At 40.2% G+C, this 72089-nt stretch overlaps 1 protein-coding gene across 10 annotated transcripts; it reads left to right on the top strand.

Annotated features, from left to right (window-relative positions):
• Positions 1-22087: 22087 nt before the first annotated feature.
• DDX6 (DEAD-box helicase 6) lies at positions 22088-55157 on the top strand. Of its 10 annotated transcripts, none has more exons than XM_059070077.2 (14): positions 22088-22278; positions 25508-25982; positions 28727-28790; positions 29947-30051; positions 39736-39865; positions 40774-40920; positions 42067-42161; positions 43614-43736; positions 44220-44348; positions 45782-45898; positions 48905-48968; positions 52162-52263; positions 52743-52949; positions 54179-54883. In XM_059070077.2, exons 2-13 carry the CDS (start codon positions 25783-25785, stop codon positions 52916-52918), a joined length of 1452 nt encoding a protein of 483 aa, XP_058926060.1. In that variant the 5' UTR covers positions 22088-22278; positions 25508-25782; the 3' UTR covers positions 52919-52949; positions 54179-54883. The 10 variants fall into 10 exon arrangements, with proteins under 10 accessions (XP_058926060.1, XP_066895184.1, XP_058926062.1 ...); XM_067039083.1 differs by having other exon boundaries at positions 22115-22278; positions 52743-52925; positions 54179-54922; XM_059070079.2 differs by lacking the exon at positions 22088-22278 and adding an exon at positions 22660-22748 and having other exon boundaries at positions 54179-55157.
• Positions 55158-72089: the final 16932 nt, after the last annotated feature.

Raw genomic sequence — 72089 nt, 5'->3', positions numbered from 1 at the left:
GGACATGATGTGAAGTATGGTGACATTGCATGAAATATGGTGACATTCCTAATGGGATGCAATACAGATCAGCTGGGGAGATCTGACTCTGAACAGAAACTCCTGGAATGTCCTATAGCAACTGGTGGATCTAATGTCAGAGCTGTTTGTGATACGGGAGAATGGGTGAAACATTTCATCTTCTGTGATAAGCACTGTCAGCATGAAAAACCTTCTTGTGCTTTGTGCTGCCAGGAGCAGGTCCCACCAACACACGCCCTACTATGGAGGCCACTGCAAAAGAGAACTCAAAATATTGAACACAGATCTCCTGTGAGAGATACATTTACATGCTATATGTAGATAAAGTGAGTATATTTTTAGAGTAGCAAGTTCTGGCCAAGCAAGTTTAACATGAAAACATGAGTATTGCCCTACTTCAACAGACCCACCCAATCAATATTCTGTTGGAGAGTGGAAGTGAAAACTTAATTATTGTGAAGAGCTTATTGTATAAATGACTGATTTTGTTCTCATAATACACGGTCTTGTAATAAATCTACACCATCTTCCCTATGAGATTAATTTTTCTCTAGGACAGAGTCCCTGTTAAATCACCAGCTATCTGCAAACTTCGAGAAAAGTCATTCTAGATTGACAAGTTAAACGTGTAGGCAAGCACTGATTTTTTTTTTTTTTTTTTTAAGATGTTGGGGGTAGTAGTTTATTTATTTATTTATTTATTTTTGGCTATGTTGGGTCTTCATTTCTGTGCGTGGGCTTTCTCTAGTTGTGGCAAGCGGGGACCACTCTTCATCGCGGTGCGCGGGCCTCTCACCGTCGCGGCCTCTCTTGTTGCGGAGCACAGGCTCCAGACGCGCAGGCTCAGTAGTTGTGGCTCACGGGCCCAGTTGCTCTGCGGCATATGGGATCCTCCCAGACCGGGGCTCGAACCCGTGTCCCCTGCATCGGCAGGCGGACTCTCAACCACTGCGCCACCAGGGAAGCCCAAGCACTGATTTTTTAACGTATACAAAAATTTTCTAAATTGGTAACAATAGGGTATAAAAAATTTGTAAAACTGTTTGTACACACAATGTCTCAGAATGCTGCACTTCTAAAGTTTTTTTAAAATTAATTAATTTATTTTTGGCTGCGTTGGGTCATCATTGCTGCACACTGGCTTTCTCTAGTTGCGGCGAGCAGGGGGCCTCTCCTCATTGCGGTGACTTCTCTTGTGGCAGACCATGGGCTCTAGGACGTGTGGGCTTCAGTAGTTGTGGCACACAGGCTTAGTTGCTCCGTGGCATGTGGGATCTTCCCGGACCAGGGATCGAACCGGTGTCCTCTGCACTGGCAGGCAGATTCTCAACCACTGCATCACCAGGGAAATCTCCTAAAGTTTTTATTTAGTCCCCTTATAGTTTTTCTTGTCACTTTCCCTGCTATTGGCACCCACTTCTCTTTGCTCTTAGGGTAGAGCTTACTTATCACAGACTGTCATCCCTTATAATACAGTTTCTAATTTGCTACAGGCAGATGATAATTGTCACTTGCACCCACTCCACCACACACATCCATTTTTCATTTCTATTTTGTTGTGTTTAAACTGGCTTGACTTGGGCTTCTGGGTTTCTCTCATTTGTAACCAAAAGAATTCTGGGAAATACAAACCTCCCATCAACACTTTGAGATAATAGGGATATTATTACTGGTTTTACAGGCTGAGAAACGAATGACTTATTCCATAAATGAATACACGTCATTGTAAATAGAAAAAGAACTTGCAGCCAGATCTCACTCTCACACTTTCACATTTCTTAATCTGGAGCTTTTTAAAACATTAAAAAAAATTTTTTTTGCTATATTAAATTCCTTTTCAAATAGCCAAATGTGTTAAAATTGCATATAAAACAAGAGAATGTATGCTCTGAGAAAGGGCCCACAAGTAAGACATCATGGGGTGATCAATGCTTCATGAGCACTTGGGGACAGATTTGCTGAGGCCAGACTCCAATCTTCTGCACCCCACAGCATGTCAGAAACTTCCACCATTCAATGAAAGATTCCAGTCAGTAGGGGCTCCAGGACTGCCTGGGGAACAAATTTTCAAAAATAAAGGCTCTCAAAACAAGTTTTAACTTGAACATTTTCCCCTAAAGGATAAAGTCGCTTTCTCCTCCCTTCCTTCCGTCCTTCCTTTTCTTCCCTCTTCCTTCCCTCCTTCTTTTCTTTCTTTCTCTCTTCCTCCCTCTTTTTCTCTGTCTCCCTCTTTCTCTCTGTCTGTCTCTTTCTTTCTTTCTGGTCACACGAGCAGCTTGTGGGATCTTAGTTCCCCACCAGGGATTGAACCTGGGTCCATAGCAGTGAAAGCGTCTAACCACTGGACTGCCAAGCAATTCCCTCTCTCTCTCTTTCTATTTTTTGGTTTCTTTCTATTTTTTGGTTTTCGTTCTAGAAAAGAGTGCAAGACTTATTACAAAAAACAAAAAATGTAGCCTCTTGTTCCCTCCACCCCACTTTCTTGCCTCACTTTTTACTCTTTTAACTGATTCCTTTGTATTTTCCAGCATATTTTGAATAACATGGTTAGACTGCTACTTACCGATTTTTCTGTTTTAGATTATTATCTATTGGCTTCCCCATTATGGAAGATGAAGATTTATCTCTCTTTTACACACACCATCACTACCACCACCATCATCACCACTGGTTTATATGTACCATTCCCTTTTCCCTAATATAATTATATCATAATTTTGGTTACTTAGTCTTATTAAGATTATTAAGTCATTAAGGCTATGTAAATGCTATTCACAAGTGAGTCATATAACGTACTATGATTAGTGTTCCTTTCTTGCAAAACTTTCTGTTTCCTGGAAGTTAATAATTATCCTTTTTGTTTGTTTGCATGCTTAGTTTTCTAATTCAGCTCCAAACTTTCCCCCAACCATTACATCCTCACTCAATACATTAAGTGCTTTGGGGGTTCTAGTACTTTCATTTAGCAACATCTCTCCAGGAGCCATTAGACCCACTCCAATCCAGACTGGTTGCTGTGACCCCAGCTGCACAGTGTCTGCCCAGGATCACTTTGCACCATCATCCTGTGATTCCCTTCACCTTTCTCTGTGTTGTGACTTTCTAGTCCATGTTTTCCTCCTTGATTTATTTCTTTATTTTGATGAAGTACATCCCTTAGTAGCTTCCTGAATACAACTACAATTTCCTGTAGTTGGGAAACTAATTTTTGGAGACTTTGCATGCTTGTAAATGTCTTTGCTTTCCTACTTCATTGATAGTTTGGCTATATTTGGGATTCTAGGTTATAAATAATTTTTCCTCAGAATTTTAAAGGTATCTCTTCATTGCCTTCTAGCTTCTAGTATGACTGCTAATAGGTCTGAAGTCACTTTGATTCCTAAGTCTTTCTTTGTGGCCTATTTTTGATTAGTTTTGCTCCTAAATCTTTCTATGTGGCCTATTTCTGATGAGTTTTGTTTCCTTTCTGGGACCTGTTCTTCTCTTTATCCCTGATTTTCTGATGTACCTTGATGATGTAATGTGCCTTGTTGTGGGTCTGTTTTCATTCACTGTGCTGGCACTAGATGGGACATTTCAATGTGGTAAGTCATGTCCTTCAATTCTGGGAATGGTTTTGTTTTTTTTTTCCATAAATTTTATTTATTTATATTTGGCTGCGTTGGGTCTTCATTGCTACATGCAAGCTTTCTCTAGTTGGGGCGAGCGGGGTCTACTCTTGGTTGTGGTGCACGGGCTTCTCATTGCCGTGGCTTCTCGTTGCAGAGCACAGGCTCTAGGCACACAGGCTTCAGCAGTTGTGGTGTGCGGGCTCAGTAGTTGTGGCTCACGGGCTCTAGAGCACAGGCTCAGTAGTTGTGGTGCACGGGCTTAGTTGCTGCTCAGCATGTGGGATCTTCCTGAACCAGGGCTTGAACCCATGTCCCCTGCATTAGCAGGTGGATTCTTAACCACTGCGCCACCAGGGAAGTCCCTGGGGCATGTTCTTTAATTGTTCATTTGATAACTTCCTCCTCTCTGATTTCTCTGTTCTCTTTCTTGAGTACCTATTTAGATGCTGGATCTCCTGGTCTAATCCAATTATTTTGTGGCTTATTTTGTTTTTGATTTTTACCCCTTTATAATCTATCTTTGTCTCTTTTTTTTCTGTAAGATTTCCCCAACTTTGTCTTGTAAACTTTCTGTTGTGTATTTTTTTTTTAAATTTCTGCTATCAGACAAAGACAAATACTGTGTGGTTTCACTTATATGTGGAATCTAAAAAACAAACCAAATGAATAAAACATAACAAGATAGAAACAGAGTCACGGATAGAACAAGCAGGTGGTTGCCAGAGGTGAAGGGAGTGGGGTGGGAGGAAAGAAATATCTGAGGGAGATTAAAAGATACAAACTTCCAGTTGTAAAATAAATGAGTCATGGATGTGAAACGTGCAGTGTGGGAAATATAGTCAATAACTACGTAATATCTTAGTATGGTGACAGATCGTAACTAGACAAAAGAATTCTGCTGTCATATTTTTAATTTACAACAGTTATTTCTTGTTTATGAGTGTTTCTTTTTATAGCATACTGTTCTTGTTTCATTAATTTGATCCTCCTCTTATTTCTCTTAGGATATTAGTGATAGATTTTTAATTTAATTTCTCTTTTTATCATGAAAGAAGTTTAAATTTTCAAAAAATTATGAGAATAGTTTAAAGAAATTTTTTCTTGGATCATTTGCGAGTAAATTGCCAACATGATACCCATCATCACCAATACTAGTATGTATGTATTTCCTCAAATAAGGCCATGCTTCTTCCTAACAAAATCATTAGAATCAGTAAATTAATACTGATACATGACTGCCATCTAATCCACAGACCACCCCAGTTAAATTTCTCCAATTGTCCCAATGCTGCCTTTTATAACAAAGGATCCAATCTAGGACCATACATTGCACTTATTGTCCTGTCTCTTTAGTTTCTTTTAGTCTAGAAGAATTATTCCACTGTTTCTTTGGCTTTCGTGACCTTGACAATTTTTTTACAGGCCAGTTATTTTGTAGAATGTCCCTCACCTTGAGTTTCCTCATGACTGAATTCAGGTTATGCTTTTGGGGGGGCAAGAATAGCATAAAAGTGATGCTGTGTTCTTTTTATTGCCTCCTATCAGGTAATAACTGGTTTCAATTTGTCCCATTATTGAGATTGTTTTTGATCACTTGATTAAGTGGTGTCTGCTAGGTTTCTCCATTGTGAAGTTACTCTTTTTTTTCTTTTGCGGTACGTGGGCCTCTCACTGTTGTGGCCTCTCCCGTTGCGGAGCACAGGCTCCGGACGCGCAGGCTCAGCGGCCATGGCTCACGGGCCCAGCCGTTCTGCGGCATGTGGGATCTTCCCAGACCGCGTGTCCCCTGTATTGGCAGGCAGACTCTCAACAACTGCGCCACCGGGGAAGCCCTGAAATTATTCTTTTGTCCTGTGTAATTAGTAAGAATTTTGTGAGGAGGTACTTTGAGACTGTGTATATATCCTGCTCCTCATCAAACTTTTACTCATTAGTTCTTTTGGCTGAATGAATTTTTACTATGATGGTTGCCAAACAGTGATTTTCCAATTTATTATTCCTTAATTTATTAGTTGTCATCTACAGTAAGGAAAAATTTTCTCTTCTGCCCATTCACTTATTTATTCATATCAGTATGGACATATAGCTTCCTATCTTATTCAATGTATTATAACCTTTGACTATCATTATATATTTTGATGCTCAAATTTTGTTAATGAAAGTCCCCATCAAGCTCCTTCTATGTTTTTTTGATATGTCTGCATCACTCTTTAAGCACCTCTTTATTTCTGACACAGAAACGTGGTCCAGGTTTATCTTGTACTTTTCCTATCTCAACCCTGGAATCAATCATTTCTCCAAGGGTCCCTGGTTTCTTTTAGTAGAGGATGGTATTTAGAGACTAAGATTTGGGCAGTAGAGGTGTTCATTGCCATTGGAGTAATGCTGTTTCCAAGCTCTCGCTCAGTGGATGAAGCCAGAGAATATGTGTATCCAAAACCCCACTTGCAGACACTCATCTCCCCTGGACCCCAGTTGTTCTCCTTATTCTGCTTAGGTACCCATAACCTGTTTTGGGCCACCGTCACATACAGCCTCCCACCCCACACAGATGCTATCTTCCCTCCACTTGGGCTCCAACATATCACACGGGTTGTGGACATGACTCCTTACTCTGTTCAGATTCTGACCTCCCGAGCTGTATAGCTGCCTCTGCTTCCCCTGGTCAGACACCCTCCTTGCCCTGCCCAGGCTCTGACACCAAGCTTGGGGCTATTGCCACCCACCCCTCAATGCTTAATGGCCTCTTTGACTCATCTGGGCTCTAATACACTGCTAGGTTACTGCTGCTGCCACTCCCACTCCCTCTGCAAATATTTTCTTTATCCCACTTGGGCTCAATACCCGCGTGGATTCCTTGTCACTCTACTTAGACTCCAACTCCCCACACTTGCCTGCCAGTGTCACCACCCCTGACCCCCACCCCACAGAAGTCATGCTCACCCTGCTCTAATACTCCCCCAGCCCCTCATAGATAACCTACTTGCTCATGCCGACCTAATGGCTTTGGGACTAAATTAGTCAAGAGGAATGGAAGAGAGGAAGACAGGAAGTAGGTTTCTACCTAGTCTGTTTTCTTTAAGTAGCTTTTTTCTGTTTGTTTTGGTCTCTCTTTCATGTAAGAGGACATTCTGAGATACCTAGTGATTCTTGGTTGTCTGTGGGGGGAGGTGGAGGAGGTGTTTGCTTATCATTTGGGTACTTTACTGATCTTGCAGGGCTATTTAACTGAGGGACATCCAAAGGCTACATCTTTAGGTCTTGTCTCTTTTATCTGCTCCAGAAACTAACCTCCAGCTTCCTGTTGGAATGAGGGAAGAGGGAGGAGTAGTTGCCCAGCAGCTTGGAGTCAGCGAGGGGGTCTGGATGTCTAACAGCATTTTAACCGGACTTTCAACCAATCTGCTGGTTTTTGGTTTTTGGTTGTTTTTTTTTTTTTTTGCGGTACGCGGACCTCTCACTGTTGTGGCCTCTCCCATTGCGGAGCACAGGCTCCGGACGCGCAGGCTCAGCGGCCATGGCTCACGGGCCCAGCCGCTCCATGGCATGTGGGATCTTCCCGGAGCGGGGCACGAACCCGTGTCCCCTGCATCGGCAGGTGGACTCTCAACCACTGCGCCACCAGGGAAGCCCAGCCCTATTTTCCCTTCTCAGAATCACCCTATTTTTCTCCTCTACTCAGCTCAGATTCTTAAAAGACTTGTCTCCACTTCCTCACCTTCCATTCATTTGAAAGATAGGGTAAAGAATAGTGATTAAGAGTATGGATTTTACTGTCAGAATACTTGGGTTAATATCCAAACTGACTCTTGCTATTAGTAACCCAAAGAGCTTGATCTCTCTAAGCATCAATTTCCTTGCCCATAAAAAGAGATAACAGTGCCTGCCTCACTTCAGAGGGTTTCTGTGAGCATTAAATTAGATCATTCATATAAAACACTTAGCATATGCCTGCAGATAATAAACATTAGTATTATCCAACTGAAATCTATATTCTGCCCAGTACTCTACTGAAAATGCTCTGGCCTAGGTTATCATTGACCTTATAATTGTCAGATCCAAGGGTAGTTTTCAGTCCTCATCTTGCTGAACTCTTGTGACACTTGGCACTACTTCTTTCTTTTCTTTTTTCTTTTTAAATATTTATTTACTTATTTGGTTGCACTGGGTCTTAGTTGTGGCAGGCAGTTCCTTATTTGCAGCTCATGGGCTCCTTAGTTGCAGCAGGTGGGCTCCTTAGTTGTGGCATGCGAACTCTTAGTTGTGGCATGCATGTGGGATCAAGTTCCCTGACCAGGGATTGAACCCGGGCCCCCTGCATTGGGAGCTTGGAGTCTTAACCACTGTACCACCAGGGAAGTCCCACTACTTCTTTCTTGAAGTTCCCTCTCCCTTTCTCCCCACTTTCTCCTTGTTATCCTTGGCCTGTCTCTTCTTCTCAGACTTCTATGCCACATCCTCTTCTTCTGCCTGACTCCCCTGATGTGCTCTTCCTTGAGTTTATCCTTCATCCTTCTGCCTCAGTCCCACCTACCTTTCCTGGGACATCATTCCCACTCCTGTTGTTTTAACTCTCCCTCTATGAAGAAGACATTTTTCCTTTTTCCACTTCTGACCTCTCCTCTGATCTTCAGTTCCATATCTCCAGATAGATGCCTACAATAGACTGAATGGTTGCTTCCCTCCAAAATTCATATATTGAAATTCTACTCTCAATGTGATGGTATTTGGAGGTAGGGCCTTTGGGAGGTAATTAAGTCATGAAGGTGGAGTCCTCATGAATGGGATTAGTGCCCTTATAAGAAGATGCCAGGGAGCTAGCTAGCTCTCTTTTCTACCATGTGAGGATACAATGAGAAGTCAACTGTCTGCAACCTGGAAGAGGGTCTCACCAGAACCTGCCCATGTTGACACTGATCTCAGACTTCTAGTCTCCAGACAGTGAGAAATAAGTTTCTGTTGTTTATGAGCCACTCAGACTATGGTATTTTGTTATAGCAGCCTCAACTGATTAAGACAATGCCCAAGAGGCATCTCAAACTCAGTACTCAACTTAGCCATCTCTGAAAGTATCACTTACCATCCCCACCATGAACCTAATCTTCCTCTTAGGTTCTCTCTGACAGTGGCTGTTGCTTCCAACCTCCCAAGTCTGCAGGCCTAGAAACCTAGACGTCATTCTTACCACCTCCTTTCCCTTTCTCTCTTTTTCTTTTAAATTTATTTTTATTATCTATTTATATGTCTGTCTATTTATTTATTATTTTTTGCTGTGTTGATTCTTCGTTGCTGCACGTGGGCTTTCTCTAGTTGTGGTGAGTGGGGGCTACTCTTCGTTGTGGTGTATGGGCTTCTCATTGCGGTGGCTTCTCTTGCTGTGGAGCACGGGATCTAGGCACGCGGGCTCCAGTAGTTGTGGCTTACAGGCTCAGTAGTTGTGGCTCGTGGGCTCTAGAGCGTAGGCTCAGTAGTTGTGGCACACAGGCTTTGTTGCTCTGCAGCATGTGGAAGCTTCCCGGACCAGGGCTCAAACCCGTGTCCCCTGCATTGGCAGGCGGATTCTTAACCACTGGACCACCAGGGAAGCCCTCCTTTACCTTTCTTCCCCACATCCAATCTATTCCCATGTCCTGTCATTTAACTTACTATTGCTCTCCCAAATCTGTCTCTCTTCATCAGCCCTCATGCTGGGTAGAGAATGGATTATAAGGACCAAAGAGATCAGTTAGGAGGTGTTTTCAGTAGTCTAAATGAGAGATGATGAGAAACCTCTTAACTGATCTTCTTGGCCCCTCAAAAATCCATCTCTATTCAGCTGTCAGAGCAATATTCCTTTTATTTTATTTTGCCACACCACACAGCTGATGGGATCTTAGTTCCCCAATCAGGGATTGAACCTGGGCCCTTGGCAGTGAGAGCATGGAGTCCTAACCACTGGATTGCCAGGGAATTCCCAGAGAGTAATATTTCTATCGTCCCATAAAGTCACCCTCATCTTCAAAATCTGTAGGTTAATGTATAACCTTCAGTGCTTGATACAGGCTGTTTATAGAGTGATTCCTGATGGGCTCTCCAGCCTCAGCTATAGTCACTTATTTTCCCAACACACACCTACACACCTAAGCTACTTGTGGGACCCCACTCCCTATCCTAGTCAACCTGCCGTTGACTCTGTCAGTAATGCTCTTTAATCCGTGGTCCACCTGATCAATTCCTACTCAACCTTCAGCATCTTGCTCAGAATTTCATCTTGAAAGCTTCCCTGAAACACTGCATCCCTACCCTCCTGCAGAATTAACTACTCCCTGTACTCCTCTTAGGTTTAGTACATATTTTCTTATTTTAAAGCTTGGTACATGTTTTTATTATAGAATGCATTATTATGTTATTTTGTTAATGTGTTTATCTTTGCTACTATTAGAGTGTAAATTCCTTTTCATTCATATTTGCCCCCCCAGAGTCAAATGTCAGGCCTGGCACATAGTGGATGTACAGTTAATGTTTTGGGGTGTTTTTTTTTTTTTGCGGTACACGGGCCTCTCACTGCTGTGGCCTCTCCCGTTGAGGAGCACAGGCTCCAGACGCGCTGGCTCAGCAGCCATGGCTCACGGACCCAGCCGCTCCGCGGCATGTGGGATCTTCCCGGACTGGGGCACGAACCCACTCCCCTGCATCGGCAGGCGGACTCTCAACCACTGCGCCACCAGGGAAACCCCACAGTTAATGTTTTTTAAGCTCAACTGAATTTCTGTACAGGTGAAGCCTTGAGGAGGAAGGAAAAGGGGATATTAAGAGAGAGGGGAGGTGGGAGCTAAGTTTGGAGAGGTTGGGAGAAGGCAACTTATTTGCCAATCTACGACGCTTGGGTTTTACCCTGTGGAAATTTGGAACCAGCAGAATCTTCAAGCTGGGGAGTGATGTAGAAAAAATTGTTTCAAGAAGCCAGTTCTAAAAGCTGACTTGAAGACTGTTGCAATAATGCAGGCAATGGATAATAAATGTGTACATCAGGATAATGGCAGTGGGTATAGACAAAGGAGCTAAGCTGTAAACAGTATTTCTGAAATAAATTTGATCAATTTAATTCAGAGGGGTAAGGAATGAAGGTTAAGACTTCTAGGTTTCTGGCTTAGATGGCTGGTGATACCATGAACCAAGATACACAATACAAGAAGGGCAGGGATGTTGGGGGGTTGGGACACAGTCAGAATGAAAGGCTAGTGAGGCAGCCACAATAGATGTACCTAGTCACTAGATGGGAACACAAGCCTGGGGGTTATGCATTTGGTGGTTATCAACACACTAAATGCCTGGTGACCTCATGATGGGTGAGATCATCTTCAAAGGAAGAAAGCGAACCAGGAAAAGTGGAATCCTAGGAGCCAAGGAAGGAAGATACGGAGAAATAGTGGGTACTCAACAGTATCTAACACTGGAGAGTAACGTGTTCCCATGTGTGTTTTATGAACTCCCCTGGGATGTTTGGCAGTATTCTACTACGGGAAACACGAGAGAACAGAGAGAGCAACCGGTGATCGAGTTTGGAAAATCCTGTGCTAAACAAATTTGAACAATTTTTTTTCTGTTGCAGGATTTTGCATTTACATATTCACACTGTGAATTTCCCAGAGGGAAATGTATTCATTCATTCATTCTTTCAGTTCGACAAATATTAAACATCTTTTACATGCTGGAATTATGGGTCTATTCAGTAACAAAACAGATAAGGGTTCCTGCGCTGAAGAACATGCATTTCTCAGAAAAGTCAGATATTAACTAATTTAACAAATTAACTGCAATTGAGCTACATGCTACAGAGTTGACGCACAGGGTACTACAGCAGCGTCGAATAGGAGGAACGTGAACTCACTTTTTTACCAGAGCAACTCTAGGGACTAGTGTTCTGCAGAACCAAATTGAGGAAGTGTGGCTGTGGAAAGGTCAAGTAGGCTGAGAACTGGAGCATATGTCTGTGGATTTCAAAACAAAGAGGTCATTCATGGTACTAGTGAGAGCTGTTTCACAGAGTGGGAGTTGATGAGGTCTAGACAGACAATCTACTCTGGTAAAGTAAAAGAAGAAGCAAACAGGGCTGCAGCTGCAAGGGGAAGAGAAAGTCTAGGGTAAGTCTTTAGTCTTTAGCCTGTCTTTTGTCTGGGGAGTCATACCATTTGCAAGTTAAAAGGAAGGAATCAGAAGAGCTTAGACAGTTTGCATTCAAAAATAGCGAGGGCACTCAATCGTGTACAGTATTCACTTGTAAATGTTTGTTTGGTATATTCTTTGCTCTAGGGATTGTACTAGGCACTTGGGATACAAGGGGGAAGACAATATACATTGTCCCTGCTCTCCTATATTATAACAGGGAAGACAAACAATAAACAAGTCATCGTGAAGAAATAAAATAATTAGAGCTATGATAAGAAGTATGAAGAAAATAAACAAGATCCTGTGATAGGGGACACGGTGTATGTGTGTGGGGGAGGGTCTTTGAGGAATGATATCTACTTGAATAACAAGAAGCCAGCTGTGTAAGGAGAGGAGAGGAGTGCTTCAATTAGAGGAAACAGTAGGTCTTGAGGTGGGAAAGAGTTTAGCTGATCTAAGAACTTCCAAGGGCCACTGTGGCTCAAGTAGAATGAGCAACTAGGAGAGTGGTAGGAGCTGAAGTAGGAGGGGTAGGTAGGACTCGGATCACGTACGTCCTTGCAGACCAGGGCAGGGAACTGTGAGCATATTCTCAGCATATTGGGAAGCAATGCAGGGTACTGATGCTCGCATTTACATGAAAAAATATCACTAAGGCTGTGTGGAAAATAGATTGGGGTAACACAAGTAGTAAGTAGGGAGCCCAAGTTAGGACACAACAGCAGTAAACAGGACAGTGAAAGACAATTCTGTCTGGTTGAGATTGGAGGCAATGGGGTAAAGGAGTGGACAGATTCAGGAAATATTTTAGAGGTTGGTGATGGATTGGATATAAGAGATGAGGGAAAGATCTAGGCTGAGGAAGTAGAAATTGAGATACTATGTAATTCTTTTGGAAGGATTTTTTTTTTCAGTAAAACTTTCTGTGATCATCGAAATGTTTTACATTTGCCCTGTCCATTATGAGCCATACTATATGACTATTTATTTACTTATTTATTTTTGGCTGTGTTGGGTCTTCGCTGCTGTGTGCGGGCTTTCTCTACTTGCAGCGAGCAGGAGCTACTCTTCGTTGTGGTGCGCGGGCTTCTCACTGCAGTGGCTTCTCTTGTTGTGGAGCACAGGCTTCAGTAGTTGTGGCACATGGGCTCAGTAGTTGTGGCGCACAGGCTTAGCTGCTCCACAGCATGTGGGATCTTTCCAGACCAGGGCTCGAACCCATATCCCCTGCATTGGCAGGCAGATTCTTAACCACTGCACCACCAGGGAAGTCCAAGAGCCCTTTCAATAAACACTTACTGAGCACCTACCAAATGCTAGGCCTGATGATAGGTGTTGGACATACAAAGAATAAGGCATAGATAGATCCAGTCATTGTGAAAGGCAAACCTACAACCAAGTTAACTCCGATAGCAAGGGTTCTGCACAGTCATAGAAATTTGCACAATAGTGGCACTGAGGTGGGAGTGCTTCAGGCTGCCTGGGGTACTGGAGGGAAGGGATGTCAGGGAAGGAGGTAAGGCCAGGTTCTCTGGAAGATGAGTCTAGAGGTGGAGAAGGGAAACTGAAAAAGACTGAGCTCTGTGACCTTGATTTTTTTCCACGAAGCAGGAGGCAGTCATCTGCTGTGAGTCAGTAATAGGTTAGAAGACTTGAAGGAATGTTATATATTCTTGGTTGTGGTCTCTGTAGATGAAGTACCTGGATTTGCACCTTCAGCAACCAGCATGATGTCCTGACCTTAGTCACAGGGCATTTTATACTCATCCAGAGATATCATTGAGAGCATATCTCCAAAAATGTCTGCATCCCCACACATTACTTATTACTCTATTATTCATTCAACATTTTAAGTTGTACGCTTTATTTTTCCTTCCAGTTTTATTCATAACTAACATACAGCACTGTATAAGTTTAAGGTATATAGAATAATGATTTTATTTACATACGTCATGAAATGATTATCACAATAAGTTTAGTGAACATCCATCATCTCATATAGATACAAAACTAAAGAAATAGAAAAAAATGTTTTCCTTGTGACGAGAACTCTTAAGATTTACTCTCTTAACAGCTTTCATATATGCCATACAGCTGTGTTCATTATATTGATCATGTTGTACACAACATCCCTAGTACTTATTTACCTTATGAGTGGGAGTTGGTACCTTTTGACTGTCTTCATCCAATTCCTCCTCCCTCAACCTGCCCCTCTGGTAACCACAAATCTGATCTCTTTTTCTGTGGGTTTGGTTGGTTGGTTGTTTTTGAAGTATAATTGTTCTACAACACTATGTTAGTTCCTGTTACACAACATAGTTATTTGGTATTTCTATACATTTCAAAATGATCACAGTAAGTCTCGTTACAATATGTCACCATACAAAGAACATCATTATCGACTATATTCCCCACACTGTACATTTCACACCCATGACTCATTTATCTTGCAACTGGAAGTTTGTACCTCTTAATCTCTCCACCTATTTCTTTCTTCCCCTCACCTTTATTCAACAGCATTTAATAAGCATTTATTGTGTATCTGGTATAGAATAAATGAATGGATGGTGAATAAATGAACAAAATAAATGGTTGAATGAATGAACAAGTAAAGAATTACAGCTTGTCATTGACACTAGAAACAAGATTTAACTAAAAATTTGATAGCAGTTATATTTTTAGCCACCCCACCTTTAGCATCGAAACCTTTAGCTGCCTAGATCACTCATTATAAAAATAGCTATTGTTATTGAGGCTTGCAATGAGTTAGGCCCTATGCTAAGCATTTTACGTGTATTTCTCATTTACTCTTCTCATAATCACCCCAGAGGCAGAGGTATCATCCTGATTTTACAGATAAGAAAACAGGTTTAGGGAGGTTAAATAGCTTAGGAATTCAAGGCCTTTTTTTTTTTTTTTTTTTTTTGTGGTACGCGGGCCTCTCACTGTTGTGGCCTCTCCCGTTGCGGAGCACAGGCTCCGGACGCGCAGGCTCAGTGGCCATGGCTCACGGGCCCAGCCACTCCGCGGCACGTGGGATCTTCCCAGACTGGGGCACGAACCCGTGTCCCCTGCATCGGCAGGCGGATTCTCAACCACTGCGCCACCAGGGAAGCCCTCAAGGCCTTTTTATTCCAAAGTTAGATCTCAACACTATACGTAGTTTTCACTCTTCCCCTACTTCCAAAAGACACTATGCTTTTGCATAACCATTACTTGATCTTTTGAACCTGTACCCTGAAAATGTTACTGAAATTGTTAGGATGGAGATATCTGAAGCGCCTCATTTTGCTGGCTGGAAGAACACAGAGGCATGCATCTACAAATAGGAAAGGTGATCTCTGACCCTGGTGCCACTGACTGTGGGCACCTAACCTGATATTTCCTACCATTGTCATCACTTCACTCTTTCTACAAATTACCAGCCAATAAGTATTGAGCATCTCAGTTATCAAACAATTTATAAATATGAACTAGTTTTGTTATGTGGAATGGAGAATTATAAGACATGATACTTGCCTTCAGAGAGCTTCCAATCTAGTAGAAGAAATAAGATCGCAAAAAACTCAAAGCAAACTAGCTAGTATGTACCTGGGTACTAAATGGTGTGGCACAGTCTATAATCAAAGAGCTTGGGAGACATGACATTTGGAGTCAACTGGGGGCAAAGGAAAGTAACATTTATTGGACTTTTTTTTAGCCTAACACACTTACAATGTGTTAGATATTGTGCTAGACTCTTCACATACGTGATCTCACTCTAATGTATCATCCAGTCGTATTCAACAAACACTTCCTGAGCTTTTACTATATTTATACAAAATACTAGGTGTTATTGATGAAAGAAATGGGAACATGACTTTGTTCCTGTCCTCACTGAGCTTAGAAATAAGACATGTGTACAAATGGCTATGATACAGGGCTTTAAACAATAGTGACTGTATAATTTATTGTCCAAATTGGGATGCTTTTGAGAATAAACAGGAGCGCTATTAATAATTACTGTGGAACAACCCAGGCATCAAACCCAGACTGCTCTGAACAATCCAGCTTGTTATCACCTCGGCAAGGAGAGAGCTTGAACTGGTGGCCAAGCACAAAGGAGCCAGGGGGCTGAATCAGCAAAACCCAGTGCTAGAAATGGATAATTTGGGCTGGCTGCTTGGGAGGGCACAGGCAATAAGCATGTAATCAACATAATTTCAGGTAGCTTAAGGGGGTAAAGAGAGGGGGCGAAGGGAACTACTTTAAAAGGCGTGGCCAGGGGAATTCCCTGGTGGTCCAGTGGTTAGGCCTCCAGCTTTCACTGCCGAGGGCCAGGTTCAGTCCCTGCTTGGGGAACTAAGATTCCACAAGCCGCATGGCACGGCCAAAAAAAAAAAAAAAAGCAGCATGTTTAGTGGGAAGACATTTCAGAGGCAGTAACATTTAAGCTGAAACTTGAATGATGAGAAGAATCAAGAAATTGAAAGACAAAAAAAAAAAAAAATCACTAGAATGGTCTTATCTCAGCAGTGACCTGAAGGTCAGCAGGCCCAACCTCCCACTCATGGGGTTTGGGGTGAGGAGGTTTAGGGGCCTCCTACTTAGTGTGAAGAGAGATGAGGGGATTTCAGTTTATTCTGTAGGTAATAGAGAATCATTAAAGAGTCTTGAACAGAACAGTGATATGACTGGAAAAATTACTCTGGCACTAGTGTATAGGGTGGGTTAGAGAGGGGAAGAGGTTGAAGCAGGAAATCCAGGCAGCTACTGAAATAGTCCAAGCAAGAGAAAAAACTCCTGGATTGGGACAATGGCAGTAATATTGGAGAAATAGAGAAGGAAGTGATACCCCAGAGCAAGAACGTGTAGGATTTATGCTAGGATGTCACCTAGCATAGTGCCAATTCCTTAGGAGGCCCTCAGTAAATGCTAGCTCCCCCCACCCCAGCCTCACTCAGCAGGTAATGGGAGGGAGGGAAGATTGTTTCTGTTTGTTGTTTAGAATCGAGAAAAACCTGGGCAGGAATCCAGTTTCAGGTTAAGGGGAAGAACCAGTAGAGAGGGAGATATCAAAAACGTATGGGAAAGGGGGTTACCGATAGAATGTTTTATTTACAAAGGGATAGATGTAAAGGTGAATATAGTCTTAGATAGGAGGTGTGATACTTCATCCTCCAAGACAGGATCAACAGAAGTCTGTTGAGGGAGGTGGAAAGTCAGTGAAGCTTCTATGGTACATCTTTGATTTGAAGGTGGGCTTATGGATAGAAGAAAATATTTGGAACGCTTCCATGGGAAACAATTTGTCCAACAGCTGTTCTCACCCTTGGTTGAATATTAGGCTCTTCCTGGGAGCCTTAAAACAAAAAATGATGCTGGACTCCCAGCCCCAAAGATTCTGATTTAATTCCTCTGGGATGGGGCCCAGGCACTGGTGTTTGCAAAAGTGCCTGTGTAGCTGTTAATGAATAGCCCTGATTGAGAACCACCAGAAAGAGGTTCGAGGGCCTCAGAAAGGGCTCAGCTGAGGTATAGGAGCAGGAATTTGTTGTTGAGCCAATCAGCCTGGTTACAGGGCTCTCTCCAGCACCAACTTTTCTGGAGCAGAAGCTGTGAAATTAGAGCATGGCTCTTGTTTATTGAGGTTGGTAAAGCATTAGGCTGAAGAAGTAAGAGGTGATAGAGGTTGGGGGAAAAGAATTGACCAACCACAGATTGTCTAATCTAACAGAAAAAGCAGAGGTTCAGATGAAAGTCGATAAAATAATAATAGCAACACCACGTAATTTTTTTTTTCCTTTTTTTTTTTTTTTTTTTTTTTTTTTTGCATTACGCGGGCCTCTCACTGCCGTGGCCTCTCTCCTGTTGCGGAGCACAGGCTCCGGACGCACAGGCCCAGCGGCCATGGCTCACGGGCCCAGCCGCTCCGCAGCATGTGGGATCTTCCCAGACCGGGGCATGAACCCATGTCCCCTGCATCCGCAGGCGGACTCTCAACCACTGCGCCACCAGGGAAGCCCCACGTAATTTTTTTGAGTGCTATCTACCAACTGCAAAAATAAAGGGATTTATACAAATTCTCATTTACTCTCACAGAGCTCTAGGTCCTCATTTATTATCCTCATTTTATAAATGGGGGAACCAAAGCTCAGAACTTGAGAAAGGTTCCCAAGTTTATGGAGTTAATAAGTGGCAGAACTGGGATTTGAACCCAGATCTGACTGACTCTAGAACCTGAGCTCTGGTTGGGCAGGAACAAGGGAGTGGGAAGGAGGGAAGATAAGATCCTGTAGGAATCTGCTGGTTTGAATGGGCTTGAGACTGGCCTCGAGGAAAGGAGATGAGAGGGTTTCTGAGGGAAACAATGGAAGGTGAGGGAATGGGTCCTGAGCATTGGAGGGAGAGTGGGAAATCAGATTGGATAGGCACACTGACAGGCCCAATCTGTCAATGGAATGTAGACTCCACGTGGTAAAAAGGAACTGGGAGATACTAAGGGGTTATTTACGAGGTGGTTGACCTGATAAAGAGTAACCTTAAAATTTATCAAGCAGATTAAGAGCTAGGAAGGTCACTGAGGAGACCTCTGCACTGAAATACTTTTTTCTTCCTTTGTTCCCTGTCTTGTCCTGGTAGCCACAGATGTGACTTAGCCCACCCATGGCACTCAGGACTGCAGACTGCCCACTCCTCAGCTCTAAGCTATCTTTCCAGGGCTCATACCTAAGATCACAGTTCTATGTTCAAGGATCAGTAGAAGGCTCTGCAGATTGAATAGTGGCTGGAAAGCTGGGCTGGGCACTTTGTCATGATTGTTGCTACCCCTGCAGAAAAAGTTATTCAGAAATATAACGTTGTTACAAGGTGTTGGGTACAAGGGAGGCACCGTACACATACCAACACCATGACAATTCCACAGGATTGCCAGGGACCCCCGTCAACATCACTTATTGGCAACTGTCCCTGACCTAACTCAGAAAGTAGCCAAGAGCACCAAGCCATCTTCGATGGGGACGGTGTCAGTTCTTTCTTGATTTGAGTAGACCAAATGAAATTTATACCTAAAAAACTAGTTTCCAGATTTCAGTGTCTTTCCAGCCCACGTTGTATTCAAATTAATGAAAATTAAAATTGCTGGTGCACAGTAAGGAAAACTGAAGATGCAAAATGAATAGCTAGAATTCTCTGAGTGATGACCAGAGCAAAAATAATGCTGGGACTTGATGAGGCCAAAAGACACCTAGTGAGCTTAGCTAGCTTGTTGTTGCTTAGCTTCCCCCTGGGAAGGGGGAGATGTTATCTGTCAAAGGGAAGATAAATTCTGCGAACCAAACCTGGTAGTTTGGGGAAAATGTGTTTAACCCACTCACTTCCCTCCTTATTTGTAATATTGCTTTCCTACTTTTCAACTTGAGTTTACTCTGGAAGTGGAACATTTATTCCAACAAAATGTGCCCGGTGTGGTCTCTCAGCGATGAAAGACATCTGCTGAGTAGGCATTAACTTCAGTGTAGTACTTGCACCTCTCTGAGGATGTCTTACTAAGCCCTCAGTGGGCTGACGCTGCTTCATTTTCTTCAGGTATATAAACTGGAGGCAAATTTTACCTGCTCTGAAGTCCAAAGAAAATGGTACTTGGCTCCTTGGGCTCATTAGCCTTTAGGCTTGGTAATTACCAGATGTTGCTCAGGCATATTCGGAAAAGAACTTTATCTGTTGAACTTTCTTTTGGAAAATCAGAACATTATACGCAAATTGTGAAGGAGGGGAAATGCTGTACTAGAAAGCTTAGCCAGGTGTGACATAATCATTTTCTTGAGGATGTGGTGTGGCGAACTTTTTTTCTTCTAGGTAATGAACACATTTGCTTGTAGTTCGAGTTAAAAAAAAAAAAAAGCTATTATGTTTCCTTTAAAAAAACGTGTAGAACGTCAAAAGTGTGAAATCCATTTTAGCCCGTTGGAAATATTTGGGTTTTTAAGATAGTATCACAGATGTATATATTCCAGGTTCAAATTACTTGGAATTCTAGATTCTAACTATTATAAACTGAAGTTGAAATCAAATGTAAATTAACCTGTGATTTTTTTTTTCTTCTAGTTATTTTTAGCTAAATAACCAAGGATAGGATGTGAGGCTGGCAAACAATATTTGCTGGGAGGACCCTTAATGTGATCGAATTCCAAGTAGAATTTTTTAGTCACATCTCATTCTTACACACACACACACACACACACACACACACACGAATCCTGTTGTGTTTTAAACAGATATTGAAAACGTCAACTCTATCTGTGAATCTTTTTCTTTTTTAAGATATCTTTCCTACAGACAGAATCTCTAGGAGCCAGCCAACAATCCAGGCCTAACACTTTAGCTAACAGCTTTATAGTTCAAAAAAAGTAGGGTGGGGGAAGTGGGAGTGAGTAAAAACAAAATGAAAATGACCAATATGTTTTGGGAAACACTTTACTACAGTTATTAGGTGACCTCACTGGGGATAGCATGCTCTCCAGAAACCATATTTACCACGAATCACCCAAACTATTATATTCAATAAGGTCAAAGGCCTGGATTTATGTAATATCTTTAAATTTACATTTTATAAATATAAGGATACTGTGTGTATTATCAAATAATTCATCTGTATTTCTAAAGTGTCATATTTTCTATCGTTCTTGTTAATCTGTTTGAACTAGGGAGAAAAAAAGGTATTGAGATAGTTGAATACTGGATCCATCAATCACTAAAATTGAACCAAGATCCAAGTTTTCATAGTTTAATTCTAAACCATCCATACTTCTCACCAGAAAACTGATAAGGGCTGACATAAATAACTCAGTTAGAAGGATATCTGACTATCTTATAAAAACATTATGCAGAATCTTTAAAGGTGTTAGCCCTGGCAGGATTCCTAAGTGAGAATAGGCAGCTATACCATATTCTACTTTTGGTGGCCTCCTCACTTTTGGTTTTTGTCATGACTTAAACCAGGCCCCCTTTGAAGGTTTATTTGTGAACACAAACCTTTCTCCTTTGGCTGGTCTCATCTTTTTAGTGGTCTAGGGAAAGAGACCGAGGCCGGCTGTGGCCTATTTTAAATCCTTAGGTTCCTCTCCCTCCCACTCCTTGCCCTCCTCCCCTCCACATTCCTGCTACATGGAAGGGCAGTGGGGCTTCATAACTCAACATTTTATTAAAGAACCACTTAGCCATTCTCTCACCAGGATGGGCACAAGATGCCGGTTATTCCCTTAGATGAGTGGGTTTTTAAAAAGCTGGGTGGGAGACCCCATGCTACAAATTTAATTTAAAAACTGTTAAAGGAACCTTTTTTAAAATCTCAAGAACAGCCTTTTCACACTTCTGTACCACCTTTCCATTGGCTGTGTGTAAATAAACAAAGACCGCCAAGTGAGAACAGGCTATTTTTTTCTAAGCTTGCTACAGCTTGGGACTTTCAGGCCGGCAGTAAAAAAAAAAAAAAAAAAAAAAAAGGGGGTGGGTGGAGTAGGCTTCAGGGTATGCTCTGGTTGGAGGTTAACTCGCGGAAGCTGGAGGCGGGCTAACTAGAAGCCGGGCATCTAACGTGATTGGTTGGGGGGGGGAAACATATTTGGCTTTCTCTGATTGGTCCCGAGTTGGTAACAAGGGCAAAAATTTGGGAAGCTGGCAGTCAATTACCGACTCCTGCCCGTTCTAAGCTGGTCGCTGCAGAGGCTGTGGTTTGGCTTCCCGTGTTGGTTGCAGCAGAGGTTGTGGGTCGGAGTTTGTTGTCAACATATGGTCCCGTCATTGCCCTGTATATTGTCTGTCAGCTGGGTGAGACCCAGGTTTTAATTTTCCCTTGACCTAGATAACGTTCTAGCTTCCGGTTTTTGTTTTACCTGGAACAAGATTGCATTCCTGTTATTTCTGTTAAGGATAAACGGAGACATTAGGATATGGAAAGTATTTATGGGAACAAATACATAAGGGTCTTTCTGATGAGGGTCAGGCTGGAGAAAGAATCACCCTCGGTCCTCTGCCCATTTCCGTACACAACTCCTATTACCATTACAACTGACTCCTTAGCAGCATTTCTTTCCTTCGGGGGAGGCTCGGCCTCCTTGGTTCCCTCTCTTTGAGGACTGCCCTTTGGGGCCGAGAGGGGAGGATCGCTGTCCCAGTCTCCCACTCCCCTTCCCGAAGCTCGCTTTCCGGGTTCCGGCCCGAGTTGCACCCCAGCTACCCCGCACCCCACGCCCGCCCAATCCTCCTACAGCGTTCTCCACCCCCGCCCCCTCCCGCCCGAGCACAGCGCCCCCTGTCCCCCGCCGCGCGCCCTCCCCGGTTCTCCCCACCGCACCGGTCCCGGCCGGCCCCGCTTCCGGTTCCCACACCTGGGCGCGTGCCGGCGCCTCCGGACCACTGGTTCCGCGCGTTCCTGCATGGAGGCGCGCCCCGGAGGGGCTCGAACAGACGCGACCCCCTTGGTCCTGCAGCAGCTTCCCCGGCCCGCGGGAGATGTCAGGTCAGCTCTCCCGTCCCCGAGTCGCTACCCGGTCCTTGGTCAGGAATACGCAGATCCTCCTCGGGTCCCAAGCCTTCCCAGCCACCATTCCCCGATCATTTCTCCTCAGCTGTGGAAAAAGCAGCCCTCCTTTCTCTTCAGAAAGGGACCCTATTTTCCCTTCAACTTCCCTCAACTTGGGCCCCCGTGAGCCTCCAGTCGGTGGGAAAGCACTACCCTCCATTTTCGCCTCAGGGACGTTCCTCGGCCCGGTTTCTCCTGCTACGAAGCAGAAGAGGCAGAGGCGCCGCGGCAGGCTAAGCGGCTGCAGCTGGGCCCTCGCCATCTTGCGCGGAGGAGGAGTCGCGGCGGCCGCCATGCGGAGAGCTAAGGGGCGGGGGTGTTGCGGGCGAGGGAGGGGGCGGGGGAGCCGAGTTAGCTCGGCCCGGGCGGCGGCTTCGGCGGCGCCTTGAGAGCGGGCAGCGGCGGAGGTAGGGCTGGGCGGCCCGGGAGTGGGCGAGCGCTGGCAGGCTGGCCCACCGGCCCCTGGAGTGGAGCGGGCGGGGGGCGGGGCGGGGGGCGGCCGAAGCGAGGGGCCGGGTGGGGGCGGGCGGAGGTTTCCGAGGAGGAAGGAGCCGCCGCCATTTTGGGAGCTTCGAGTCAACAATAAAGGACCGAGGGTACAGAGCGGGAGTGGCCTCAGTGGTAGGACTCGGGCCCGAGCCGCGAGGAGTGGGGTGAGGTGAGGGGGTGGAGGTCGGCGGTGCAGCGGGGGCTGCGGGGAGTCCCCCCTCCCCCGGCCGGCGTGGGGGGCGCTCTGAGACGGAGGCCTGAGGCCTGGTCGGGCCCGGGGAAGGAAGGCGGGCGGCAGCTGTGGGGCGGGGGCGCCCGGGAGGAGTGGAATAGAGCACTGTTGTGCCCGGCGGGGTCCGGAGGAGGAGCGGGAGAATTCCTCGGAGGAGCTTTGTGGGAGACATGGGAAGGTGGGATCGTAGGGGGAGGCAAGGACTTAGGGAGATAGTGGAGGTTATAGGGTACGAGGCGGCCCTATAGGGGGCGGCAGGGATATGCAGTAGCGGAAGGCTGGGTTTCGAAGAGGATCGGCTGCTTGACGGAGTAAGGCCTTGCAGGTCGATAACAAGGGGGTGATTATGGAGCCCCAGAGTCATGGAGGAAAGGAGGGGCCGCCGTCTGACTTAAGGGTTTCTCTTTGGGGCCTTTTGGGGGAGCCCCTATTGTTTCCTACCCGCGGATCTGGTTCCCTGCTCTTGTTGCGCAGATATGATTGCAGGGCCCCAACCCTTTTGTGTTTATGGGCCCAGGGACCTGACTCGAAGTGTGTGGGGTTTGGGGGGGGGTGTTGAAGGGGAGGGAAACAAATTATTTGCCTACGGCTATGGGGCTCAAATCACCGGCTTGTTTCTTTCCCTTATCGCTCACTCCCCTTTCTCTTCCATAGTCCCCTCACCCTTTCAAAATAGAATGGTCACTCCAACTTGCAGAGCAAGCTTAGAGAAACTGCGCTGCATTCTCACACAAAAGGTCTTTTTGGAGATGACGATACTGTTTTGGGTGTGAAACTGTCAATTGCTAACTACAGTCTGGGAAGTGCTGTAATTAACTTCGCTAGGGGTTCCTCCCAACTCGTCTCTGTTTCGTTCGTATTTTTGAAAATGTAGAAATATAACTTGCAAATCTAAATTGGGAAGGGGTAGGAGGAATATTTCTTTTCCTGAGACGTAGAGCTGCAGTGCTTAATTAAGAGGGGAGCAGTTATCACATAGTCACATTTTGGATGCAGGGAGGTATGAGGTCTTACGTGCATGATGGACAGTAATGATATTTAATTTTTAGAAGTTGCCACCTTCATCCTCTTAGTGCTTGCAAATAAGTAAGTCTTCTGGTATGAAGTAGGTGATACGCTGATCATAATATAAACCTGTCAATACAGGAAACCAGTTACTACCTTGCATTGAAATTGGGTGGCTCTTAACCACCCTTTGCCTAAGAGGTCACTCAGCTTCTGGGAGACTTGGAAATATACAGCTTTGTGTACGTGATAATCAGGATTTGCTTGTGAGCAACTTTATTTTCAATTTTAAAAAAGACATCAAAGAGTTTCTTAATTTTATTGTTTGAGAAACCTTGGTGTATGGCAGAAAAGCTAATTAATAAGCTAGTGTATATTTGGTAAGAAATGTAAAGGAGTTAAAGAACAAAGCAAACAGAGTAGCCCTTTATTTTCTGGCCTTTTTCCCCCCGGCTTTTAAATTACATTTTCATTTACTTCCTTTAAAAATAATTTTATTTGGGCAATAATTTAAAAAATTTTAAAATTAACTTAATTAGTACTCTGGGTTTCCTGGAAAGTTTGATTAAAGTTACTAGTTTCTTTAGCCTTTCACAGATTTTTTTTTTTAACACAGGTAATTTCCTTTTTGTGTTTTTGTAATTTAAAAAAAATGCTACTTCAAGTTGGGATGTACTTTTTGAAAAGTGTTATATTTTAAAACGTAGCCGTTTATTTAGTGTTCAGCTTTAAGGTAGCTAAAGGTTTTCTTGGTTGTTTTTCAAGCAAAAGATTTTGACATGTAGACATATTTATATCCCTTGACTGCTTAGGTTACTGTTTTAAAGGGCAAAAACATAAGGGAAAAAAGAAAATATTTTTCTTTATAAAGTTTAACTTCTGTCGTTCAAATTCATAAGGGCATAAATGTGTTCTTCTGAAAGCATAAGGTGAAGTAAAAAGCTCGACTCTTCAAGGATTCTCAGTTGTCAGAAATAGAAAAAAAATTAATGAATTGTCTTGCCTTGTTCATTTGTAGATTTACATTAAGTTGTGTGATACTTCATTGAGTTGTAATGCAACTGAGTGTAATGACTCATTGACTAAGAGGTGGCAGAGACTTCAGAGAATTCATCAGGGAGGAAACAAGGGAAGAGATTGTCGTTTGACAACTAATGCTAACTTAATCACAGTATCTTTCTACTTGGTATTCTTTGGGTTGCTTTAAACTGACGGTTTAAAATTTTGAGATCAGTCTTGGTGCTGGTTTGGTTTTTGAGGCAATTCATCTTTTTGTGTCTTTCCTAGCTTGGCTAGTGATTTGGTCTCAGTGCAGCTATATTCCTAATTCTTTAATTTAAAAGAAGAGAGTGCTTCTAAAAGAGTTCTTTAAAAGGGAAACGAAAAAGTTTTTTTCTAATTTTACTCTGTTTGCTAATTTAACTTTTTTCTTTGTTTCAGACTGAAGTGAGCGAATTCAGATATATAACTCAACCTTGTTAGAGGGCTTTATTAAAAAATAAAGAGTTGATTCCGTGCATGAGAGCAAGTTACTGCTGCTTACCGTTCAGAGACTTACAGGTGCTTACCTGCATTGCAATAAAGGACTCATATATTGAGCAAGACTTATATTTATCTCTTCGTTTTGGAGAGCCTAATAAACTGTTATTACAGTTTCTCTACTGACTTTCAAAAGTTTTGAAGTTTGAAAGAGACATCTTTACAATTAATACAGCATGAGCACGGCCAGAACAGAGAACCCTGTTATAATGGGTCTATCCAGTCAAAATGGTCAGCTGAGGGGCCCTGTGAAGCCCAGTGGTGGCCCCGGAGGAGGGGGCACACAGACACAGCAACAGATGAACCAGCTGAAAAACACCAACACAATCAATAATGGCACTCAGCAGCAAGCACAGAGTATGACCACCACTATTAAGTAAGTGTTAGAATAAATAATAAACACACTTGGGGGACCAAGGAGATTTATTTTGTTAGTTGTTGACTACTTTGTGTATACCTCAGTTTAACCATTTTGATTGCAAGTAGAGGACAGATGACTTTGTTTTATGGCCAGCAGGTATTTGCAATAGAAGAATGTATTTCTTTCATAACTAATTCAGGTTTATTAAGTAACTAACAGACAGGCACAGATTAATATATATTAATTTTGTATAGACTATTTTTTGAAACATTTCTGGCTTTCATAATGAGCTCAGATTTATCTTGGTTTTGCCAGTATGGCTTTATCCCTAGTGTTAGAACTTGACCTTATCCTAGTTTGAATGGCAGTTATAGCCAATTTCACATTCTAAATTTAAAGACTTGCCCAGCCTTCTGAACTTCAAACATACTCATAGAAAATTTATCCATAACTTTTTTTTAGTTTGTGACACTTTGCTCTTCTGCCTTATTTATTTACTTTTCAAATACACTTTTTCCTCCTTTTACGCACACACACAAAATAACAAGCAGTTTATGTCAGGGAACTCAGGATTTTGAACTCTTTGTAAACACATCTCTGAATAGTCCCATACCCCTTTGACAACTTTTAAAAACATAAGAGCCTCATCTTACTACGGAATACTTTTTTAAATTTGAAAGTGTGTAGGCTATCATCTTTAAGTGTACACTTTAAAGTGTTTGAGTGGTAACTATGACTCCAAAGAATCAGTTAATAGAAAATTAACATTCAAGAATCTTGACCCATTTGAGATTTGTCTTTGTTAAAAATCTAGCCATGTAAGTTGATTTAACCTCTAGAAATCTTCATAAGATGATAAAACTCTTTCAAGGAACCAAAGCTTGTGTTTTTATTACAACCTAGATCTTTTCCATGCTTAAAAAGTACTTACTAAAGAAAAATAGCCCTAACTTCCAACAGAATTGGTTTGGTCACTGGGAGAATTGGCATTAATGCATATTCTATTATTTTTGAGATGAATATTTTAGTTAGTATAGAAATCAAGAATATTTTCTAAATTGCAGTTTGTCTTGAAAAAATATGAATAGGCTAGTAATATTTAGGCTATTTTTAATCCTTAATGATAGAAACATAAAGCTACATTGTTCTGGGCCCATGAGCCATGGCCGCTCAGCCTGCGTGTCCAGAGCCTGTGCTCCGCAATGGGAGAGGCCACAACAGTGAGAGGCCTGCTACTGCAAAAAAAAAAAAAAAAAAAAAAAAAAAACTATATTGTTTCATTTTGTATTTTCTACTTGAACTCAGATTTGAGAACAACAGTGGATTTTACTTTTTTTTTTTTTTGCTTTTCCTGGGATTAATGGTTTCTTTTCAATTCTGTGAATCTTTAAATCTCAGTTTAAATGTCATCTCTGTTATGAAGACTTCTAGATCCCATGGCTCAGAGCTCTTCTAATACCTATCTCTATTGTTTTCTCATTAAAAATTTTTTTTGTAGGCAGATTTTGCGTTGTATCTTCCCGCATTTTTATCCACTATTTAGTGAATTTGGCAATGTGGCAAGCTGGCTTACTAGGATGTTCAACTGACATTTTTGTTTGCTATGGTATAGACTGGGGTGAAAGGCTTTAGTACCATTGGATTGGTAGCAAATAGTTCCCTGTGTTACAGTATCTTGGATTATGTGGGACCTAGCTTTAAGTAAAATAATATGCTTATCTTTCTAAATCAAGATTCTTGGGATGTTTGGGGTGCTCTAATTATATGAGTTGTTACAGTTAAATCAGTGAAAGCTTATTTATTTTAAAGACACAGTTGAAAGCATTGTCTGCTTTATTGACAGTCTTTTTATTGTTAGATGCTTTGGGTATTATATTATTTGAAGTTTTTACCTGACTAAAAAGAAAATTTTTTATTACATTTTCTTTGTTATTTTCTTTCATGGTTTCAGGCATCCCCAGTAAAAAAAGATTGAGAGATGTTTACTAACAGCTAATATCGAGTTCTTCTTTTGCCAGGCACTGTGCTGAGTGCTTTATAGAAATTATTTTATGTAATTTTTAATCCCATTTTATATATGAGAGAATGGAGGTTTAGAAAAGTAACTGTTCCAAGGTCACAGAACTAATATGTAGGAGAGTCAGGGCTTGAACTCAAGTCTGAAACTTTATAGATTCCTTGGCTTTAACTAGTCACCAAGAGTTACAAACTCAGATGCCTATAGAGGACTGCCAGATTAGAGGGTACTTGCCCTGTTAAAAGGCATCGACCACTTGATTTTAAACTCCATTTACTAAGCTCTATCAAACTGTTGCCATGCAGAAATTTGGAACCAGTGTTGCTAAAGCTTCCAGGTTTTTTCAAGAAAATCCAGAATCTGGACTTTTACACAAAATCTCCTCTAATTTTTTAATGTTGGCCACTAATTTAAAACACACACTATATAGGTCAAACAAAACATATGGGTTACTAGTTTTGAAAATGGTTGGACTGTATACAACACTGCTTCTCTTAAGAGGGTGGATACCTTACTCCCTTCTATTCTTGATTTTTAAAAATTCTCCCTAGATTGTTGTGCTTTGTAAGAAAACAGTTTTTCTAAAATTGTTTATCTCTTTTGTTACCTGTATTCTTAAGTCAATGGCAATATGTTAAACTTAGTGTGCTTTTTAGAATTATAATCGAGATGAATTATCTTTGTATTTTAGAATACTAATGCTGTGAATTCTGATACTTCAATTTTACTGTATTCTCTCTAGACCTGGTGATGACTGGAAAAAGACTTTAAAACTCCCTCCAAAGGATCTAAGAATCAAAACTTCGGTAAGTTGGTTGTAACATTCAAGTGGAAAAATGATGCGGAAACTCTAAAAGTGAAGTAGTTATTTAATGGTAACAGGCACTGTGTTTACTCTTAAGTAAGTTGAAGTGGTTGAAATTGTGTAACTCATGTATGATGAGTTGCCCAAAATTTCCGCTATTTGGAGGAATTAGTAATGTATATGTATACACATTATTGCAATATATAATGTAATATTTAATATACAGTATACAATACAATGTTACTATGTATACAGTATTTAATATATAATTTATATATTAAATATTGTGTTTATATGTATATATGTCGTCTCTTTTGTGGAACGCTTTTATGGTTTTCAAGGCATTTTCTCAAAATTCTCTTGTTTCCAGCAGTACAATAAGTTTCAGCGTAGGTATTGTCCACATTTTGTGGATGAGAAAACTGAAGTTGAGAGGTTAGTTCTCTTAGCCCAGTGTTCTCAACCAAGGGCAATTTTTGTCCCCTAGGAAGCATTTAGCAATAGCTGGAGACATTTTTTTTTTTTTTGCGTTGCACAGGCCTCTCACTGTTGTGGCCTCTCCCATTGCAGAGCACAGGCTCCGGACGCGCAGGCTCAGCGGCCATAGCCCATGGGCCTAGCCGCTCCGCGGCATGTGGGATCTTACTGGACTGGGGCACGAACTGTGTCCCCTGCATCGGCAGGCAGACTCAACCACTGCGCCACCAGGGAAGCCCTGGAGACATTTTTGGTTATCATAGCTGAAGGGATGCTACAGAACAGGCCTTTACAGCAAAGAATTTTCTGGCCCAAATGTCAATAGTGTTGGACTTGAGAAACCCTGGTTTAGACTAGGATATTTGTAGGCAGTGCATGGTGGAGCTAGGGTTTGATTTCATATCTTGTGGTTTGATACTTCTATAGAAATAATAGTATTCCATTAGTCCTTAGAGAAAAATGACCACAGGGTGGCTGGTCTTTCCCCAAAACATAGTTTTTAAATGGCTTGTGTGTGTTAAAGAGAGTGGTTATTTTTCAGTTGAGCTATAGATCAAGACAGAACTAATCTGCTTATATTTATATTTTAAATGGGGTAAAGAATTAGTCTCTCAAACACTTTATTAAGCATGCTAATTACCAGAGGAACCCACTGATGTTGTTTGTTTTTGTTTGACCAGGATGTGACCTCCACAAAAGGAAATGAGTTTGAAGATTACTGTTTGAAACGGGAGTTGCTGATGGGAATTTTTGAAATGGGCTGGGAAAAGCCATCTCCTATTCAGGTATGTTTCCCTTTTTTTTATCATATATATAATGTTATGAGTTAAGTGTTACACGCTTTTTGATCTGCGGGAATGATACAGTGAAACAACAATTCTTTCCAGTTTGTATACACACACACATATATATGTACACACAGGCATACACACTTTCTGAACCTTTAAGTGGTAAGTTACAAAATCATGGCCCTTTACTTCTAAATATTTCAGTGTGTATTTCCTAAGAATAGGGATAGTCTCTGAATAATCATAGTACAGTTATGTTCAGTCAGTTGAACTTCAATGCAGTATTTCTATCTCATCTGTCATTTGTAGACTTATTTTTAATTGGCCCTCAGATTTTGTCTTAAAGCATTTTTTTTCTCTTCTGTACAGGACCTATCCTAGGATCAGGTATTGCATATAATGGTTACATCTCTTTTAGTAGTGAGCATTTCCCTATTCTTTTTTTGTCTTTTATGACATGTTAAAAATATGGCGCCCTTCCCTTTTTTTTTTTTCCCTCTAGTAGAACATTCCTCATTTTGGGTTTGTCTCATGTTTCCATGTGATTAGATTCAAGTTATGCATTCTTAGCCAGAATACTGCAGAAGTCACATTTTGGGGTATAGTGTTCATCTATTCCTCAAGGGTGATCTTAATTTTGATTACCCTTTCGAAGTGGTGTCTTGATTTTTCTACTGTATAATTATTGCTCCCACCACCACCTTGAAACTAATAAACAGTCTTTGGGGATACAGATATACTACTCTTGGTAAAAATTTCCCCTAACTCCTCCTTATGTATCTATATATTATCAGTGTGGACTCATGAATTACTTTTTTTTTTTTTTTTTTTTAAACTCAGGCCTGTCACTGTTGTGGCCTCTCCTGTTGCGGAGCACAGGCTCCAGACATGCAGGCTCAACAGCCATGGCTCGCAGGCCCAGGCGCTCAGTGGCATGTGGGATCTTCCCAGACCAGGGCACGAACCCGTGTCCCCTGCATTGGCAGGTGGACTCTCAACCACTGAGCCACCAGGGAAGCCCAACTTTTTTTTTTTTTTAATGGTATTTTAAAAATATATAAAAATTTATTTATTTTTTATTCTGGCTGCATTAGGTCTTCGTTGCTGTGCGCGGGCTTTCTCTAGTTGTGGTGAGGGGAGGCTACTCTTCGTTGCGGTGCACGGGCTTCTCATTGCTGTGGCCTCTTGTTGTGAAGCACAGGCTCTAGGCGCATGGGCTTCAGTAGTTGTGGCACATGGGCTTAGTTGCTCCTGTGGCATTGGCAGGCAGACTCTTAACCACTGTGTCACCAGAGAAGTCCCTTTAATGGTATTTTTGTGCTTGAATTGTCCCATATTTGGCCATTGTGAGCTCCTTCAGGCCGGTTCCTTTGTGTTTGTAATGTGCCTCTTTCATTTTTTTCCTCTGATAGACTACACTCATGCATAGCCTCCCGCATTATCAGCATTCCCCACAAGAGCAATATTTGTTACAACTGATGAACCTGTGTTGACACATTATCACCCAAAGTCCATAGTTTGCATTAGGGTTCATTCTTGGTATTGTACATTCTATGGGTTTGAACAAATGTGTAATGACACGTGTCCACCATTATAGTATCATACAGAATAGTTTCACTGACCTCTGTGCTCCACCTATTCACCCCTCCCTTCCCCCTTCGTTTTTCTTGAGCACTTCCTTTTTGGTATATCATGATGTCAAGCTTATCTGTAGAGCTACCCTTCCCCAGCCTCAGAATCAGCTATTTCTCCAAGGAACTCTGATTCCAATAGTGGAGAGTAGTATTAGGGACCAAGATCTAAGCACTAGGAGCACTCTTTCAGTGGAAAGAGCAAGGAAATATATGTATGTATACACATATATGCCTGTAGACCTAAACATGCATTATACATATACAGATTCGATAAATGTGTTTGTTGTCTTCACATAAATTGAAGCTGTTGAATCCAAGCTGTACTCAGGACAGACTCTGTGACATCATTGAGTACTTTTTCATTGAACAAACATGTATCAAGTGACCTAAGAAAGTGTTAGACCCTGAGGGTGTTATGATGAACAAGATAAATAGGGTTCCTGCACTCGGAGTCTGGTGCAAAGGACAGTTTATTATTCAGGTAATTTCAGTGTAATGTAATGGGCACATATATGTAGTTGAAATTGCACCTATATGTAGCCACTAGGGAAGATGGAACAACCTGGAAGAAGTGATCCATGTTCCAAGTGGGGAACACTGGAATGGTGATTGCCTGGGGATGAGAGTGTGCCTTTGTGGACAAACTGAAAGGAGTTTATTGTGGTTAGAGAAAGTATCAAGATAAAGTTATACCTCATCAGGCAATTTGAGTGCAGATATCAAAAATATTTAGGAATCTACTTTTCTGTAATATAGTTCATGTTAATCTATTTTATCTATAGGAGTGAAACATTTTATGGGCACTTTTCAGCTGTATCATTCAACTTCTACTGGATCATTCAACTTCGTATCTCTAGTACTTAGCAGGGTGCATGGCAGGAAATAGGCCCTCAGTTGTATTGCTTTGTTGGAATTATGGTTAGTGGATATCTGTAAGCGAACTTCATCTAGAGAAGTGTTTGAGAGCTCTGTCTTTGCGGTGAAGCTGCGCAAGTTGAATCCCAACTCCACTCCTTTCTAAGGAGATTATTTAAATGTCTTGAAGCCTCTGCTTTCTGACCTATAAAATTGATAGAATAATGTATACCATGGCGTTGTTGTAAAGATTAAGTGAGGTAATTCATGTTAGTATCCTTACTGCAGTGGCTAATAGGTGACAAATGCCCAATAAATGTTACGGGGTTTTATTTTGTGTTAGTTTTATCAGAAAAGGAGATTGGCTCATTTAGCAGAGTTAATTCTTAACGGACCCTTGCTGACTCCTGTTTCACACTTTTGTATTAAATTTTAAAATTCACTTTGTTATTTGCGTTCTCAGTTTGGTATAGCATATGGATAATTAACTCTCCAGCCACTTAGCCAGTCTACCATCTAGCTTTTTCTGTAAAGTAGAAATGATCTCCTTCACAGGGTTTTTATCGTGAGGATTGAAGGTCGTGTACAGGCATACCTCGTTTTACTGTGCTTTTTGTGTGTGTGGTATGCGGGCCTCTCACGTGGCCTCTCCCGCCGCGGAGCACAGGCTCCAGACACACAGGCCTAGGGGCCATGGCTCACGGGCCCAGCCGCTCCGCGGCATGTGAGATCTTCCCGGACTGGGACACGAACCCACGTCCCCTGCATAGGCAGGCGGACCCTCAACCACTGCACCACCAGGGAAGCCCTACTGTGCTTTGCTTTACTGTATTTTGCAGATACTGTGTTTGGGTTTTTATTGTTTTGTTGTTTGTTTGTTTTTTTTTTTTTTTTAAACAAATCGAAGGTTTGTGGCAACCCTGTGTTGTCAGATGATGGTTATTATTTTTAAATTAAGGTGTGTATATTGTTTTTTTACACAATACTACACACTTAATAGACTATAGTATAGTGTAAACATAACTTTTATATGTACTGGGAAACAAAAAAAATTTGTGTGACTCACTTGATTGCACTGATCTAGAACCGAATCCACAATGCTCCAAGATGTATTTTGAAATAGCAAGCAGAGTATGAATATAAAGTATTATTCTATATACCTGAGACTATCATTCACATTGCTTTTTCCTGCATTATTGTTTTGCCTGAGAATCCATGGAAAACACAAGGTAACATGCTTCTTAGAATCATTGAGTGTAACAAACCATAAATACTAGGACTTTAGAACCAAAAGAAATCTAGAAGTCCTCTAGTAAAATCCAACCTCGTGACTGGCCTTCTTCTCTTGTCTAGCTTCTCTCCTCACTTTTTTTTGTTGTTGTTATTTTTTTTTTCTTTTCCTAAAACGTGTCTATTATCTTCATAGTACTTAGTTTTACAGTTTTATCCAGGCATTTTTTTCCTCTCCAGATATAAAATCCTCTTGATCAGATGGGTGTCATATTCATTTGAATCTTTTTTAAGAGATCTGACTTAGTTGCACTTTGGCTATAAGATTATTGGAAAATGAGACACTTAAAGTCTTTTGAGACGATACAATTTTACACTGACAGGCTGGAACCAGATATACTACAGACTGCTTCCACACATCTTTCTTTGGTACAGCCATCTGTGATTCTAGTTCTAGGTCTGAATGCTGTGCCCAGTAGCATAACCATGCCATTCTGAGGCCTAGCTTTACAGGAATAGAGACTTCTTTGGAGGACCTAAGAGTCTGTCTTATTCTGCTTAACATTGAGAAACATTATATTAACTTGGGGATGATTGGTGACAGCGCTTGCTGCTTCCAGACCTTAGGCACAACTTTTGAAGACTTTTTAGGTAAGAAGGTGATAGATTTGCAAGTAGTTCATTATTGAGGGAAACATGCAAGTTCCTTCTTTTGGCAACCAAATTTCATGTCAAGTGGGGAATCTCAAATTATTTTGAGAAATTATTTTGTTAACCAAGTCTAACTGGTCTTTTATTAAATTTATAGTTAAGAATTAGAACATTCTTAATTCTTTTGTAATTCATTCCTCCTGCTAACATGGATTTATTGCCAAAAGAATTATTTTCCTAAATTCTCAAAGTCTTTAAATGCATGTCTTCATTGGTTACTATGGTAAAATTGGGGTGTGTTCCTTAAGCTGGAGATGTTCTTTTTGAAATTACTATCTTCCATCTCCTTTTTTTCTGGGTAGCAGTAGATGTCTTAACCATTGCTTACCTCCTCCACAATACCCATATTTTTTTCCCCTGAAATTAAGGTTCTTAAATTCAACTGGTCCTAGGTAGTAAAAAGAAGCAGCTACTCTAAAAGCAGCTAGCTGGGCAATTTGGAGCCCTTTTAGGTACTATACTTTTGTAAAATGCCTCTCACTACTAGGAAATTGGAAGGTATCCCATTCTTTGGTTGTAGGCAACAGAAACCAACTTGGGTTAACTTAAGCAAAAGGAAATTTATAGAATATCAGGAATTCACAAGATTAGGGAGAAGACTGGAGAAAACACACTTGGCATTGGCCAAGAACCAAGGCAGCCCTAAAGGGCTCAGGAAGCTGTAAATTTGTTATAGGATGCACTATAGAAATTTCAATTCTTAGAAGGGAGCATTCAGCCAGCCTGACTTCAGTCATTGTCCTCCATTTAGCTGAGGAAGTTGGCTAGGCTATCCATTGGGGTGGGGAGGATGTAATTCCTCAAAAGGAAAGTTAGGGTGCTACTAAGAAAGGGGAATGGATAGTAGGGCTATAAAAACACAATAAATACATACTGGCTCAGTCCCTAGACCTTACATGGAACATGGACTTTGGAGAGCTAAAGTGGCAGAATCAGACCTTAATACGGTCATGGGGTTGTTTCTGTTTTTTGTGTTGTTTTTTTTTTTTTTGGTTTTGTTTTTGGTTGCTTTGTTTTGTTTTTGGTGGCCTTAGGGTATAAATCACACAGCACACAATTCACACATTTTAAGTATACAATTCATTGTTTTTTAGTATATTCACAGTTGTGCAGTCACATAACTAAAACAGTCAGTTTTAGAACATTTTCATCACCCCAAAAAGAAACTTCTTTAGTAATCACCCTTCATCTTCCCCTAGCTCTAAGCAACCACTAATCTACTTTTGTCTGTATGGATTGGCTTTTTCTGGACAATTTCATGTAAATGGAATCATACAAGCTCTTTTGTGATTGGCTGTTTTGACTTAGCATGTTTTTAGGGCTCATCCATATTGTAGCATGTCTCAGTACTCCATCCCTTTTTATTGTTGAATAATATTCCACTGTATAGCTATACCACACTGGTTTATCCATTCTTCAGTTGGTAGGGTTGTTTCCACTGTTAGCTGTTATGAATAATGCTCCTTTGAACACTGGTATACGAATTTTTGTGTTGAGATATTTTCATTTCACTTGGGTATATACCTAAGAGTAGAATTGCTGGTTCATATGGTAACTCTTTAACCTTTTGAGAAACTGCCAGACTGTTTTCCAAAATGGCTGTACATTGTACTTAGGTATAGGTATATGAGGTACCGATTTCTCTGTTTGCAAACCGAAGTTCAAATCCTGGTTCTAACATTTCTTGCTTTGTGACCTTCGGTAAAATAGTCTGAGGATCCATTTGTCAGTTGTAAAACAAAACATACCTAACTTGAAAGGATATAATAACGTTAAGTATCTAAGCATAGTGTCCATCACGGTAAGTTTTTAAAAATTATTTAGCTTCCGTCCTCCTTTCTCTTCTCCCTGGCAGCTCCCCATGACTTCCTCTTGGGTTTCAAAGCTGTCTGAGTCGTACTGGAATTCTCTTGCTGAATTCATATTACTTAATCTTCCTAGCAAACAGTGGTAAGAGATGGTGTGGATATACTGGATTTCCTGACTGCTAATCATAATGATCACCATATGAGATAAAATACAGCGCATCTTAACTTACAGACTAGCTTACTTTGTTAAAGTCCTATCCTTAAACAGTTTCTGTAGAGCATAAGTCCTGTCAGAGTAGAGGAATAGAAGTCAATGAATGGCCTTTAAGTCAAAAGATAAACCTCAAATAGGAATTAGAATACTCCCAATCTAATTCTGCCCTTACTTCATTCAGAAGTCTTATCTTTTTAAAAAATTATTAATTTTTATTGGAGTATGGTTGCTTTACAATGTTTTGTTAGCTTCCACTGCACAACACAATGAATCAGCCATACACATACAGGTATCCCCTCCCTTTTGGACTTCCCTCCCATTTAGGTTACCACAGTGCATTAGGTAGAGTTCCCTGTGCTATACAGTACGTTCCCATCAGTTGTCTATTTTGTACCTAGTTTCAAAATGTGTATGTGTCAATCCCAGTCCCTCCCTTCCCACCCCTTTCCCCCTTGGTATCCATACATTTGTTCTCTACGTCCAAATCTCTTTCTGCTTTGCAAATAAGATCATGTATACCATTTTTCTAGATTCCATATATATGCATTATTATACGACATTTGCTTTTCTCTTTCTGACTTCACTCTGTATGACTCTCAGTTCATCTGTGTGTCTACAGATGACCCAATTTCGTTTCATTCCTTCTTATGGCTGAGTAATATTCCATTGTATATATGTACCACATCTTCTTTATCCATTCCTCTGTTGATGGACATTTAGATTGCTTCCATGTCCTGGCTATTGTAAATAGTGCTGCTGTGAACATTGGGGTGCATTTTTTTTTGAATTATGGTTTTCTCTGGGTATGTGCCCAGTAGTGAGATTGTTGGGTCATATTGTAGTTCTATTTTTAGTTTTCTAAGGAACCTCCATACTGTTCTCCATAGTGGCTGTATAAATTTATATTCTCACCAACAGTGTATGAGGGTTCCCTTTTCTCCACACCCTCTCCAGCATTTATTGTTTGTAGATTTTTTGGGTTTTTTTGTTTGTTTGTTTGTTTTGGTGGTACTGGGCCTCTCACTGTTGTGGCTTCTCCCGTTGTGGAGGGAGCACAGGCTCCGGACGCACAGGGGCTCAGGGGCCATGGCTCACGGACCCAGCCGCTCTGCAGCATGTGGGATCTTCCCGGACCGGGGCACGAACCCGTGTCCCCTGCATCGGCAGGTGGACTCTCATCCACTGCGCCACCAGGGAAGCCCTGTTTGTAGATTTTTTGATGATGGCCATTGTGACCAGTGTGAGGTGATACCTCATTGTAGTTTTGATTTGCATTTCTCTAATAGTGATGTTGAGCATCCTTTCATGTGTTTGTTGGCCATGTGTATGTCTTCTTTGGAGTAATGTCTATTTAGGTCTTCTGCTCATTTTTGGATTGGGTTGTTTGTTTTTTGATATTGAGCTGTGTGAGCTGCTTGTATATTTTGGAGATTAATCTTTGTCAGTTGCTTCCTTTGCAAATATTTTCTCCCATTCTGAGGGTTGTCTTTTCGTCTTGTTTATGGTTTCCAGAAGTCTTACCCTTTTAAAGAACCTGATTCAGGAAGTCACTGGGAGACTACCTAGCCTTTTTTTCTGCTGTAGAACTAAGTAGTATGCAGGTAACCTGTTGAAAAACCATAGAAGAGAATGAACCCATGGGGATAATGGGCCTTCAGGACAATAAAAGATTAATAGAGTTGACTCAAAGTAGGAGGGAAGAGATTAAGACCAAAGGGTCAAAACCAAGGTTTTCTTCTTTGACCTGCTTTACCATACATAATAAGCAGACTGTTTAATGCTGGCTGTAGGAACAAGATAATAGAGTGTTGTCACTGGATCATTTTTGCAGTTGTTCTGGCAGCTATGTTAGTTATTCTGACCATGTGGAACCCATCTGACCCCTGTGATTGGGGTTCTAGGATAAGCGTCATGGTGGGAAATGAAAGTCATGGTGCTTATGATTTAGATATTTCTCCAGTAACAGTTTTTTGTTTTGTTTTGTGTTTTTGGCTGCGTTGGGTCTTTGTTGCAGTGAGCGGGGGCTGCTCTTCGTTGTGGTGTGCAGGCTTCTCATTGCAGTGGCTTCTCCTGTTGCGGAGCCTGGGCTCTAGGCACGTGGGCTTCAGTAGTTTGGGCTCACGGACTCTAGAGCGCAGGCTCAGTAGTTGTGGCACACAGGCATAGTTGCTCTGAGGCATGTGGGATCTTCCCTGCCCAGGGCTCAAACCTGTGTCCCCTGCATTGGCAGGTGGATTCCTAACCACGGTGCCACCAGGGAAGTCCTTCAGTATCAGTTTTAAAGGGCTAGAGATTACTTGTTTTGGTCATTAGCTCAAGCATAGAAAGAACTAATTATTTTGGTGATTGTGAATCTCTTTTCCTAATTTATTTTCCTAATTTTCTAGTTTTAGAAATTAAAATGTTTAGTTTTAGAAGTCGAAATGTTCTGCTTCCTCTCTGTTATACCTGTTTTACTTTTTAAATTTCTCTCCATATATGTGTATTTAATATTTAGTAATTGTTAGGAATCCTTTGCTGTTGTCTAGGAAATTTGTCCTAATAAGAAATCTCATCTTCTGCAAAACACATATGACAAACTAAGCCAAATATGAAAATGAGAAGTCAGCCTTGGTAATGTGACCATGGATCAAGATAACTGGAATAGAGTTGAGACTCCAGTTGAGCACATCTCAGGACAGAAGTTGGCTGTGAGACAGACATTGGACATTATGTAATACGATTTAAAAAAAAAATCAAATAGGACCTGAGGTTAAACTTTTCCAGCTGATTCCTATTTTGTGTAGGGATAAATTATCCAACCTACAATTTTTCATTGTGGTCAAATTGGTTTACTGGTCTCAGAATATCTTATTACAGTCTTTCCCTCCAGTTTTTAATTGTGAAATGTCCTTTGCTTTTTTTCCTCTATGTATTCATGTTAGCCCAAGTTACTCGTCTTGGTTGTTGATGCTCAGCTTCCTTAGACAACACATTTGCACATGTAGACTTACATATACAGTTTTTTTATTACTTGAGTATGTATTTTATAAGCAGTTCTGGTAAATGTCAGTTGATACTGATGGTGATGTGGACTGGTCCTGCTATTTTATTTGGTTTCTACTTATTCTTGTAAAATACTTCAAAATAATACCAAAGAGCTATGTATACTTTCAGTGTGTTTTAGAGAAGAATTTGCTTATGTACTGTTTTTATTCACAAGTAATTTGCATTGTCTTGTCTCTTCCAGGAGGAGAGCATTCCCATTGCTTTATCTGGTAGGGATATTTTAGCTAGAGCAAAAAACGGAACAGGCAAGAGCGGTGCCTACCTCATTCCCTTACTTGAACGGCTAGACCTGAAGAAGGACAATATACAAGGTTAGTTGTTTGTTTAAACTGTAAATGGTGATTTAAATCTTGGAGCTATTACCATCTTTTTTTTAGTCAGAACTTAAATAATTTGGAATTCGTATTTATCCTTTTCACAGTTGTTGGCCTGGTTGTCTTGTAAAAATGATTCCTAACTTTTTAAACAGGTTTCTAGTTTTCAAAGTTCTTTCACATATTATACAGCTATGACAACGTTCCAGTGAGATAGGCAAAATATTATTGTCCTATAGATAGGAAAAGCTAAGATCTTGAGAAGTTAAATTATCTGACATAGATTACTTACAAACTGTGGAACTGAAATGTTTCTTGTGACAGCTGTGTGTCTGTAGAGTTCCTTGTAGAAACATGAACTTTTTTCTCCTTGAAGCCTTGTGGTTTGGGGATTTTAAGAGCTTAGGCAGTAAGGAAGAAACAAATTTCCATAACTTTACCCAGAGCAAGCTAATAGAGTTAAGTTTTCATCTCTGAAGCTTTTTCTTAAATTTCAGCTGTTTTTTTTCCCCAGCTTTCTTGATCTATAATTATTATTTCTGCCATCTCTCTGTTACTTACTTTCTTATGATATAAATAGAACTGGGTGGCAAGAGTTTATTTGGGTATTTTGACCAGTGAATCTCTTACTAAAATATTAATGAACTTTGGGCTAATAATTGACAACTCAAAGAACCCTTTAAGGGTTTGTAACTAAGAAGAGTACAAGAATTGTATATTATTGTTACTGAGGAAAAGTCTAAATCTGGAACACTATAATAGGTTCTCTCTTTTTTTTTTTTTTTTAGGAAATTTATTCATTTGAGTGTCTTAATTACTAGGGGAAATATTTCTGTAGCTTCTTAAACTCTTAATATATGCTGTTTTTTGGTTTTTTTTTTTCTCTGTTACTTGTTATTTTCCAGCAATGGTGATTGTTCCCACTAGAGAACTTGCTCTACAGGTCAGTCAAATTTGCATCCAGGTCAGCAAACACATGGGAGGGGCTAAAGTGATGGCAACCACAGGAGGAACCAATTTACGGGATGACATAATGAGGCTTGATGATACAGGTAGGAAATGATTGATGTAAGGTGGCTGGCTCTCTGTAATTCCACACACAGGTGTTTCCTTTCAGTAACTTATGAAAATTATTTTTTAAATTAATAAGGAACAAACATTGCAGTAGAAAAATGAATAAAGGAAATAACCATTTCATTCAAGCAAAAAAACAAATTGTTTTAGTAATTGAAAGAATATTCAGCCTTACTAGTAATTTTTAAAATTGCACATGAAAACAGTAAAGTGATATTGTACCTGTCTGATTGACAAGGTTAATTCAGATTGGCAAGGCTAATTCAGATTGCAAGGCTAATTAGTAACCAGTAATGTGAGTTTGTGGAGAAATTGGCTGTCTTGCAACATGGGGGTATAAATTGATATGATGTCTGTGGTGGGCAATTTGGCATTATATTTCAAAATTATAAATGTATATTTTTAAGAATCTTTTTTTGAAGAAATAATTGGACACATGCAAGGTTGTTTACTACAGCATGGTTTGTAGTACTGAAAAAATTGGAGCAACCTGAATGTCAGGGGAGTTTGGCTAAAATACATTGGGTATAGTCTGAAGGGAATTCCACACGGCCATTAAAGAGTGAAGCTGACCTGTATTCATTTTTTTATGAAGAGTTCTCCATGATACATTATTTAGTGAAAAAAGAAAACAGCAAGAATGAAATCCACTTATATAAAATTATACATAGAATTTTAGTCAGAATTTTATATATGATTATCATTTGATTAATTACTATATTCTTTGTGCTGTCCTGTTATTTAAAATGATTATTTTATTTGATCCTTATTACAGTCTTTGGAAGACCATTGATCTAGATTAAAGGCAAGCTACTGTATCAGAAGCTTCACATACCTTTTGTTTTTCCTTGGGGGTTGCCCCAAGACAAGGAAGTATGCCCCTTATTTGGAGCAGGTGATTTGGCAAGTTGTAGCCCCGCCCCCATGTAGCAGTGAAACTAACAGTTATTCTCTAGCCAACCAAAGGTGAAATGGAAATCCATATTCTAAAACACATCTTTGCCTCTTTGTATTATTTCTACCTCTACAGCAGTATTTCTCATAAAATATATGATAAAAACCTTTACTATATCCTTTTTGCCCCAACTAAAATTAATGAAAATATGTTTTCTAATCTTGTGTAGTGCATGTCGTGATAGCTACCCCTGGGAGAATCCTGGATCTTATCAAGAAAGGAGTAGCAAAAGTTGATCATGTCCAGATGATAGTATTGGATGAGGTAATGTCTCTTCATTTGGAAATATACTATTCTGTACTACTCTGGCTTTGTTCATAACTGCCAGTGAATGAAGCATAACCTCTTTGTGTATGAGCTTTTGTTTTTGTTTTTGTTATTTTAATTTAATTTTTGGCTGCATTGGGTCTTCGTTGCTGCACGCAGCCTTTCTCTAGTTGTGGCGAGCGGGGGCTACTTTTCGTTGCGGTGGGTGGGCTTATTGCGGTGGCTTCTCTTGTTGCAGAACACAGGCTCTAGGCACACGGGCTTCAGTAGTTGTGGCACGCAGCCTCAGTTGTGGCTCGCAGGCTCAGTAGTTGTGGCACATGGGCTTAGTTGCTCTGTGGCATGTGGGATCTTCCCAGACCAGGGCTCGAACCCATGTCCCCTGCATTGGCAGGTGAATTCTTAATCACTGCCACCAGGGAGGTCCCTATGACCTTTTAATAAATGTATGATTATTGTTGGTTCAAAGTAATTTGCTTATAAAACATGTTTACCCTTTAAAAACAATAGATGATAGGAGTAAATCAGCCTTTTGTCTTTTTCTTAGTAAAGCCAGGTTTTTATTTTTCAGTAAGAGAAATTGTTGAATAATCAATCTCAAAGCCAAGTTCATTCTAAGTCTCTTTCCATTCTGTGATTCATCTTAAGCATGTAATGTCTCTAACCCCTCATTTAACATACAACTTTGTATTGTTTGGTTTTTCGTTTCTGTTATAATGTGTTATCTCACCAGGTTATAAGTGCCTTTTAAGAACTTATTCAGCTCTGCATCTTTGGGACCTAGCAGTGTTTTATACATGTATGAAATCAATGTTGATGTTTTTAAAGTTATATTCCTGTTTGGTCTGTGTTTTAGATTACTAGAGCAGTTTCATCATGATCTAATTCGGAACAGGTTTTATCTTTGAGTAATGAGAGAGCACATTTATTAGTTACTGCATGCTAGCACTAAGTGCTTTACATGTTTTTTTCATTTAATTTTTGCAAGAATCCTGTAATGTAGGTATCCTATAAAGTAGTTACTATAGTAAGAAGACATCTTAATTTTTAAATCGTGTAAACTGGAATAGTCAATGGTTAAGAAACCTTCCAACGTAGCTAATAAGTGAAGGAGACAAGTTTTAAACCCAGGTAGTTTGACTCTGCAGCCTGTACTTTTAACCACTATACCATAATGTCTCTGTAATGGAAGTCACATTAAAATTTTGTTATGGGAACAAGGATTATATCTGTCTAGGACTTTTTTTCCTTGGAAGATGAGTATTACAGACTTTTCCCCTTCTGAATCACTGGTAGTGTGTCTTGGTGCCTTTGGACTATGCAGTGTTGTAGAAGACTTACTGTTTACAACCAGGAGCATTCCATGAACTTGCTGGATGATGCCTCATTAACCAAAGACCTTAGACATCATTTCATTGTGTTTAAGATCGTCTTCTCTTTGTACTGCAGGCAGATAAGTTGCTGTCACAGGATTTTGTGCAGATAATGGAGGATATTATTCTCACGCTACCTAAAAACAGACAGATTTTATTATATTCTGCTACTTTCCCTCTTAGTGTACAGAAGTTCATGGTGAGTATAAACCTGTACTTGGAAGCAGTACTATCCTGTTCATGAGTATATCTTTATCCATAATTACATCTTACTACTAGTCTATATTACACTGATTTCAAGTTTTGGGCTTTTTTTCAGCTGATCAGTTAAGGTTTGTTGTGTGTAAATTAACTGATTTTTTTTAAGATACAAAAGTAATTTGATTCTTATTTGTTCACTTAGCTTTTGGTGTCAGACTGACATAGCCATTGATGCTAGATAAATTGATTACAGCATAATTCTATATTTAAAGTACAAAATAGTAACTTAGCTGTATATGTGAATGTTATATCTCCCATTTTATGGTAATTTACTTCTTCCATGACAGATAATAACATTTTAAAGAGGGCTCCATCCCTTAAAGTAAGAGTTTATTAGGCAGACATATATGAGGATATATTCTGAGTTTAAGAAATAGACTCTGCTTGCATTTAAATATGAAACTCTTGTTTTTTTTTCCAGAATTCCCATTTGCAGAAACCCTATGAGATTAACCTGATGGAGGAACTAACTTTGAAGGGAGTAACCCAGTACTACGCATATGTAACTGAGCGCCAAAAAGTACACTGCCTCAACACACTTTTCTCCAGGGTAAGTCTGTTAGGCTTCAGCGGCTGAATGTTGTCCGTTACTTACTACTTAACTTCAGTAAAACAAACAGTTGTATCAGTTTTCTCACCATTTTCTTTTTCTTTCTTTTTTTAAATTTTTTAAATACTTATTTATTTGGCTGCTTCAGGTCTTAGTTGTGGCATTCAGGATCTTTTAAGTTGCAGCATGTGGGCTCTTAGTTGCGGCATGCGGGATCTAGTTCCCTGACCAGGGATCGAACCGGGGCACCCTGCACAGGGAGCATGGAGTCTTAACCACTGGGCCACCAGCGAAGTCCCTCTCAGCATTTTCAGTGTAAAAAACTTCCTAAGTTTTTCCTAAAGGTAGTTTGAGTTGTTGATCTGAAGCTGATACTGTATGATTGACAAGTCACAGGCACTTCTAATTTGATTCTAAAATAATTTGACCTTAATTACAGATAATCCTCATTATTCTCAGTAATTATAATTGTCCTGTTGTAGGCAGATTCTGTTTTTGCAAATTTGCTTACTTGCCAAAATTTCCTTGTAACCCTGAAGTCAGTACTCAGGTGCTCTTGAGGTCATTTGCAGACATATGTGAAAAATTTGAGACCTCATGCAGTTTCCCCCTGCTTTCTTGTTACAGCTCATACTATAAATGAACACCCTTTTCACAGTCTATTTAGTGCCACATTTCCCACATTTCTGTGCTTTTCTGTTGATTTCACTCTTTTAAATGGCCCCTAGGCATAGTGCTGAAGTGTTGTCCAGCACTCCTAAGTACAAGAAGACTGATGTGCCTTGCAGAGATAATGTATTAGATAAACTTCATAAAGGCATGAGTTACAGAGCTGTGGGCCATGAGTAAATAAAGTGTCTTTAAACAGTAACACTGTTTAAACCAAATTCCTTGGTGGTTCAGTAGTTAGGACTCCACGCCTCCACTGCAGGGGGCATGGGTTCGATCCCTGGTCAGGGAACTAGGATCCTGCAAGCAGGATCCTAGTGGCAGGGCCAAAAAAAAAAAAAACCAGTAACACATAAAACAAAGTTATCTGTTGACCCGTTGATGAAGAAGTTAAGTGTTCCTCACAGGAACCTAACCCCGTATTTCCCCTGGAAGCAGTGGTCCTATATTCAGTAATTCAGTGTTTCCAGTAACTGTATAGAACATAACTACCTCAAATAATGAGAATTGGCTGTGTTTTACTCCTGTTGGCAATTTTGCGGCCCTTATGAAAAATACTCTGCTGCAATAAAATTTACAATAAAAATTATCTTCAACTACTATGTAAATGAATAGTACTTAAAATTTTTAGTTTTGCATCTCTGTTGTATCATGAGATTCTAAGTTTTAGATGATATTTTCAAGATTTGGCAAAGTTAATGAAGGTTTTTGTTTTCCTTCCTTATGTCATCTTTTGTTTTGTTTTGTTTTCCCCCTGTGCTCAGCTTCAGATAAACCAGTCGATCATTTTCTGTAACTCCTCTCAGAGAGTTGAATTGCTAGCCAAGAAGATTTCTCAACTGGGTTATTCTTGCTTCTATATCCATGCTAAAATGAGGCAGGTGAGTGTAAAACTTGTATAGATTTTTTAAAAAACCTTTTTCTTAGTATTTCTTGGATTTTGTTTTGTTTTAATGCTCTTCCAAATGCCCAGAGTTTAAGAATAAATTATTCCTTAGCAGGCAAAGGACCATTCATTTTAACTTCTCTGGGGTTAGGTTTTCTAACTACAAACAGGGGTAATAGTACATATTCTTACCTCACAAGGTTGTCAGGAAGATTGAGATTATGTATGAATGAATAGTTTTTAAGTTGCCAAGCATAATAGAAATGTGAGATTTTATTCCCTTCCCCATATTCTTAGATTTGGGCTAGTATTTAATACAGTAATCACTAGCCACATGTGGCAATTTAAAAGAGTTAAAATTTAAATAAAGTTAAAATTAAACAATATTTAAAATTTAGATTCAGTGCAATCCCTATCAAACTACCAATGATGTTTTTCACAGAACTAGAACAGAAAATTTCACAATTTGTATGGAAACACAAAAGACCCCGAATAGCCAAAGCAATCTTGAGAAAGAAAAACAGAGCTGGAGGAATCAGGCTCCCTGACTTCAGACTATACTACAAAGCTACAGTAATCAAGACAGTATGGTACTGGCACAAAAACAGAAATATAGATCAATGGAACAGGATAGAAAGCCCACAGATAAACCCACTGACATATGATCACCTTACCTTTGATAAAGGAGGCAAGAATACACAATGGAGAAAAGACAGCGTCCTCAATAAGTGATGCTGGGAATACTGGACAACTACATGTAAAAGAATGAAATTAAGAACACTTCCTAACACTGTATACAAAAATAAACTCAAAATGGATTAAAGACCTAAATGTAAGGCCAGACACTATAAAATTCTTAGAAGAAAACATAGGCAGAGCACTCTGTGACATAAATCACAGCAAGATCCTTTTTGACCCACCTCCTAGAGAAATGGAAATAAAAATAAACAAATGGGATCTAATGAAACTTAAAAGCTTTTGCACAGCAAAGGGAACCATAAACAAGATGAAAAGACAACCCTCAGAATGGGAGAAAATATTTGCAAACGAAGCAACTGACAAAGGATTAATCTCCAAAATATACAAGCAGCTCATGCGGCTCAATATCAAAAAAACAACCCAATCCAAAAATGGACAGAAGACCTAAATAGACATTTCTCCAGAGAAGATATGCAGACTGCCAACAAACACATGAAAGGATGCTCAGCATCACTAATCATTAGAGAAATGCAAACCAAAACCACTCACCTCACACCGGTCAGAATGGCCATCATCAAAAAATCTACAAACAAATGCTGGAGAGGGTGTGGAGAAAAGGAACCCTCTCGCACTGTTGGTGGGAATTTAAATGGATACAGGCACTATGGAGAACAGTATAGAGGTTTCTTAAGAAACTAAAAATAGAACTACCATATGACCCAGCAATCCTACTACTGGGCATATACCATGAGAAAACCGTAATTCAAAGAGAATCATGCACCACAATGTTCATTGCAGCACTATTTACAATAGGCAGGACATGGAAGTACCGTAAGTGTCCATCAACATGTGAATGGATAAAGAAGATGTGGCACATATATACAATGGAATATTACTCAGCCATAAAAAGAAAAGAAATTGAGTTATTTGTAGTGAGGTGGATGGACCTAGAGTCTGTCATACACAGTGAAGTAAGAAAGAGAAAAACATACTGTATGCTAACACATATATATGGAATCTAAAAAAAAAAAAAAAAAAATTTGAAGAACCTAGGGGCAGGACAGGAATTAAAGACCTAGATGTAGAGAATGGACTCTAGGACATGGGGAGGGCGAAGGGTAAGCTGAGACGAAATGAGAGAGTAGCACTGACATATAAGCACTACCAAATGTAAAATAGCTAGTGGGAAGCAGCTGCCTAGCACAGGGAGATCAGTTCGTACTTTGTGACCACCTAGAGGGGTGGGATAGGGAGGGTGGGAGAGAGATGCAAGAGGGAGGGGATATGGGAATATATGTATACGTATAGCTGATTCACTTTGTTATACAGCAGCAACTAACACAACAATGTAAAGCAATTATATTCCAATAAAGATGTTAAAAAAAAATTTAGTTCTTCAGTCACACTAACCACATTTGAAGTGCCGCATTACATGTGACTAGCAGTCACAGTTTTGGAAAGTACAGATACAGAACATTTCCATCATTGCAGAAGGTTCTGATTTTTCTGTGTACCTCCTGAGGTACACCTGTTTTTACTATTTGCCTTTAGAAAAGGATGCAATCTATATTTCAGAACTTAATTCAACAGAAAATAAATTCACAACTATCACAAGGCAACATTTTGTGTTTGTGCTGATGTGAAATTTCATAAGAAAGCAGTTTCTGTGGCTAATGGGTTAAGAACTTAATCAACTCACATACGGTTTTCAAAGAAGCTTAATGGCTTAGTGTCATGGATCAGATACCTTCATGTAGACCCCTAATATTAAAATTATCACAGGAAATGAATGTATTGAAGAGAATATTTCAGAATGGAAGAACATTGTGTTGAAAAGAAAGACCAGTTTGCCAGATGCTGGATTTATTGCTTTTGCTAGAGTCAGCATATGTTTTCATTTTTTAATTGGAAAGTAGTTATTTTTAGCTTTTGTATATAATAACTGAAAAGGTAAATGTTTTGGTCAAGCCAAACTTTTGGCGTCTTTTGTTTGAAATACTTTAGAAGTATGGTGAAAATTATCACTAAAAATCCACTCCAGCAAAAAAGAAAAATTACCTTTAAGAATTGAGATAATAAGCAACATATACACACGTATTCATATTAATTCCCATGGGAAACTAATTTATGGTTAATTATTTTCACCTTTTGTGTTTAATTTATGTGTATTGAATTTGGCTCCTTTCTCATTCGTGTAAAAAATAATTTGGGTATAAAGAACTTTGGGTAGGAGAAAAAAATCATGGCAGTTTGGGGGCTTGTGTGAATTTTAATCAAATCAAATGCATTACTTTGTTCCTAGGAACATCGGAATCGTGTATTTCATGATTTCCGAAATGGCTTATGCCGCAATCTTGTTTGCACTGGTAAGTATTTTGTTGCGTTTATGCTTAGTTTTGCTCTTTCTCTATCTTATCACACAGTGAGGCCTGTGATATAGTCTAGCTCGCTCTACTGTCATTTCTAGAATTTCTGAAGTTGAGAATGGGCTGTAGTTAACTTTTGAAATTAGGTTCCATATCTGAAACTGCAGACGACTTGTTCTGGCACTCATACCTCATCTCTGGCTTTTAAACCAGTTTTGGGGTTTGTATATTTTCTGAATAGTTTTAGCATACAGGAATGAATTATGTATAGCATACACAAAATGAATTATGTTAAGAAACTGTTTTAGAAGTGTTTATCATGGCCTTTTTGGGGTTTTTTTTGGTCAGAATCAGACCAGTTTATGTTTTGGTATATTTCACTGTGAAGAAAAACAAACTGGGGCGGGCAGGTGGACAGAGCAGACAAAACAAATGGATTCAGTAGCCTCCCATCTCTACACTGGAAATAGTCTTAGTATTAATACTAGATTAATAATCTAAACTAGGCTTCTGGATAGAGGGAAGAACCTGGATTTTTTTTTTTTTTTTTTTTTTTTTTAAATTTTTGAGGTATACACACATAAATAAAGAACTGCTTGGGTTCTGAAGGCCACTGTAAAGTTATATGCAGATTTTCAACTGTGAGACCCTAACCCCTGAGTTGTTCAAGGGTCAACTGTATAGACAAACAGAAGGTACCATTTACCATTAACCATTTCCTTATTTGAGAATGAAAAATACTTTTTTCTTTTCTAGAAAGAGTTCTTAGTACTTACAGAACTCACACATTGATCTGAATTACTGCTGTAGTTACATGGTTTTTTTTTTTTTTTTTTTTTTTTTTTTTTTTTTTTTTTTTTGCGGTATGCGGGCCTCTCACTGTTGTGGCCTCTCCCATTGCGGAGCACAGGCTCCGGACGCACAGGCCCAGCGGCCATGGCTCACGGGCTTAGTTGCTCCGCGGCATGTGGGATCTTCCCGGACCAGGGCACGAACCCGTGTCTCCTGCATCGGCAGGCGGATTCTCAACCACTGCGCCACCAGGGAAGCCCTACATGGTTTTATTTTTAAGCATTACTTGCAAGACTGCCTTCAGATAAGTTTTTGAAGTGCCGATGCTTCTTTCTGAGTTTTCAGAGCAGTGGGTAATATGTCGTTAAATAAGTACTGAATAACATTTATGTATAAAATGTATAAATAAATATATGCAAAGTACCACTCCTCTTCAAGGAGTAGTTGTTTAATCAGAGATAAAAAGATAACATTAAGAACCTAAGGCAGGGCCTGCAGACTTTCTCTGTGAAGTGTCATATAGTAAATGCCTTAGACTTTGCACATCATATGGTCTCCGTTACAAGATATAAACTTGTGGCAGTATATAAACAAATGAGCATGGCCACATGGCAGTAAAACTTTATTTACAAAAACAGGCATTGGGCTGGGGAGTAAAGGTAATTTGCAAGTGTGAGGTATGTACAGTAAATAATCCTAAATTATCATAAGAGAGAGGGAAGGTGACTAGCTGAGGTGATCTGAGAAGAGATGAAATTGTAATTTAAGCTATAGGTGAGTTTCAGACTTGGAGAAGAAGGAATTTTAAGTTACGGGGCTGGTATAAAAAGTAATCCATAGACAGCTAAGAAGATACGTTTAAAGAAGTTTGGTGGAGAGGAAGGTTTGAGATGTGTTAGAGAAGTATGTTAGGACCAGAGTATAGAATAGAGGACCTTGAATGTCAGTTTTAAATTTTATCTGGAGACAATTTAAAATAACAAGTTACAAATTCAAAGCAGTATTTTAGAAATATTTGACCATGGATTATTTCGAAGTGTGGAGCTGATAGATGCAGGGAAACCTAGTTATTAACCTATAATAGTTACTTCTACCTGTATTTTTCAAAGCCTAAATTAGCATAATAATTGTGGGACTAGAAAAGAATTAAGAAGTGGGCTTCCCTGGTGGCGCAGTGGTTGAGGATCCGCCTGCCAATGCAGGGGACGCGGGTTTGTGCCCCGGTCCAGGAAGATCCTACATGCCGCAGAGCGGCTGGGCCCGTGAGCCATGGCCACTGAGCCTGTGCGTCCGGAGCCTGTGCTCCGCAATGGGAGAGCCCACAACAGTGAGAGGCCTGCGTACCACAAAAAAACAAACAAGAATTTGAAGGGATAGCCTTGCATATTAGCTTACCTCAGACCTTTTATAAATCATTTAGCAGAAGGGGATGAATGAATTCTAAACAAAGCATAAATAATTACTGCTAGAGGATTATGTCTTTTTAGAAGTATTCTGTTACACAACAAAATTTTTAAAAATAATTTTTTCTGTTAACCTTGTATTAAATACTCAAAAATAGACTTGAAGAAAATTATACTCCTGAGACTCATTTATAAGTGTGTAGCTCAGACCTACTAGAGCATGGACTTGAGGATATGGGGAGGGGGAAGGGTAAGCTGTGACAAAGTGAGAGAGTGGCAGGGATATATACACACTACCAAATGTAAATTAGGGGCTTCCCTGGTGGCGCAGTGGTTGAGAATCCGCCTGCCGACGCAGGAGACACGGGTTCGTGCCCTGGTCCGGGAAGATCCCACATGCTGCGGAGCAACTAAGCCCGTGAGCCATGGCCGCTAGGCCTGCGCGTCCTCCGCAACGAGAGAGGCCACAACAGTGAGAGGCCCGCATACCGCAAAAAAAAAAAAAAAAAAAAAGGCAAATGTAAATTAGATAGCTAGTGGGAAGCTGCCGCATAGCATAGGGAGATCACCTCTGTGCTTTGTGACCACCTAGAGGGGTGGGATAGGGAGGGTGGGAGAGAGGGTGATGCAAGAGGGAAGAGATATGGGAACATATGTATATGTATAACTGATTCACTTTGTTGTAAAGGAGAAAGAAACACACTATTGTAAAAGTTATACTCCAATAAAGATGTTTAAAAAAAAAAGTGTGTAGCTTGTCGGTCGTCCTTGATTTGCACAATCACCTTAGACCATTTTATAAAACTTTGTTACAGGACTGGGAAAAGGTAACTTGTTGAGCAGAAAGCTGCTTATGGTAATGTGCATGACAGATAATGCCAGTAATTTGCTTAGGTTACATTAGAAGCTTAGGTTACATTAGAGATGTATGTTAAAGAGTATTATGGCACCAAATTGAAGGGTATAATGGAGTTTGTTGTTCTTTTTTTTTTTTTAAGATTTGTTTACCCGAGGTATTGATATACAAGCTGTGAATGTGGTAATAAACTTTGACTTCCCAAAGCTGGCAGAGACCTATCTCCATCGTATTGGAAGATCAGGTGAGGAAAAGGAAGGTGTTCTTCGTAGAAGTTGTTTGAGAAGTTTAATCACTAAATTTTGTTCCTTTGTAGAGTGTGGTAGCAGTTAGAACAGTGAATTAAAACTAATTTAGTTGTTTGATATATCAAATTAATTTCCAATTCTTCCAGAACATTTATTTTTAAAAGTTAAAATAATTTTATGCTTAATTTAAGATTCACAAATGAGAACCTCACTTCTCTAACGGTACTGTTTAGTATGTATATTCTGGCAACTTTTGACAGAAATGAGCACCGGTTTTTTCATTTGAAAAAGGTAAAATAGAAGTACTACTTCAGGCTGTGAAATCTGAAGTTGTAACGTGTATGGGTTCATATACTCAGAATGGCACTGAACAAAAACATAAATCTTGTATGGATTTGCCACTTACAGACTAGTGCTTACACGTTGATTCCCATCTTTAACTGTTTTATTAATAATTAAAATTGGTTTTTGTTAGGTCGCTTTGGTCATCTTGGCTTAGCCATCAACTTGATCACATACGATGATCGCTTCAACCTGAAAAGTATTGAGGAGCAGCTGGGAACAGAAATCAAACCTATCCCAAGTAACATTGACAAGAGCCTGTATGTGGCAGAATACCACAGCGAGCCTGTAGAAGATGAGAAACCTTAACAAGCATGTGTGTACCCGACAAAATAGCAAAGTGAGCATAATGTGTAAAGAAAGGAAATCAAGGTCCTCTTTCCTGGGGGAAATTTGATGTTCCATGGTATATAATTAGCCATAAAGGATGAAATACCTCTTGGCATAAATGACAGTAAACAGGAAGTATCTCTGTTGAAGTTGTGATCTTATTGGGGAATCCATAAATGCAGTTCACTTGAATACAGTCTTCCTAAGTAATGTAGTATGTGAGCAGTACTTAAGACAGATTCAGACTTCTAAAATAATGGAAGCAAAAAAGAATCTTAGCGATTTTGAATATGAAAATATTTTTGCTCTTTTCCTTTATCACTCGGTCATCTCTGTTAGTGTTCACTCTTAATTTCTAATGGGTACCTTAATAAATTGTTAAATTACCTGTAAAATTTTATTGCTAAAGGTGTAATCAGGTTATGATGATAACTGTCTTATTTTAAATGCCCACTCTGGTTTCCTGCAGATGGTTTCTCATGTTTTGGTGACTGTTGGGCTCTGGTAGAAATGCTTAAAACAAGGCTTGACATAGGGAAAAACCTCTAAAACAGCCTACATTCCTCTAAGGAAAATCTGATTTAATTTTAGAGCTGTTAGTTTCCAAATCAACAGTGAACATTCTACCTGTTACTATTTTTAGATTTTTCAAATTACTCTCTTTAACCTTTTTATCCTAATTTAAATGTCAAACACAAAACCCTTGGACAAATATAAAACTAGCCCATGTTTTTTTTTGTTTTGTTGTTTTTTTGCGGTATGGGGGCCTCTCACTGTTGTGGCCTCTCCCGTTGCAGAGCACGGGCTCCGGACGTGCAGGCTCAGCGGCCATGGCTCACGGGCCCAGCCGCTCCGTGGCACGCGGGATCCTCCCGGACCAGGGCACAAACCCGTGTCCCCTGCATCGGCAGGCGGACTCTCAACCACTGCACCACCAGGGAAGCCCTAGCCCATGTTTGCTAATACGTTGGCAGGCTGTTGAGTTGATGTACGGTTTAAAAAAAAAAATTTTTTTTTAAATTATCATAGAGACTGCTGCCTGTTACCAGAACTTTCAGGGTTTCATTCTGTCTCTGGGATACATAGCAGAAATTTCTTAATCCTGAGTGGATTCTATAGTAGGCAGACAGGCTCAGTAGAAGCTGTTATAGAGAGTAGTGGGATGGGGATTGTGAACGCCTGTGTATCCTATTTCTTATTGCTTTCATGGCATTAATTTTAGGCTTCTTTTTTCTCTAGGTTTTGACAAACTACAGAAGGCTCGTTTGGATCTGTGACACATCGATTTGGGGGGGATGCTCTTCTCTTTGTGGGTTTTTCATCTTCTTTTATTTTGGAACTATGAAGACTTAAAAGAGCTCAGACATTTTTTTTTTTAATTAGTGAAGAGAAAAAAGCTGAAAAGGAATTTACCTTTTTTGTTCCACTTGTTTGCACTGTGTGCTGACTGAACATTAGTTGCACTAACTGCTGGTTTTTTTAAAATGTTTTCTGGGGAAGGGGGACAAGGAAGGAGGAGAAAGAAGGGGAGAAACCCTAAAAAGAGAAGAATCTTGATGAACACAAGCTTGTCTGCGATTTCAGAATTCTCCAACAGCTGACTCTTGAGTGCATTTCAACTTCTCCCTGGTTACTCATCCGTTTTTTAAGCCTGAAGAGCTTATTACTTATTTGTGCAAAGTGCCTTATGCTATGAGACCATTCAGAATATCATCTTTTAGACACAGCCCAAGGAATCAACAGTAGCATTGTTTTTTTCTTTTTAAAATTTTTGTCTTTCCGTTTTGGTTTCAAGTTGAAGTCTCTCTCTTCCCTTTCTACCCGATACTCAAGCCCAGGGCTGGAAGATGAAACGTATTAGTAATGTTAAACACCATTTTTTTTCTTTATGTGGAGGAGTTGATATGCAACTGCAGTTCATCCGTACTGTAAATACATGTATTTAAAAAAAAACAATCCCAAGTAAAAATTTCTTCTGGGCTGAGTAGATGCAACATCATCGCTCCCAAAGGAAAGAGCAGTCTATCATTGCAGGAGCCATATGACAAGCCTTTTGTGCTCTATAGCAGAACACTAAAGACTGGTTTACATACGCCTCCATTAGCAGTTATGGCACTTGATGTGTAGACATGTCAGAGCCTTTGACCCTCTTTCCTCTGTGGCAGAGCGTGTCCCATAGAAAATTGGGTGTGTATACTTGTATAAACTTTGTAAATAGGGTTTTTTCTGGGTTCATATATATATATATATACATATATATATATATTTTTTTTTTGGATGAAGGTTGCTGGGATTAAGGGGATTAGAGTGATTATGGGAGCAGCTAAAGATGAGAGGGGCTCAGTTTTCCGCAACACTAAATTCTAAAAAAGTACTTTGGCTTCTTAACTGTAGAGAGCAGACCTCTACAGGGACACCCTCTGTTGGAAAAGGGACCCAGAAGTCTGGGATTCACTGCTGCCACACTTTGTCTTATATAGTACCTTTGGAGGAGGCCTGACAAGAGAGCATGGAAGCTTCAGAAACCTGTAATTCAAGATGTTATTTTTGAGATGCTCTCTCTGATCATGTTTCTTCCCCCCTTTTTAAAAGTTTGAGAAACTTTTCAAGCTCAGCAAAAAGGGACAAAGAATAATTTGCAGTGTGGCAGTGTGATTGAGTGGCAGTTTCTTTGAGCAGTATATGTATAAAGCATGGATTTGCGTTTCAGAATATTAGCCAGTACCAGTTGTGGTAACATTAGCAGTTCTGGGGCTTACTTTCTGTGGATCTTCTCCTGTGCTGTGTAAGTGTGTGTTGCCTTCTGCCCACCTTGATACATAAACTTGCAGGAATGGGCAACCCCTGAGAGCTGTTAACTTTGATGCTACAGAAAGCTGCTTGCCATCCTCTTGCTTTGTGACAAGAATTATCTGTCATTTTGCATTGTAAATTGCTGGCAAATGCGTTACAGTCAATAGTGTTGCTTTAAATTGTGCCCCTCCCAACATGCTTGATGTTTGGCCTGATCTCCAGGCAAAAGGAGTGAGATGAAGCAAAACCAGTGAACTTTTTTTTTTAATGTTTTTAATTCCCTTTTAACCCAGTATACTAGGTCAATTAGGAGGCATCTAGGATTTTTTTTAAAAAAAGGAAAAAATAAAATTAAAAAAATTTGATTTCCATATTCCATTGTTTTCCAAAACCCTAAAATATTGCAAGATGTGTCCTGCATAAACTTTCATGCTTAATTCATCTGGAAAAAGAAATCAGTTATTCAACTTTGCTTTTTGACTCTGCCTAGTTCTAAGCAAAATTGTGACTCACCCCAAATTCCTTGAGGATCAAAATCCTGCAGATGCCTCCTGATCAGACATAGCCCCAACTCCTTAAAAACTGTAGCAAGAGCTGCACAGTACAGACCCCAAAAAGAATAACTCATTTATCTGGTAGCCAAGCCACATGTGTCTATCCAGCCAATGTTGGTTACTAAATACAAGGCCTACTTAAGTAAGTAACCTTTTTCCGGGGAGGGGTGGGGGGAGGGAATTTAAAAGGCATCAACTTTTGACCAAAAATCTTGCCCTTGTACTGATGCAGCTCTCTCTTTCTCCCCCACCTCTGGCGAGATAAGAGGGATCATTCATTATAGAAGAAAAGCAAGGAATGCTCATAAATGCAAATTTGCGTCTCGCTAGAGAGTGTGTGGGTGACTAAGCAGCACAGTCTTCTTTGCCGTCCTCAGACTGTGCTCCGCCTGGTGCCACATGCCTGTGGGTCCCTCTAAAAGCACAGATTTAAATTGGAAGTATTACTGAAGTACAGCCTCTGACGAGGAGTGGCACTTAAAACTATCTGGGACACCACTATTGGACACAGTCTTGTAGAGGCAGCTGTCCAGTTTTGGTGCTTGTCTCTTGAATAGGAATTGTTAAATGGAAAGATGCTCAAAGGACTAGGTCAAAGCCTAGTCTTTTTTTTTTTTTTTTTTTAATCGCCCTTAAAATCAGGAGCATTGTTACCATTGGAAGTTGTTTTTGTGTTCCTTGCCGTATTGGGTGTTTATTTTAAGTAATGGTAATATTTTACCACTGGTTCATTTGGATGAAAACTATTTGCCCTATTTTTAATATTTAAATTAGATTCAGCACCTGGCTTAACCAGTGGTTATATAGTTGTGTAATGGGTTGTGGACTGTTACACAGCTTGCCTCTGTCCTTTTCCTTACGTTCCGATGGAGAAACTTTGTCTTTTCGCTTAGTAATGGAATGGAATAAATTTATTCTAAAATGATCTTCCATGGGAAGAAGTAAGGGAGAGAGAAACCTAAATATAATCTCTAAATTATTTTCAACTTGGTCCCAGCATTATAATATGGGTTGGCCCCAAAGACTGGGGGGAGGGGGGAGGCAATTGGTTATCAATATTTGTTTTCAGAATGAGATGGGAGCATCTTTCCTTTACCATGTGCTTTGTGTTAGAGACCACCATGCTTGGGTTAGAACCAGACAACCCAGCACAAAGCCTTGAGTGTAAATTGTTGGAATCAAAACATCTCATTCTGATCACTTGATTTTTTTTTTTTTTTAATAGGGGTGGGAGGGAGGTTACTTTGCCCCAAAAGGGAGGGTATCTGCACTAAGGATTTAGAAACACTTTGGAAGCTCATAACCTCATCAGAAACTGCCTTTAGTCACACTCCTGACCTTATAGATGAGTAACAAAAAGATGAAATAAGTTCTTGGGAACTAAGCCATGTTATTTTAATCTCCTTTTTCAACGTTCTGTGTCTCTTAAGCTGTTATTGTGGAATCATTTTCTGGCAAAATACCTTTGTCAAGCAAAATTATTGGCCTCGTGGGAGCTGACGTCAGTCAACTTTGGTGAATTTTAGTGGACTTTGGTGAGCTTATAATTGTACTTTATATCCTTAAAGGTAGTTTTTTAAAACTTCCAAAGAAAACCCACTCGCTGATTTAAAAACTCATCTTTGGGGTAAAGAGTTCAGTGTCCAAAGGTTGTAACAGTTCATGAGGTAAGAGGGCGCTAGCCTGGCACCTGGATTCTGCCCCTCCGTAGCTGACAGGTTCCAACAGAAGTGTGTTTAAATTCTCCAGTAGACAATACTGGGTGGGGGGGTGTAGGGGGGGATAGGGTTGTGTTGCTAAGGTACAGGCTGCTGTACTTTACCCAGTGGTTGTGAGGGAGGGTCCCTGGAGAAAACCAAGTCGCTAGTCCCTTTTTTGAAACAAAGTTAAAACTTGAAAAAAATTTTTTGTTTAGTACAAAATGGGATAGAATTTAATGTCCCTAGCCACAAGGGACCAGTTCCACTGAGAAGTGAACTCAATTTTGAAAACATTTGGGGAAAGGGAAAATTGGCTTTCTGTTAATTGGCAAATGTTCCAGTGGGGCTCTGTTTTTGTTGGAATGTGTTATGTTGTATGTACACATATATGGACCAGAGTGTCTGCTGAGTTTATAAAGTTAAAAGCTGGTTGATAAAATCTTGATTTTTGTTACTTTATCTCAATAAAAGCCCACTGGAACTTCAGATGTGTGTGTCGTGTGTCTTTACCAGCAGGCTGTGCGGTTTAGGAATACTTGCCTTTGAAATTATTTTTACTTAAATAACTCACATTTCTGGTAAAGCAGTAGGATTCTCAGCACTACTCCTCTGAATAAGATATGTGAGCACCTTTGTCAAGCCTTATTCATTGTCCCACCGTTTGCATTTCACTGTTTTCATAGCCTAAACACAGAACAGATAATCAGTTGGGAAGGAAAGAGATGTTGGTCCACAGTATGTCCGGGGGACTGCCAGTAGTCAGTCACCTCCTAGAATTGTTTAGATATTTTAGAAAGTTGAACAAAAATTATTAGGAATTAACGGTATGAATGGAATTTGTATTCTGAGACCAAGAAATACTAATGAAATCAAAAGACCTAAATAATTGGAGAAATCCAGACACGAAGCTGGACACAGCATCTTCGCCCCCCACCCCAAAAGAAAGACTTCAGTATAACAAAATAATGTTCCAGACATGTATGCTGAAAACTGCAAAATGTGCTGATGAGAGAAATAAATTCATATGGAAAGGCAAACCGCCATAACAGTTTTGGAAGAGAACAAGATTGGAGGACTCATTACCTGATTTCAAAATATAGGAAGCTACAGCAGCAGTCAAGAAATTTGTAAATTCAGTTCTTTCACTACAATACACAGAAGAAATGTACGGAGACATGCCGTCAACCTTTTCATCTAAGGAGCAAAGAATGGATGTGTACAGTCTGGCCGAAGATCAATTTTTCTTGTAGATGCTGTGTGGGCAGTTGTTTGTTCCTAGTTCATTAGGTGCATTTCCATTATCCTGTTAATCTTATCGCGGAACAGCATATGGCTATCTCTCTGCCTCTGGATTTGTCCCACCCTCCCTCAGTTTACTGTCTCCAGAGATTGACCTGTATGAACCACGTAAATATTTCCTCTGCTCACCGGCTCCCATTTGGGTTTGCTCACCAGGGATTCCTCCTCGGGAAATTAGCAAAAGAGTGAGGTAGGAGTTTGTATTCCTTTAATTCCGTTCCCGTAAGATGTCTCTAGCTGCTTTGTTTCTCAACTGGAGATCTCTGCAGCTGAGTCTGTCACGCTCTCCCTCCATTTTCTGGTAACCATCCTCTCCCCTTGGTAGATTTTCCCGACACCCATGCTTTTGTAAATAGGCCAGACGTAAATAAACTCTCCTCAAATTTTCCTATGCCATCTGTTTCTTGTTGGGACCCAGACAGAGTAATTGGTACCAGAAGTGGCCCCAGGAAACAGACTCTTAAAATGAGATTCTGGGATTGGGTTAGTTATATTTGATGAGCTCAATGATAACCTCCTTATGGGGGTTGGTGGATGGGTTGGAACATGAATAATTCATGATATACAGTGGCATCACAATTCAAATTTTCACTGGTAGTACCATGGGATTAAGTGCAGGTAAAGGACGAGGCATAAGGAAATCAAGGGGCTATGACAATCAGCAATAATACAACCTACGGACTGGGAAAAAATATTTGCAAATGATATGACCGACAAGGGATTAATTTCCAAAATATACAAACAGCTCATACAACTCAACAGAAAAACAACCCAATCAAAAAGTGGGCAGATGATCTAAATACTTCTCCAAAGACGACATACAGATGGCCAAAAGGCACATGAAAAAACGCTCAATATCACTAATTATTAGAGAAATGCAAATCAAAATTACAATGAGGTATCACCTCACTCTGGTCAGAATGGCCACCATCAAAAAGTCTACAAGTAATAAATGCTGGGACTTCCCTGGTGGCGCAGTGGTTGAGAGTCCGCCTGCCAATGCAGGGGACACGGGTTCGTGCCCCGGTCCGGGAAGATCCCACATGCCACGGAACAGCTGGGCCCGTGAGCCATGGCCGCTGAGCCTGCACGTCCAGAGCCTGTGCTCCGCAATGGGAGAGGCCACAACAGTGAGAGGCCCGCATACCACACACAATAATAATAATAATAATAAATGCTGGAGAGGGTGTGGAGAAAGAGGAACCCTCCTACACTGTTGGTACGAGTGTAAATTGGCGCAGCCACTATGGAGAACAGTATGGAGTTTCCTTAAAAAACTAAAAATAGAGTTACCATATGATCCTGCAACCCCACTCCTGGGCATATATCTGGAGAAAACTATAATTAGAAAAGTTACATGCACCCCTATGTTCATAGCAGCACTATTTATGATAGCCAAGACACGGAAGCAACCTAAATGTCCATCAACAGATGAATGCATAAAGAAGATGTAATACATATATACAATGGAATATTACTCAGCCATAAAAAAATGAAATAATGCCATTTGCAGCAACATGGAAGGACCTAGAGATTATCATACTAAGCGAAGTAAGCCAAAGACAAATATCATATGATACGCTTATATGTGGAATCTTTAAAAAAGAGATAAAAATGAACTTATTTACAAAACAGAAATAGACCCACAGACATAGAAAACAAATTTATGGTTACCAAAGGGGAAAAGTAAGAGGATGGGATTAACATATACTCACTACTATATATAAAATAGATAACCAACAAGGACCTACTGTATAGCACAGGGAACTATACTCAACATTCTGTAATAACCTATAAGGGAAAAGAGTCTGGAAAAGTATATCTATCTATATATCTACAGATATATATATATCACTGAAACACTGTGCTGTATAGCTGAAACACAACATCGTAAATCAACTATACTTCAATAAAAAAAATAACTTCCTTGTACCTTTCCTCCACCAACCACACACACACACACACACATAAAAGTGGTAGGCCTTTTAAAACTTGTTCTTTGGAACAGGGTAAAAAAAAAAAGAAAAGGCCTCAATTGCATACATGAGATTAAAAATATGAACATGCAATTAACATACAAACAGAACAAGAAGGCCTCCCTGGGAGTTGTTTTTTTTTTTTTTTTTTCGGTGGTACATGGGCCTCTCACTGTTGTGGCCTCTCCTGTTGCGGAGCACAGGCTCCGGACGCACAGGCTCAGCGGCCATGGCTCACGGGCCCAGCCGCTCCGCGGCATGTGGGATCTTCCCGGGCCGGGGCAAGAACCCATGTCCCCTGCATCGGCAGGCGGATCCTCAACCACTGCGCCACCAGGGAAGCCCTCCCTGGGAGTTTTGAAGAGGGTCCCTTATCTGTAGATAGCTTTGTCCTTAGCTAATTGGTTACTGTGTCCATAGGACTGAAATTGATGGCAGCCTTCTAAAGTTTTACTTTATTTGTATACACAGAAAATCTCTGGATCTGATTAACAGAATTCTGACTTGAGCCAATCTGTTGATCTCTGAAGTTTCCAGGTGCGAGACAGTTGGCTGACACAGAGCCTCTTGAATAAAAGAGAAGCCTTCCTCAAAAGGACCTGTGACCATTTGCTAGTGTGACTATATATTGGGAAAGAGGGAATAACTAGACTTTTGAGGACTACTGGGGGCCCAAAATGCTACAGGTCAGAGTAAAGGCTTCTGGAGGTCAAGTGATCCATGGAGTTTTGTCTTGGGTCCATCTCACAGTTGACATATTGGGTCCCCAAACCCAGGTCTAGATTGCATAGTGGGAATTGACATCCTCAGCAACAGGCAAAATCACCAAATTAGTTCCCTGACCCATGGAATAATAAATATCATGGTAGAAAATGCTATGTAGAAGCCACTAGAACTGCCTCTAACTATCAAAGTAGTGAACCAAAACCAATACCACGTTCCTGAAGAGACTGCAGAGATTAGTTCCACCAATGAAGATTTAAAAGATCCAAGATTGGTGGTTTATAGGCCTTCCCTTCCAGTGGATGAGACTCCGCACTCTCAATGCAGGGGGCCCAGGTTTGGTCCTGCATCTAGTTGGGGAACTAGATCCCACATGCATGCCACAACTAAGTTCGCATGCTGCAACTAAGACCCGGCGCAGCCAAAATAAATAAATAAATATTTAAAAAAAAAAAAAAAGATTGGTGGTTTCTACTACATCTTCCTTCAACACACGTATCTCGTTTGTGCAGGAGACAAGTGAATGGTCGGAAATGACAGTGGATTATCATAAACTTAAGTGATGATACCAGTTGCAACTGCTGTTCCAGATGTGTGTGTTTTTTGCTGGAACAAATCAACACATTCCCTGCCACCTGGTATACAGCTACTGATAGAGGGTACCCTTTCTTTCTCTAGACCTGATAGTAAAGACTGTATGAAATAGTTGGTTTTCAGCAGGCAGGACCAGCAACACACTTTATTGGTCTGTGTCAGGGTTCTATTACCTCTCTAGCTGGTCTACAGAGACGGATCATCACTGAATTCTACAGGCCATCATCACGCTGGCCCACTACATTATAGCAGGATGCAGCATCTACCTTGAATACTTTGGTAAAATTCAAGCATGCCAGAAGATAGGAAATAGATTCCACCAAAAAATCATGGACCTGCCCGCCCCAGTGAAATCCTAGGGGTCCAATAAACTGGGGCATGTTGCAATATCCCTTTCTAGGTAAAGGGCAGATTGCCACATCTGGCTCCGTCTACGTATTACTTCAAGTCGTTTGCTGAGAAATTGGAATTTTTGTCTTTTTAACAATGGCCCAGAACCAGAGAAGGCTCTGCAGCAGGTCCAAGCTACAGTACAGTTTGCTCTGCCACTTAGGCCTTATGATCCAGCAGATCCAATGATCTCAAAGTGTCTGTGGCAGATAGTGATGCTTGTATAGAGCTTTTGGCAGGCTCCTGTAGGTGAATGACAGCACAGACATTTAGGATTTTGAAAAAAGCTATGCTATCCTCTGCAGAAAACTATTCCCCTTTTGAAAAACAGCTTCTGTGGACTTCCCTGGTGGCACAGTGGTTAAGAATCCACCTGCCAATGCAGGGGACACAGGTTCAATCCCTGGTCCGGGAAGATCCCGCATGCTGCGGGGCAACTAAGCCTGCGTGCCTAGAGCCCATGATCTGCAACAAGAGAAGCCACCACAATGAGAAGCCCATGCACCGCAACGAAGAGTAGCTCCCGCTCACCACAACTAGAGAAAGCCCGCGCGCAGCAACGAAGACCCAATGCAGCCAAAATTAAATAAATAAATTTATATTTTAGGGGCTTCCCTGGTGGCGCAGTGGTTGAGAGTCCGCCTGCTGATGCGGGGGACGCGGGTTCGTGCCCCGGTCCGGGAAGATCCCACGTGCCGCGGAGCGGCTGGGCCCGTGAGCCATGGCCGCTGAGCCTGCGCGTCCGGAGCCTGTGCTCCGCAACGGGAGAGGCCACAGCAGTGAGAGGCCCGCGTACCACAAAAAAAAAAAAAAAAAATTATATTTTAAAAACTTAATTAATTAAATTAATTAATTCCCAAGAGAGAAATGCTTCCTCCAGAGAACTCAGCAGAAGTTCTATTAAACTCGAAACTGAGCCTGCCACACCAGGCTTCTGCCTACTTTGGGCTTCTCATGCTAACCAACCATTGGGCTGCTTTGTGACTATTGATCCTAATTGGAAAGGGGAAATTGGTTGTGATTACACAAAGAGGTAAGTAAAACTTTGTCTGGAGTGCAGTAGATCTCCTGGGGCTGCTCTTAATACTACCATATAAAGTGATAAAAGTTAATGGAAAACCACAACAATTTAGCACAGGCTGGATTAGTAATAGTCCAGACTCTTCAGGAATGAAGGTTTGGGTCATTCCATCAGACAAGGAATCAGGACTATCCAAGGTACTTGCAGAGGGTAAAGGAAATATGGAATGGGTAGTGGAAGAAGGAAGAAGGAATTTACAGATAACATTTATGGCCACATGACTAGTTGTAGAAATGAGGACTATAATAGTTATGAGTATTTCTTCCTTATTTTATTATAAATCTGTCAGGTATGTATCAACTAGTTCTTCTTTTTTCTCATCTCATTCTCCTACCGTCTAAGATAAGATGTATTATAGATATCAAAGTGGGTTTTGACCCACTAGAAAAGGCTTGGACATCACCTGAAAATAAAGTGACATATAGGAATTTGTATCCTCTTTGGGGAGATGGTTAGCATGCTTTTGATTTTTTGATGGACAGGAGTATGTTGATCAGATGCATGATTTTGCAGATTTTTTACTTTAGAAGTTAAATATGGTGTAAAAGAGGTGTGACTGAATGTCATGTTAACCTGGGATAGAATGTTGTGGGTTTTTTAATTGTCCATTTAGCTAATCTGGAACTACATTTCCTAGAATCTCCTGTCTTGTTAAGTTGACTTTGGTAGATTTGTAGTGTATTAACATGACTAAGCTAAAATTAAATTTCCCACAATCCCCTTCCCTGTTTGGCTCGGGATCAGAGTTGACCAAAAGAAAATTTGCACAAGATTTGGGAGGTGAAACTGAAGCAGCAGGCATTACAATCTGAAGGTCATCATGGTCAGAGGTGAGGAGAGACAGAGAAGTGCCAGAAAGTTCCAGTTTTCCCTTGCTATTTTTTTTGCTCCACATCCTTGTTCTTGCTCTATGTCCAGCTCTTTTTCTTTATTGCTAGCTCTGCTGACCAATAGCAACCCAGACCTATTGCCAGACCACTTGGCTGTGAATTCACAGAGCGTAGCTATGAAGAGACAACAGCCTTCCATGGTCTTCTATCCCAGTTCCCTGTGTGATCCCATTCCAGCAGCTGATGTTCCTCACTTCCAGACTTCCCTGAAAGTACTAACTAGTTCACCCAAAATAGTGATTAAGAAAGTCAGTTAGTGATTTTTCCCCTGGTTTTTTTTTTTTTTTTTTTTTTTTTTTAACACCTTCATTTGGACCATTACTTCCCCAGTCTCTCCTCCAATTATGTAAAGCAGTGGCTCTCAAACTTCAACAGGCATCTGGATTACCTAGAGGGTTTACTAAAACCAACTTTCTGAGTCTTACCCCCAGAGCTTCTAGGTCTGTGGTGGGGCCTAGATATTTGCATTTCTATCAAATCCCCAGGAAATGCTGATGCTTGATGCTGTTGGTCCAGGGAGCATACACTGGGAACCACTGGAGTAAACCCTAATTCCTCTAATAATTCCTCATTCTGTAATATCCATTGTAGTTCTGCTTCCTTGATTTAACTCTGGCTAATATAGGGCCATAGACCATATAGGGGAAGAAAAATTAAAAGCTATAAACATGCAATTAGGAACTTGCCAGTGGGGGTGGGAGAAGAGGACTTCTGCCTTTTACTTCCTGCCAAGACAGAGTAATGGTGACCAAATCTACTCCCTTTCCTAAAGTAGCCAACAATGGACAATATATGAAGCAACAGTTTAAGACACTAGACACCAGGCAATGAAAGACAGTGAAAGCTGAAGATAAGACAAGATGAGCCCTATGATTACAAGCACCCAACTTACTGCCTTGAGAGAGTTTTCCAGCCACGATGCAGGCAAGGGGACCCAAGTGGAGCCCAGCAACCTACCTGAGCTGAGGAAACAGAGCTGAGATTCTGAGAAGAGCAAGAGGATGGAGACCACAGGACAGAGTACCAGAGAGAAGAGAGCTGCACAGAAAGAACTCCAGAGATGTGCAGAGGGTCCCCCTTGAGTATTTAGCCAAGTATTGATTTGCCCAAACATGTGCAGAAACTACTTGAAACCAGGGAAAGAACCACCCAAAAGGATTAGTGGGAAAAGTGCCCAGAGCTCACACAGGGTTGGGAATACTGCCTGTGCCCACCAGGCAGACTGGAATACCTCATGATTCATGAGGCATTGGGTAGAGTACTCAGAAAGGTCTTGCCTCAGTAATGGGGAATAATTAGACTTAGAAAGAGTACTGATATGCTCCCAACTAACACACCTTAAAAAACAAGACCCAAAAGGATCAAACTCTTTCCAAATAACTTAACTGCTTCCCAGAAAAAAAGTTCAATAATATTTATAAAAATATAAAAAATCCAGCACTCAAAGTAAAATTCATAATGTCTGGCAGCTGATTAATAACAAGAAAGCACACAAAGAAGCAGGGAAAATCAGATCCATAATATAGAAAATAATAAGTCAGAACTGACCCAGATATTAGAATTAGCTAGACAAGAACATTTTTAAAAATCAAATTAAACTTCTAGAGATGAAAACTACAATGAGTGAGATGAAAAACATACTGGAGGGAATTGATGGCAGATTTGAAAGATTAATGAACTTGAAGATATAGCAATAGAAACTATCCAAAATGCGAAAATATTTTAATGAACAGAGTTTCAGTGAGCTATAGGACAATTTCAAGTGACCTAATAACTGTGTAATAGGTGTCTCCAAAGGAGATGAGGGGGGAGGGATGGAATTTTTTTTTGAAGAAATAATGGTCCCCAAATCTTTAATTTGATTAAAACTATAAACCCACAGATTCACGAAGCTTAATGAACTCTGAGCACAAGAAATATGAAGAAAACTATAGGGTATATCATAATCAAATTGCTCAAAACAGATGATAAAGAGAAAATCTTAAAAGCAACCAGAAAAAAAGACACATTATGTACAGGGGAACAAAGATAAAAATGATGTAGATTTCTTAGTAGAAAGAATTGTTGACAGAAGACAGTAGGGCAACACCTTTAAAGAACTGAAAGAAAAAAAATGTCAATCTAGAATTCTATACCCATTAAAATACATTTCAAAAATAATGGCTTAAGAAATTTTTATACATAAAAAACAAAGAATTCATCACCATCAGACCCACATTGTAGGAAATGTTAAAGGGAAAAGCCAAAATGAAATGATATCATGTGGAAATATGGATCTACACTAAGGAAATAAAAAGCACTGAAAAGGGTAATTACATGGGTAAACATATAAGATATTTTAATTATTATTTTAATACTTGTAAAAGGTAATTGATTGTTAAACAAAAATAAAAATGTAGTGTGGGATTTATAACACATGTAAAAGGAAAATATATGCTAATGATAGCAGAAAGTCAGAACAGAAGAAATGGAGGCATACTATTGTAAGATTCTTATTCAATACTTACAGTGGTATAATATCACTTGAAAGTAGACTGTGATCATTTTAATGGTGCATGCTCTAAACACTAAAGCAGCCACTAAAATAACCAAAGAATTATAGCTAATAAGTCAAAAAAAATAAAATGGAATCATAAATAAGACTCAGTTCATTCAAAAGAAGGCTGAAAAATTTTTAAATGTACAAAAGTACAGATGGAACTATAGAAAATATGTAGCAAAATGACAGATGTAAACCTAACATTTTAATTAATCACATTAAATGTGTTACTACTACACATCTATTAGAATGACTAATATTAATATCTAAAAGACAGTTGGAACTCTCGTACACTGCTTGTGGGAATGTATAGTTGTACAACTATTTAAGAAATTGCCAGTCTGTTTTCAAAAATAGTTGAACAGGGCTTCCCTGGTGGCGCAGTGGTTGAGAGTCCGCCTGACGATGCAGGAGACACGGGTTCGTGCCCTGGTCCGGGAGGATCCCACATGCCGCGGAGCGACTAAGCCCGTGAGCCGTGGCCGCTGGGCCTGCGCGTCCGGAGCCTGTGCTCCGCAGCGGGAGAGGCCACAACAGTGAGAGGCCCGCATACCGCAAAAAAAAAAAAAAAAAAAAAAAAATAGTTGAACATACACCTGCCAGTCTGTTTTCAAAAATAGTTAAACATACACCTACCATATGATCCAGCCATTTTACTCTTACATGTTTACACAAGGAAAACAAAAGTGTTTGTCCATATGAAATCTTGTATATGAATGTTCACAGCAGCTTTATTGGTAATAGCCAAAAGGTGGGAACAACCTAAATATTCATAGATGGGTAAATAGATAAATAAATTGTGATATACCCAAACAATGGAATACTTTTCAGCAATAAAAAATTAATTATTGATACACAAAACAACTTGAACAAATCTCAAAATAGCAGTGATGAATAAAAGTAGCTAGACAAAAAGAGTACATACTGTATGATCCATATAAATAAAATTCTGAAGATACCACAATAAAGAAAATTACAGGCCAATATCACTGATGAACATAGATTCAAAAATTCTCCATGAAATATTAGCAAATCAAATTCAACAATACATTAAAAGGATCAAACACCATGATCAAGTGGGATTTATCCCAGGATGCAAGGGTGGTTCAAAATCTGCAAATCAGTGGGAGGGATAAATTAGGTGTTTGGGATTAACATATACACACTATTATACATAAAATAGATAACCAACAAGGTCCTACTGTATAACACAGGGAACTATACTCAATACTTTGTAATAACCTATAAGAGAAAAGAATCTGAAAAAGAATAGACATACATATATATATATGTATAAATGAATCACTTTGCTGAACACCTGAAACTAATGCAACATTGTAAATCAACTATACTTCAATTAAAAAAACCCCAAATCTGCAAATCAGTCCATGTGATACACCACATTAAGAAATTGAAGAATGAAAATCATATGATCAACTCAATAGAGCAGAAAATGCTTTTGAAAATTCAACATCTATTTATGATAAAAACCCTCAACAAAGTGGGTATAGAAGGAATACATCTCAACATAATAAATGCCATATATGACAAACCCACATCCAACATCATACTTAATGGTCATTTCCTCTAAAATCAGTAACAAGACAAAGATACCCACTCTCATCAATTTTATTCAACATAGTATTGGAAGTCATAGCCACAGCAATCACACAAGAAATAAAAGGAATCCAAGTTAGAAAGGAAGAAGTAAAACTGTCACTGTTTGCAGGTGACAAGACATAGAAAATCCTCAAGATGCTATCAAAAAACTATTAGAACAAAAATGAATTAGGTAAAGTTGCAGGATACAAAATTATACAGGAAGCTGTTGTATTTCTATACACTAATAACGTACTATCAGAAAGAGAAATTAAGGGACTTCCCCCATGGTCCAGTGGTTAAGAATTCTTCTTCCAACGCAGGGGTTGAGGGTTCAATACCTAGTGGGGGAACTAGTTGCCCCACAGCATGTGGGATATTAAGTCCACGTGCTGCAACAAGAAGTCCACACACAACTAGAGAAGCCCATGCACCACAACTAGAAAGCAGCCCTTGTGCCGCAACTAGAGAGAAGACTACACTCCACAATGAAGACCCAGTGCAGCCCCCAAAAAAGAAAGAGAAATTAAGACAACAGCCCCATTTATAGTTACATCAAAAAGAATGAAGTACCTAGGAATAAATCTAACTCTGAAAACTATAAGATGTTGATGAAAGAAAGTGAAGAGGATACAAATAGAGGGAAAAATATACCGTGCTCATGGATTGGAAGATTTAATCTGTTAAAATGACCATACTACCCAAGGCAATCTACAGATTCAATGCAATCCCTATCAAATTGCCAAAGACATTTTTCACAGAACTAGAACAAATAATTCTAAAATTTGTATGGAAACACAAAAGATCCCTAATATCCAAATTAATCTTGAGAAAGAAGAACAAAGCTAGAGGTATCGTCTCTCTGATTTCAAACTATACTACAAAGCTACAGTAATCAAAACAGTATAGTACTGGCACAAAAGCAGATCAATGGAACAGAATAGAGCCCAGAAATAAACCCACGATTATATGGTCAATTAATCTATGACAAAGGAGGTAAGAATACAGAGTGGGGAAAAAGTCTTTTTAATCAATGGTGTTGGGAAAACTGGACAGCTATATGCAAAAGAATCAAACTGGACTACGTTCTTAAGCCATATACAAAAATAAACTCAAAATGGATTAAAGATTTAAATGTGAGATCTGAAACCATAAAATCCTAGAAGGAAACACAGGTAGTATGCTTTCTGATGTAGGTCTTAACATTTTTTTTTGGATCTGTCTCCTCAGGCAAGGGAAACAAAAACAAAAATAAACAAATGACACTACATCAAACTAGGGTTTCACATAACGAAGGTAACTATCAACAAAACGAAGAGGTCACCTACTGAATGGGAGAAGATATTTGCAAATAAAATATCTAATAAGGGGTTAATATCCAAATCATACAAAGAACTCAGACAACATCAAAAAACAAACAACCTGATTAAAAAATGGGCATGGACTTCCCTGGTGGTCCAGTGGTAAAGAATCCGCCTTACAATGCAAAGGGTGTGGGTTCCATCCCTGGTCAGGGAACTAAGATCCCACATGCCGCAGGGCAGCTAAGCCCACGCGCCACAACTACTGAGCTTGCGTGCCTCAACTAGAGAGCCTGCATGCCGCACACTAGAGCCCTCGCACTTTGGAGCCTGCACACCACAACTAGAGAGAAAACCCCGTGAGCCACCATGAAGAGCCCACATGCTTCAACAAGACATCCCTCACACCTCAATGAGGATCCCACGTGCCACAACTAAGCCCTGATGCAGCCAAAAATAAAAAATTTAGAGGCTTCCCTGGTGGCACAGTGGTTGAGAATCCACCTGCCGATGCAGGGGACACGGGTTCGTGCCCCAGTCCGGGAAGACCCCACATGCCGCGGAGCGGCTGGGCCCGTGAGCCATGGCCGCTGAGCCTGCACGCCCGGAGCCTGTGCTCCGCAATGGGAGAGGCCACAACAGTGAGAGGCCCACGTACCACCAAAAATAAAAAATAAAAATTAAAAATTAAAAAAATTTTTTTTAATGAGCAGAGGACCTGAATAGACACTTCTCCAAAGAAGACACAGATGACCAGAACAGACACATGAAAAGATGCTCAAGATCACTAATCACCAGGGAAATGCAAATCAAAACCACAATAAGACACCACCTCACACCTGCCAGAATGGCTATCATCAAAAAGACAACGAATAACAATTGTTGGCGAGGATGTGGAGAAAAGGGAACTTTTGTGCACTGTTGGTGGGATTTTAAATTGGTGCAGCCTCTGTGGAAAACAGTATGGAGTTTCCCCCCAAAATTTAAAACTAGAACTACCACACGAACCAGCAATTTCACTTCTGGGTAATTTACCCAAAGAAAACAAAAACACTAATTCAAAACAATATATACACACCAATGTTCATTGCAACATTATTTACAATAACCAAGATACAGAAGCAACTTAAGTGTCCGTCAATAGATGAATGGATAAACAAGTGGTGAATGGGATATTACTCAACCAGAAAAACATCTTGCCATTTGTGACAACATGGATGGATCTAGAGGGTATTATGCTAACTGAAATAAGTCAGACAGAGAAAGACAAATACTGTACAATCTCACTTATATGTGGAATCTAAAAAAACAAAACAAACAAAACAAAATGGAAACAGACTCATAGGTACAGAGAATAAACTGGTGGTTGCCAGAGGGGAAGGTGGTGAGGGTGAAATAGGTGAAGGGAAGTGATACAAATCTTTACTTATAAAATAAATAAGCCATGGGATGGAATATACAGCATAAGGAATATGGTCAATAATATTGTAATTACATTATATGGGGACAGATGGTTACTAGACTTACAATGGTGATCATTTCCTAATGTATGCAAATGTCAGATAATCATGTAGTACACATGAGACTAACAATATTGTACATCAACTATATTTTAATTTTAAAAAGATAATAAAAGAAAAAAGAAAATTCTGGAAAATGCACTCTTACAGGGACAAGAAGCAGGTCAGTGGTTGCTTATTGGGGAAGAGGT

Source organism: Kogia breviceps, chromosome 7 (assembly GCF_026419965.1).
Source record: "Kogia breviceps isolate mKogBre1 chromosome 7, mKogBre1 haplotype 1, whole genome shotgun sequence".
NCBI classification, from domain to species: Eukaryota; Metazoa; Chordata; class Mammalia; order Artiodactyla; family Physeteridae; genus Kogia; species Kogia breviceps.
Note: the sequence above shows the minus strand (reverse complement) of the source record. Positions and strands in the feature narration are given on the sequence as shown.

Coding starts and splice junctions, on each gene's coding strand:
- DDX6 (XM_059070079.2), top strand. CDS start 25,783: ATGAGCACGGCCAGAACAGAGAACCCTGTTATAATGGGTCTATCCAGT. Junction 40,921..42,066: donor AATGAGGCTTGATGATACAG/GTAGGAAATGAT, acceptor AATCTTGTGTAG/TGCATGTCGTGATAGCTACC. Junction 45,899..48,904: donor TCCATGCTAAAATGAGGCAG/GTGAGTGTAAAA, acceptor CTTTGTTCCTAG/GAACATCGGAATCGTGTATT.